This window comes from Perognathus longimembris, chromosome 5 (genome assembly GCF_023159225.1).
Source record: "Perognathus longimembris pacificus isolate PPM17 chromosome 5, ASM2315922v1, whole genome shotgun sequence".
In the NCBI taxonomy this organism is placed as follows: Eukaryota; Metazoa; Chordata; class Mammalia; order Rodentia; family Heteromyidae; genus Perognathus; species Perognathus longimembris.
The window spans coordinates 52,355,688-52,418,846 of NC_063165.1; the positions used below are offsets into that span (position 1 = coordinate 52,355,688).

Consider the following 63,159-nt stretch of genomic DNA (forward strand, 5'->3'; position numbering starts at 1 on the left):
ACAACACCTTAGTATTAACCATAGAATTATATTAAAAAGAAGAAGAAGAAGAAGCAGAGAAGGCTCAGAGGGAGACAAGGGATTAAAGGAGGCTTAGGGGCCATTCTAGCCTGAAGAGAGTGACAGCCCTATGGATAGGGGTAGAGGAAGCTGATGCTAAGAAGTTCCTTCTGTAAACATGGGTGAGCATCTAGAATCTCTGGAGAACCAAACTAGAGGAGGTCTGACATGCAGTGGGAATGGAGAGACCATCTCCACTGTGAACTGCACTACATGACACCTAGTCACAGCCAGCATCCCAACCATGATGACCACAGCCAGGGCAGTGCTTTCTCTCAGTTGCACTGCACCTATCCCCTGAGGAGGGACTGAGAGATGTGCAATCACCTGCCCACTGCGGTGGTGCTCAAAGCAAGGTGTGATTTAGTGCTGTCGGGGGGGGGGGGGGAATGCTTTCAAAGGTGTCTATTTCTTGTAATGAGCCTTTCTTACACCATCCACCCTGTGATTTTAATGATACTGTTGCTTAGGAGGAGGGTGGGTGTGTACAACGTAAGTCTGTGTAAAGTTTAGACGCCATATTCCGTATATGGTTGTTGGCTTTGCTTTTTTCTATGTGTGTATATGGGAAACCAAGTAGTGGATAGCAGTGGTGCTAATGGTCACAGGGGCCTGTTTCCTGATACTCACTACATGGCAAGCATGTAGGAAAGCACTGTTCTTATGACAATCCTTGAGGCTGGCACAATGGCTAGCTTGGTTGGCACAGGAGGCCTGTAGGAGACACAGATGAAGAGTAGAGACTATAGTACACCCAGGTGCTGCTCAAAGCACACACGGCACCTTGCTCCTGCAGGGAGGCATGAAGACCCCTGGCCAGGGTCTCAGGTGCCAGGGGTGGAGACTACTCCTGCTGGGATAGGTTGGGGCCAGCAATCCCTAGCAGGAACTGAGGCTGACATCTTAGGAGGCAACACAGGGTGAAACAGCATTCTGCCTCAATGAAAATAAGGACAAGGTGGTGACCAGAGAGAATGAGGTGACTTCAGGTAGAGCCTCCGCAGCAGTGGCCTCCTGCACTGTTCATGTGAGAGCCTCAGGTAGAATCCTGACTAACTTCATTTCAGCCTGACCTTCCAGCCTGCCTGCTAAGCTCTTCCAGATGCTTCTGGCTAGATTTGAGAGACAACTGGTTTAGCAGACAGGTTGTCTCTGAGCTGGAGGAAATGAGGCTATCTGGAAAATGCCTCAGAGAGAGAAAGAGAAGCCCTGAGTGTAGATGTCTGCTGGGAAGACTTTCAGGACCAGAATGATGGGAGAGGAAGCAGAGACTAACACCACTGAAAGCAGTGGTATGTCTTTGCATATGATGATTAAAACTCTTCCAGTACTCCCTCCAGGAGAGTGTGGTGGTTAAGATCAAGAGCTCTGGAATTCCAGGTTCACCTCTCCTTAGCCAGGTGGCTTTGCCCAAGACACTTAACCTCTCTAGGCCTCAGTTTCCCCCTCAGTAAAGTGGGTAATGAAAGTGCTTCTCGTGCCAGGTACCACTGGGCCATACCTGTAATCCTTGGTGTTGAGGAGGCTGAGATCTGGAAGATTGCAGAACACTTTCCTGGATGTCACAAAAGTTCAGGAAACTCTATCTCCAATTAATCAGCAAAAGACAAACTAGAGGCCTGATTCAAGTAGTAGAGTGCCAGTCAAGCAAACTGAGCAAGCATGAGGCCCTGAACTCAAACCGTAGTTCAAAACAAAACAAAACAGAAAAACCAAAAGCTCAGGCTGAGGGAATAAAGGGAAGATGTCAAAATCTAGTCTCAAAAACCAAGAGTGTTTCTCCCATAAGGTATTGTGAGGATTCAATGCCAGTCATAGCACAGTCTAAGACATGCATTGAGTGTTCAGTATGATAGTTATTTGCTGTCATTATCACCCAGAGGTACAGCTCACTGCCTGAGAAGACTGTCTCAATAAGTCCAGGCTGACTGACGAAAGTGAAGTAAAATTTTTATTCTGATATATTTACTGCCCCCCCCCCATAGGAATAAAAAAATTTAAGGTAAATATAGGCGAGTGTACTTGTTAGCATTTCCCTAGCCTCAGGTCCTCAGCCCCTCCCACTAGCCCCCAGATCCACCCATACCTAATGAGCCACTCCTACTCACTACCTACCTTCTTCCCCTTTACCCCCAGAGACAGAAGCTGCCACCTGGATAAGGGGCAGACGCCATGTAGCTCCCTCTCTGTGGGAACTATGGCCACACTAATAAACCTCCTTATGAACCTTCTTCTCCTGTCTGTGATTATCCCCACATGGTCCTCTGGGATGGCCAGGACCTGTCCTTTCATTTGTGCCCAACCCGGGATAGGTTCCCCGGTGGATTTGCTCCCCCATTTCTGGGGGGTCCAAGCTGTCCCCGGGACCTATTCTGCTGTCCTAAGTCCACCCAGAGGACCACCAAGGTAATTTCTCCTGACCGAGCCCTCTACTTCCATCCACCACAACAATCTACAAATTTGCCCTCACACCCAGGGTAAGTGATCATCTAACTGAGGCTCGGATCCGATTTTCCGATTTACTGTAGGGCCACAGGGCCGTGGCTTCAGGGCCACACTCCGCGCTCGGTCCGGGACACAGCAACTGGGGTGATGACCTCATTGCTGATTGTCTCCTACATTTCAGCTGACCAGAGTAATACCGAGGACGCTTGGTATTTAACTCCTCAGCTCCGCTAATCACTTACCATGGGAGGGGCACATCTAAAAGCTGCTCAAGTTTGAGCCCAATCTTACAAATTTGGAATATTTTACAGGACTTACATAACTTCTATGAGTGCTCGTACAGATGGAGCGCTCTCTCTCTCTCTCTCTCTCTCTCTCTCTCTTTCTGCCTCTCTCTAAACTCTGCCTTCCTGCCTGTGATATAGGATGGGCTGGTACTAGCTTCCAAAGGTGCCAATATTTGTTTAACATCTCCTTTGAAAGACACAAAGAAAGGTTTTCTGTTCTTGTTATTGATGTTTGTTAAGCTTGGAGATTTGGTTAAGTTATGCTTGTTGTTGGCTAAATCTTGTTTTCGCTAGCATTGTCCACATGGTGGACAATAGAATTGGTTTTAGCAAGTGCCATCTTGGTTCCATCAAGGTTCCAAAAACTCTTGGAGGTGGAGTCCCACCCATCCCCCAGGTAATAGGCATGCCAAATTCCTTGAGGCTGGGCAGGGATGTGGAGACTCTAGCTCCCGGTAACCCCGCCCCCCACCCTGAACTCTGTGACTGTGGCCTTGCAATTCAAATGTGCCTTGCAATTCAAATGCTCGAAGGTGAAGGTGTCTTGCTGTGAGCCTGCTAAGGCTTTGACCAGCTCGCTGCCATTACGCCGTGCCACGTCTGTGTTCTGTTTGTGCCCTGTCTCCCATCTCCTGGACTTTCTTTGGTCATAACATCTCACCTCAGCTCCCCATTGAAGCTAAACTGGTTTCTCAAACTGTGGCTTCTTCATTTCCTCGCCAGATAATCTGTGAAAATTTTTGTTTGCTGGAAAAGTTTTTGTTTTCTAACTGACCACGTGGTTCTAAAATATGGGCAAAATAGTATCATTTTGCCACTGGAATTCCAGAAAACTTACATGGCCAATTAAAAAAAAAATTCTAAGCGCACCCCAAAGCTTGTGCACAAATGTCTGTATGTCTGTCTGTCTGTCTGTCTGTTGGTAAAATATGTAAAAACTGGCATCATGGTTTCAAAATTACTTGCTTTTTTGACTACTATTTTAACTTATTTTAAGTCTTATGTTAAACTGATCTTTGCAGCCTGTGGGTTGAGTCACAATGAACAGCCTGGAGGCAATCCTGACTCTTATCACCGGACTCCAAGCCAAAAGAAAAAACACCCAGGTTTTAAACCCAAACTGATCCTGTTTGGGTGCAAGCAAATGTGTCTAAGACATCTGATCCTGACAATTCTTTGGTATAGACTAAGATTTTGCTTCTCCATTTTTCTCTCCTGTGCTCTCATAAACTCTTTAAGATCAAGGGACCAGAATCATTTTGGAACAAGTGTGCAAATGTGGCTCCTAACCTCAATTTTCCTGACCCAGGATTAATATTTTGCTTTATAGGATGCAGGTCGACATATGTGCTAGCTGTGTAGACTGTGGCGGTCCGTGGCTACAGGAAGCTGCCTCCACAGTCTGCTCCCAAACTGCCTGGTTTCACTACTAGTGATTCCTTATTCTCTCTCTTGCATGGAAAACTGCTCAGGGAAGGACTCACTGGTGGTGTTCCTGTGAAGATTTTGACAGGCCCAGAGTGCTCCTACCCTGGCTTTGCACCACCCACCCCCACCCACCCCCCAAGATTAGAGTTGGGCTTATAGCAGGCCTATCATGACAGAGTTGCCACCGAGACTTACTCCAAGGATAAAAGCATCAGAGTTCTGTTTGGTGGCCACAGGGTTGCATTGGGGTAGCATTGGTGTCTTCCCCCTCCATGTCTCAGAAACTGTCATGGCTGCTGCAGAGAGAGGACTTGGTTGGCCTTTGGTCTGCGGATTTTGTGACTAGGAAGATGGTTAAAGGCCCAAGCCTTCTAAAATCTTTTTAAAGTTGCCACCCTGCTTAAACCAGTAGGGCATCAGCCTACAAAAGCCAGAGTACTCAGAGTAAGCAACCAGGGAATACTGGGAGATTTCAAATGTCTTTAACCAGTCTGTGTAGAAATTTGCAGGCAACCCAGCAGGAGGTATGACAATCTATCCAGGGGACTATGAGAGATGCCACTACAGCATTGCCCAGATCCAACCCATTACTCCTGCCTGCCTCCATCACACCTGACTAACGAAGCCTGCTGATTCGGAATGGAATACACAGCCACTTTGGATCCACTGAAGCTGAGACTTTTACATTGTCCTGACCCTTTTCCCTCTTGATTGTTATTCATTTGTATTCTCTTCCACCTGCAGGTAAGGTTAAATGAGATGATTTGATTTGATGTCACATGGATCTCATTCAGTCTGCTGTTCTCTAAGTGTCACAGCAGAACTCTGGTCAATTCTCAACAAGTTACAGGTAAGCTCTACTCCTATTGTTCTCCTGTTGCTTTAATTGGAAATAAAAAGGGCTTTTATGGCTAAGACTCCTTGGATTGCAGTTCGAAGCCAGCCTGGGCAAAAAAAAAAAAAAAAATATATATATATATATATATATATATATATCCCTCTAAAACTCCATCTCCCATCTAACCAGCAAAGAGCCAGACTGGAATCTTGGCTCAAGAGAACCAGCCAAATGCTGAAAGCGACACCATGGCTCAAGTGGTACAGCACTAGCCTCAAGCAGAAATGCTTAGGGACAGTGCCCAGGCCTTGAGTTCAAGCCCCGTGAATGCCAACTGGGACAAGCTATCCAAGCAATGAGCACCTAGACCTTCAGGACGAGGTCAATCCTGACAACGAGGAACCATGGAGAGGAGTAAGAGGAGATGAAGTCTCATCTTAAATGGAATCAATTTAAACTTGCCCTTTCAAAATTAATCAGAGCCGGGAGATCAAGAGGAATAGTTGTTTACCCACCTAATGTCCATACCTGTCCATTTTCCATCTGGACAGACACTTGCATTCTTGCCTTTGTTACTTTATATATATATATATATATATACACATATATATGTATATGTGTGTATATATATACATACATACATATATACATATATATATGCCTCTAACTGGCTACTCCAAACCAGTCCACTATCCTTAAACACTTCCTTCATGCCCACAGTCCAGTTATTCCTCCTTCCTTATAATGGGCCACACTTGGGGTTCCAAATGGAACTTTTCTGGCTTGTGCCCAGGGTGTGTTCTCCCATGTCATTCATGTTAACTGGTCCTGTGAACTTGTCAGCCTTTTGCCTGACCTTTTCAAAAGTCTGTTTTAACAGGATGACATCCCTCACCCAGGACGCCACCTGGGAACTTGCAGTTCAAGGCCATCCTCTTGCTACACTGCTCTGCCCAGTGCAGATCTGGACCCTGAAGACCCCAGCCCCAGTGACTCCTTGATGCGCCCAAGCTGCAGGAGGTAGCCAGAGGAAACCATGACACCCATTGGCCCTGATAACCATTCTCATGGAAATGTGAGGACTTTTACCAACCAAACTGTCAAACTAATACTTCTTGGATGGTACCAGGCCAAATGACAAATCGGGGACTCCTGACTACTTCGCCCCTTTACAGCAGGAAGTAGCTCCAGAAGAAACAACCTCTGCCCATACTCCCAGCCTGGTACCCCTCCTCTGTTATTAATAAACAACAAATGGGGGAATGTTAGCATTTCCCTAGCCTCAGGTCCTCAGCCCCTCCCACTAGCCCCCAGATCCACCCATACCTGATGAGCCACTCCTACTCACTACCTACCTTCTTCCCCTTTACCCCCAGAGAGAGAAGCTGCCACCTGGATAAGGGGCAGACGCCATGTAGCTCCCTCTCCGTGGGAACTATGGCCACACTAATAAACCTCCTTATGAACCTTCTTCTCCTGTTGTGATTATCCCCACATGGTCCTCTGGGATGCCCGAGACCTGGCCTTTCAGTACTGATTTAGTGGGATATTTAAACCGATGTTAAGGAATCAAAGAGGCCAAGAAAGGGGATCCAAAGTTGAAATCTCCCTCCCTTTCTCCCTCCCCCTCTCTTTTTCCAGTATTTCCTCTAAAGTTTTGTCTCTAAAACTTCAGGAAAATGATACCCCTCTTTATTTTCAGGTTAGAATCTCTCCACTCCTTCCTTTTCTCCAGCATTTCCTCTAAAGTTTTGGAGAGTTTCAGGAAAATAACACCCTTTTGTATTTCCAGGCTAGAATCATGGTTTGGGGCTGGTGGAACTGGTTATACCACCCTGAACTGAAAGCGCCTGCCAGACTGCAAGTTTCTACCCAGGGGGCAGTGCAACCTCATCAGGCTCACTATGAAGTCCTGAGATCACATCTGTCAGCCACAAGCAGGGAAGGCAGGCATAACTAGGAAACCCAGAAGGCTCTGAGTCATACCAGTCCAGTTCCTCCCCCATAACACACCAATCACATGATGAATGAGGGAAATGTGCTCGGTGGTGTTACTCTAATAGGATCCCTTCCACTGGGAAACAGAAGGTGTGAAGAAGGAGTGTTCCTCTAATTCTATCTACTTGATTGTTCAAGTTATAACCTCAATCATCTTGAACGTTTGTCTCCCTTACCCTCAAATTCTGTACATCCCTGAGTGGTAACAATTTTATTCCTTAAATATGTCTTGAATCTACATTCTTAGGACTATACTAGATATTAGTGTAGACACTACAGATGATCTCTTCCTTGGACTCCTTAGTCTACATGTAGCTCCACATTCTCTTCACTTAAAAAAATCAGTTCCTGGGGCTGAGGATATGGCCTAGTGGCAAGAGTGCTTGCCTCGTATACATGAGGCTCTGGGTTCAATTCCCCAACACCACATATAGAGAAAACGGCCAGAAGTGGCGCTGTGGCTCAAGTGGCAGAGTGCTAGCCTTGAGCAAAAAGAAGCCAGGACAGTGCTCAGTCCCTGAGTCCAAGGCCCAGGACTGGCAAAAAAAAAAAAAATAAAAATAAAAAATAAAAAAATCAGTTCCTTTGTGTTCTTTGGTAAAAACTAAAATCCATGATAAAGACCTAGTAGTCTATGGGCCTAACTCATGCTTTCCCTTCCTAGCCTTGGGCACGTAACATGGCTCCCCCTTTAACTCACATTAGAAAGCTGGAGACCCGCTGCTTTGATTTCTGGGAGGAGACAGCTTCATTCTGCTTCAGAATCCTTCTCTATGCAGTTCTCTCTGCATAGAATCTCTTCTCCCCCACCTTCCTTTTTTTTTTTTCTTCCCTTTCCGTCTGTCTTTCCACCTTAATTCAAACAAAGGCAGGAGTTCACGTCAGCTCAGGTTCTCCTACTAAAGCATTTGAGGTTTCGTGAGCTTATCTTTTGTAGGGTTCAGCATTTATCACCACTGGTAATAACACAATTGTACGCTTCTGTGATGAGTGCTCTACGCTCCATGGAGGTGGAGTTTTCTATCCCTTGGCACTTGACCCGTTTCCCTTGGAATTAGTACAGGGTAGATGCCTGGTATCTATTTGTTGATCAGTTCACTGAAGAAGAAAAGTGACTTAAGAATAAGACGTGACTCTGATTGGTGGTTTGGACATCAAATGCCCTTTTTTTTCTGGGAAACAGAGATGGACTGGGGAGACATCGGATAGGCAGTGGGGAAGGGTACAAAGATAAGGACTAGCTGCTCCCCTGGCTATGTGAAGAAACCATGATGATCAAATCATGAGAAATACATGGGGTGGAAAAAAACAACAACAACCAGGGGATTTCTAGCAGAATCCTTCTTAAATGGGGCACACATAGGATTTAAAATTAAGCAAAACAAACAACCACACAAAAAACAACAACAACAACAACCAGGCACTGGCGGCTCAGCTTTTTACTCCTAGCTACTCAGGAGACTGAGATCTGAGGATTGCAGTTCGAAGCCCAGCTAGAGCAGGAAGGCCTATGAGACACCTATCTCCAATTAAACACGAAAAGCCAGAAGTGGAGCTGCAGGTCAAGTGGTAGAGCATTAGCTTGGAGCCACCAAGCTCAGGGACAGCACCCAGGCCCTGAGGACAAGCCCCAGATAGCTTAAAAAAAAAAAAAAAGGAAATTACCAGCATTTCTGTGGGATGTAGACGATTTGCATATATCAAGAGTGAACAGTTATCATTTTGTGGATGTGCAGCTTCTAAATCCTTCTTTAGTTTTGGGGTATCTCATGGCACAAGTCTTTGGGGGAACGTGTCCTGATGTGTTTCTACCTGTTTTCCAAGCCTGATTCTCTAGTTTTCCTGGTAAGACTCAATGCTACTCAATGTCTTTGGAGAAATTCTTTCTCTACTTGTCAGTCAAAACTGGTTTTGGTGGTTGGCAGTCAGGAACCATGACTGGTTTAATTTGGAGCCAGCAGAGCAAGTAGCCTTTGTGTATCCAAGCATGAGAGTGTCCTGCATGTGGATTTCAAGTATGTGTGTCAAGAATGCAAGCCCCAGTTACCACTATACAATCTTGAACTGGACTACACAGTTAGGCTATTGTTTCTAAAATAAAGTTTAAAAAAGGAAAGAAAAGGGCTGGGGATATAGCCTAGTGGCAAGAGTGCCTGCCTCGGATACACGAGGCCCTAGGTTCGATTCCCCAGCACCACATATACAGAAAACGGCCAGAAGCGGCGCTGTGGCTCAAGTGGCAGAGTGCTAGCCTTGAGCGGGAAGAAGCCAGGGACAGTGCTCAGGCCCTGAGTCCAAGGCCCAGGACTGGCCAAAAAAAAAAACAAAAAAGGAAAGAAAAAGAATGCAAGCCCCAGAAGTAAACAGGGCCACAGTAGGAAACACCTGTCAAATGGAAGCCTAAGAACATACAGTGCGTTCATGGTGTCATCCCTCCTGGTCCTTCAGAGTATCTTTCCTGAAGAATCTGCCCTCCCGTAACCTGGTAACATCTTTTCTCCTCTCTGGGTCTCTACACAAAAACAAAAAGTGTGGGAAGAAATAATCAGAGTCAGAGTTCACCTGCCACACTTCCTGATGCCTCAGATAATAGAATGTCAGGAAACATACTCAGATCCTCTGGTCCTACAGTCTCAGACCTCAGCAGGCCCCAGAAGCACCCAGGGAATGATGTGATTCTGTAGGTTCCCATGGATTTCCTAAACCTCTGGTGAAATGAGCATAGGGAGCTGAACTGCATACAAACTTCCCAGGAGGTTTTAATATGGCTTAAGAACAGTTTTCATCTAAGGAGTGATGTAAGTAGCTATACAAAGGGGTTTTAACTCAACAAGTCAGCTAATGAGTACAATGCAGCTTGGTTAATGTCACCCCTTCCCTTGTTCTCCCCCTCTTTCTCAATCCCATCCATAAAGAGTAACTTTCCGGTGAAGTTTTCAGGTTCATTTCCTGTCAGGTGTGTGAATGTTGGGACAGTCCACATCGGAAGAGGAGACCAATAGACACTAAAGGCCACAGAGTTACTGCAACATCATTCACCCTCAGCAACCAAGAAACCATGTAAGAGCAGAGCTGGGGGAGAAGCCACTCTCAGGCTTGTCTGGCTCACAGCAGCCTAACCTGGGGGGAGCCCAGCAGAGTACACTGCAGGGAGGACCAGGAGCTAGAAAGAGTGGGATGACAACACTCCCTCTCCCCCATAGCTACTGGGGCTCCCCAGGTTTCACAAGTTCTTTTTGTAACTCTGAGCCTGGTTGCCCTGGGGCTGGGAAATGGATATGCTACAGTTTGGGGACAGGTGACAGGAAGCCACACCCTGACTTTGACAGACAAAATTCTACTGCAACACCAATCTTATTCTCAGGGATTTTGCTCACCTAGAAAAGCATGCTGGGTGTTTTTGGAAGGTTAGTCACGGTTCTGGGAAGCAGCAGACAGGTGGCCATCGAGCCCTGGGCAGCCGAGGTTGGGGCAGGGTGCCACTTTCTCTGAGTTCAGGTGCATACTTCCAACACCCAGCACCTATTGCCCATGGGGAAATTTTAGAATGTTCCAACAGGCCAGGCCATAAAAAAACTGAGAATTTTGTGGCTATCACAAGGCCCTGAACCACAAGTGGGGAGGGGGGGGCAGGAAATAGTAGGGGGCCAAGGGATGAGGATTTCCAGGAGAAAGGAACCACTAGTCTGTAAGCCATATAAGACCCTCAAAAATCATTTGGGACACAAATCGACAGACTTGTATTCTCCTATGCTTCTTGTTGGCTGCCTACAGCTATCTGCCTGTTTCAATAATTTTGTATGCCCCTGAAATGACATAATAAATATCCAAATAGCCCTTGGCAGCAAAAAGGTTCCCCATTCCTTATTTTACCCACAAACACCCCACTGTGATATCACTTCACAGAGACTTTTCTGGAGGTCCTTTGACCCACACTTGTGCTTTTAAGCAGGTTTGAGGTGCTGCTTTGAGGTCCCACATCATTTTCTCCCTGTGAATTGTGAAGGTCAAGGTGAAACGTGCTGAGTCTCAGGTTCTTCATCTGTAACAACCTCTCCCTCCCAGGAGGATTAAGGGCACTAATGCTTGTAAAGTGCTTACAACGAATGCATTGTGTCTGGGTCACAGAAAGAATCTGTGTCAGGTGTTGTTTTGACTGTTATCATTACTATTTTTATTCCATGATGAGAAGAGTGGGGCCAGGTAAAACAGAGCATTGCCTGGGTGACACAGCTAGTTGGTAGTAGAGCAAGATGTAGTGTCAAAATTCCCCAACTCTCAAGAGGAGATCCATTGTTTTCTTAGACATGTTAAGGTTGATGCTGCATGGAAATCATTGAAGATTTAGAGATAAACCAAAGTCACTTGGTGGTAGGCCATGCTGTATAAGAAGCCCCAGATACAACCTGGAAGGAGTAGAGAGGGAGGAGGAAGAGAAGAAAGAGAAGGAAGACTCTTGAGCCCTGATAGCATCCCTGAGGATGTTCTGAAATGTTTCAGGATTGAGATTTGTGTGGAGCAGGGGGTATGTTTTGAGTTGCCTAGGGCCTCGACCTGCTTTGGGATCATTTTCTGCGTAGTCACAGCCTCATATCTCTCCTTTCAATCTAAGGTTATCAATGGCCTTCAGGGGTCCAGATGAGGGCAAGGCAGCTATGGACAGCTTGGCAGGCTCACTCTTCCATTTCCTGATAAATAGTGCTGGCATTAGCACTCAGAGAGTCTGGTTTTCTATCATGTCACTGACTAGGCAAGGCATTTGTTTTACCTATGTTTCACTGTTCCATGTTTTCTTGTGACAAAACACCTAACTTCAAGGAGACAGGATTTATTTTGGCTCATAGTTTCTGAGGTTTCATTCAGTCTGTGGTCTCTTTCAGGGCCTGAGATAAGTCAGTACGTTAAAGCGATAGTGTATAGTGGAGGGAGGGCGCTCACCTCATGGCAGCCAGGAAGCACAGGGAGAGTGGGAGTAACCTAGGAGAAGGCATACCCTTCAAGGACATGCCCACAGTGACCCACTTCCTCTAACTAGACCCCACTTCTTAGTCTCCACCATCTCCCAACAATGCATCAAATTATGATACCATCAATAGATTAATTACATCAAGATCCTCATGATCCAATCACTTCTCCAAAGCCCCACCTCCAAATGTTGCACTAAGGACCAAACCTTCAATACAGAACTTCTGGGGGGAACATTTCACATCTAAACCCATAACAGAATTTAAACCTAGGTTTTGGTTTGTTGCTATATAATATTGGTAATATTGGCATTATGAATTTTGACTTACAGTACTACTTGGGAGATAAAAATGGGCTAATGCTTAAACCAGAGCCTGGAAGGTAGGAAGTATTCAACAAATGCTTATTACTTTCTACCATATCTGTCTTCCTGTACCCATGTGGAGGCAATGGCTCCCCTATCATCTGTCTAGCTGGACTAGTGGCCTATAGTAGGTAGAAAAAAAATAGATGGGAAGAAGAAAGTAGGAATTCAGAAAAGAGCTTTCTTATGAAATAGAGTTGGATGGATGCTCAGGGGTGGTGATTTTCTACTATCTGGGTTCTACATACTATCTTGTTGGACTACTTTTTTTTTTTTTGGTCAGTTGTGGGGCTTGAACCCTGGGCCTAGGTGCTGTCCCTCTGCTCTTCAACTCAAGGCTAGTGTTCTTCCACTTTGAGCCACAGTGCCACGTCCTCTTGTTGGAATACTACCTGTGACTTTGTCAATAATAAATAATAATAAATGGTTGATGATAGCATCCAACTTTTCTAGACAGAAGGAACCAAAGGATACTTACAAACTATCTTTTGGACTCAAGACTTCATGTTTACTAGACAAGTACTAAATCACTTAAGCCATATTACCCCCCACCCCCACCCCCACCCCAGGCCTTTTTATTTTATTTTGTTAGACAGGTCTTATGCTTTTGTCCAGGGTGGGCCTCAGATGGCGATCCTTCTACCTCTACCTCCTGAGTAGCTGGGATCACAGATATAGACCACTACATCCAACACAAACTATCTCTTAAGGGAAATTCCTGAAAAGTTATATCCCCATTTCTCCTTATATCACATTTTGCCAGAACATAGAAGCTACAGCTAAGGGTAGTCCAAGGGAGTCTGGGAAATGTAGTCTTTATTATGGCATCTATGTGCCCAGCTAAATAAAATGGTTATATTCCTCTAGGAGACTGGATATTAGCAACATGCAGCTGCCTCTGTCCCCAAGCCTCTGGCTTGTCCAAGCCAGCTAGGCACCTCAGAGCCAGATACCTGATCACCATTGACCCCCAGTGGCTCAATGTGCAACTGAGAAGGGGAGTGGAACTTGGACACCTTGCCATGATCTGAGAAAGCTTTACCCTGTTTACTCCCCTCAGCTCTGAAGGCAGGAAGGATGCTGGGGAAGCACTGCCTCCCACTGATCTCTCACTAACTCAGGATGCAGCCCCCTTCTTTTCTCTGACCTTCCATTTCCTAGCTGTGCTATGGAATTACCCCCCAGAAGCAGAGTCCCTGGGTCCCATTCCAGTCGTGCTTGTTTTTAACCACTTTCCCAGGAGATTCATGTGCAATTGGTTTGAGAACCAAAGGGCTGGATGGGAGGCACACTTGGAGTGAATGGAGCCTTTGGTGATCTCACTCACACCTTCCACCAGCTCACCCTTCTCAGAGCCTGAGTTCTCCAAGCTGCCCTGAATGATTGCACTTTCCTCTTAAAGATTCTGTCCTTCTGACGTGTGTGTGTGTGTGTGTGTGTGTGTGTGTGTATGTGTGTGTGTGTTGGAGTGGGGTGATCCTCTGGACTCTGTGGTGGGTGGGAGCCTTCCAGGGGTCCTACATCCTTATGGAGACTGTACCTCCTTTAGGAAACACCTGTAGTCTACCCAGCCTGGATTTCCTTCTCTCTCCCTGGGCTTACTACAGGCTTTGGTTGTGTATCTGTTGTAACACAGGCTGTCCTGAGACCCGCAGTTCCATCTACCCCAGCCTCCACCCTTCAGCCCACATAAATGGGAACTCCTTGAGGCTGGAAACCAAATCTCACCACAGCCTAATTGTAAATAGTTGTCAACTCCCTCTCCCTTCACCCTGAATGCTGATCGTAAGGTAGACCTCAGTGTGCAGGCGGAGTCCAATCACAGGCAGGGCTCAGGGGGAGGGTGGGAAGAAACTGGCCATTCCTCTCCCCTGAGCTGAGAGAATGGGGTGATCTCCTGGATAGGTCTGGATTTGTGCTTTAGAATTTACAACCCCCACCCCACCCTCTTTTTGTTTTCTTCCCTAGACCAATTTGCCTGGGCTTTTAGGCTTAAGTCCTTCTGGAAGGTAATTCCTTAACCTTCTCAGCCTCCCTTCATGGGTTTCCAGCAAGAAGGACACACAGGGTTGTAGCATTTGCTCTGCATTCAGCAGCCAGACAGGGGCAAGGAAGTACAGGATGAGCACACAGGGGGATCTGGCGGCTTAGTTTAACCTTGAATGTTTCTCAATTCTTGCCTTTCCCTCTGGAACACCCTTGGACTAAGTCCTATGCATGTGTCAGGAAGCTTGGGGTGGGGTGGGAATGGGAGAGAGTTGCTTAGACCCTGCCTCCTCCTCTAGCCAGGGCTCCTCCAGTCACTCCTCTGTGCTAGGCACTGTGTGAGGCACTGTATACACTCTCCTCATCTACACCAGAGCCTTGAGTGGTATGTATAAGGTCCACCCCTGGGAGGGGTCCATGCTGAGCCCTCCCCCTCCCCCTCCCCCCTCCGGCCAGTTTCAGTTGTGACCTCAGAGAAGGGGGGTTGGTAACTACCTCCAGGTGTGCCAGTTACCTAGGTAACCTAGGTACTGGGCGGAGACTTAAACAGGAGGGGGCATCTGCATGGAGCACTCCTGGGGGTGGACCTTACAATATGGACAGTTATCCCCCTCACCAACAGAAAGAAACCTTGTCTCAGACTACAGAACAAGATCAAAGTCAGATTTAGGTGGCTGCAAAACTTGTGTTCTCGCTAACCAATCTCATCCAGAACCTAATTGCCAGCAAAGCCTTGCCTTCCCCATCCTTGACTGCAGGCTCTCTGAGGTTCCTTCTAACAGGTACCAAAAGCGGGCTCCCTTTCCTGACACTTATCCACTTAGGGGTCTTCTAGGTGTGCCTTTCTTTCTCTGTGTAGCAAACTAAGACCATCCTTGACCCTATCACATGTCCTCTGTAGTCCTGTGTCATGCATATGACCTCACCAAAATAAAATAAAATAAAATAAAAAAAACCGCAAAGCTGAAAACTTCAACTGATCACCATCCAATATGTCATACAGCTCCTGCCTGGTCACTTCAAGGGCCCAGTTTGTTTGGTCACCTCATGTTTGTTGGCACCTGGGCTTCCAGGGGGCACTGCCTTTTCATTACTCCAGGGATAGAGAGATCCTTTGCCATCACACACTTCCATCACCTTTCACTCTGAGGCTATGGGACTATGCAGGAGAGAAGACAGATGAGGTTATGGGGAGATCAAAACCAGCTGTATTTTTATTTGTATCTGATAGATATGAATAAAAGATATGAATTGTTTCCTTCAAATCAAGGAACCCATTACTTGGATTAAACTGGGCTAGACTGTGAACTCTGAGTCTGTTGTTGGAACCCCCATGCTCAGCACAGGACCTGACCGAAAGCAGAAACTCAGCAAGAGAAGGGGACCAACACTGTGCCTAATGACATTTGAATTCTCACCAGCAGCTACTCGTCTGTTCCCATCAAGGTCCCTGAAGTCCTGCTGGGCCTCCCACCAGGTTCTTCCACAGAGCAGGAATCTATCATCCTGCCACCCTCCAGGGGAGTTTTACATGCCCTTCACTATGTCCCAGAATGCCCACCGATCGATCCCAAGGGACACTTTGCCCTAAATCCCTGAAAGTGCCCTTGAGTCTCCTAAAAGACTACACCTTCTGCCAAGCCGTGCTTGCTTTGGCTTCTGAGGGTGGATTCTCTACCACTCTGTACACCTTTGGCTAGACATCAGGAACCAAAATCTTTGCTCAGAACACAAAGTAAGTCGGAGACAGAGGTCTCCATAAAGTCAACCACCGGGCAAACAGAACACACAGCTGTTGGCCCCACAGAGCGATCTCTGGCTGAGATGTGTCCAATGGGGTGCTGGTCACTACAGGACAGGGCTCAGCCTTGTTGAGTAACAGCATAGTCAAGCAGCCTGTGGAGATCCAGCAACAACAGGAAGTTCTTCCTGAAGTGGGGGCGGCTGCAGCTGAAGCTGAGAAGACCAGCCACCCGCTGCTGCCCGCTGCTATTTCTGAAGGAGCCCAGCATGGTTACTCAGAGAGCTGTAATTAAGCTCACCTCTAATTTGATAAGCGAGAGTAGCCTGACATGTGAGACAGTAATTAAGTCTCAACTGAGAGAGAAGCACAAGGTGTTTCTGGACCTCCGCATCTCTTGGGATTGCTGTGGTTCACACATTCCCCCCCACCCACCCAATCCCCCCCTCTGACATATCCCCAGGGATGTGGAGGAAGGATGGTCCTCAACCCAGCCCTGGGTATAATTCCTATCCCTGCTCACTCCACCTCCAGGGTCCAGGCCATTCAGTAATACCCTGGCACAGCCGTGAGACCATGCCCCATGAGACAGGGCCAACAGGAACTCACCCTGTACTTCTGAAGCTGTCACTCACAAATCACCTGTTTTTAGTGCCTCAACACTGGAGGCTGTGCTTCTATGACCTGGATTGGTTTAGAGGGCCCCAGCCCTCCCTCTTCTAGAGCTGAAATGATTGCTGCCATCTCAAACTCTGCTCATAGGACTCTCAGGCCCTTGGTGGGCCGTCTCCGGGTGTGGGCTCTGGGCTCATCAGGGAAATATCAGCACAAGCAAGGCAGGTCACCTGCTGCGGACTTCGTCTGGCTCACTCTCTCCCAGGGAGTTACGCTCTGAGCGCCAATGGGGGAAGGGAGGAACGAGTTCTCATGACCATGCTTTGTGGCGGTTACTGTGCATAGACTTCAAGATTCCTCTCCCTGTTACATAATCGAGGTATTTTTTCCCCCTCCTTATTTTAGATCGTGGTGCCATCTGCCCTGCTTTTCATGCATCACTAGCTTGGGCTGGAGGTTAGATCTGGATTGGCCACCCAGCTCTCTCCCTCGTGTGGTGAGAGACTTGGGGAAGCCTGTTTCCCTATCTATACAATGAGCTCATGACCCCACCTTGCCTACCTGCCCTGGGAATCAGGTGACACCAGGCTTCAAACTAGCTGGGCAGACCTGGCTGGGCAGAGAACATGTGCATACCTTGGCACTGCACACTGGAGCCTGGTGTTGTTTGTGCCCCTCTCCCCAGCCTGGGAAAGCCTCTGCTAAGAGGCAGGCACACAGATTTGCTGAGTGGAGTGTGAACAGACTTCAGAGCAGGGACTCTCTGACACAGCCACTAGCTGATTGTGATAGGCAGGGTGAGGCCTGCCTGCTACCTGCTCTGGTACCAGAGCCTCTGGGTCCTGGGGTGGACTGTAGAGCAATAGCACCCTTGAGGAAGAAGGCACTGTTCAATATCCTGTGTGAAACCCTTGTTCAGCCTCCAACCATTGAAGGATGGCTTCCTGCCGGCTGCAGCCCAGCCCAGAAGGTCTGGAAGAGTTTGAACCCTACTCCCACAGCTCCAGATGTTGTCTTTTCTTTTTATTGCTTGGTGCAAGACCACCATAGGGGTAGTGGCCGACAGGAAGCAGCAGGGGCTGCCACACCTTCTCCCTGCCTCAGCCTCTGGGAAGAGCCAACGATAGCAAATACTTGATTCCTGGCAGTATCAGTGTGTGCAGTTACAACAAAATGCACTGGATAAGGGACTTAACAGAAATTTATGTTCACAGGTTCTGGAGGTTGAAGGTTCTAGAGATTTCTTTTCCCCCAGCGGGGAGATCCCTTCCCCATCTTATTAGATCACCAGTCTTTTCTGTTGGTGATCCTATCAGCTGGAAGCCCACCATAATGATTGCATTTGTCATTTCCTAAAGCTCTACTTTCAAACAGTCACATGGGGGTTAGGGGTACACATATATAAACCTGAAAAGGCCACAGTTGCATTTGTTTCAGTGGCACAGGGCCTGCTGTGGGCTAGGTGTAGATTGAAGTACCCCCTAATTCAGGGATGGTAGGTCCTTCAAGAGGCCCAGCCTGGAGCTGCAAGGCTAAGGAGGTATCAGAAGCAGAGCCTATGAACAGTTTGCTCTCAGTATAACTGGAAGGCTTCCTGTACATCCTATCCCAGTAAGAAGGGACAGTTTTTAGCTTGACCTGTAATCCTAGCTACTCAGGAGGCTGAGATCTGAGGATCATGGTTCAAAGCCAGCCTGGGCAGGAAAGTCCATGAGATTTTTATTTCCAATTAACTATCAGAAAGCCAGAAGTGGACCTGTGGCTCAAAGTGGTAGAGTGCTAGCCTTGAACAAAAAAACCTCAAGGATAGTGTCCAGGCTCTGAGTTCAAGCCCCAGGATTCACACACACACACACACACACACACACACACACACACACACACACACGGTAGGGAGGGCATCTCTCTACAGCAGAGAAGCAGACAAACAGTGAAGGCTCAATTGCCTGGGGATCCCACCTGACCACTCCTGGAGCTACCAAACATGCTATGAGAATGGAGGACCACTTTTGTGTTATTAGTACTTTTGTTCTAAGCTGGTTCTGTCCCACTGTGACCTTGTGTGAGTCACTTTCCCTCTCTGGATCTTAATTATGTCATCTACAGAATGGAAACCTCTGTTCTGCCCACACTGCCTGAAAGTCTCCTATAAAGATCAAAGATAGATCCCAAGTCCAAGTTCACTTTCTGCAGGAAGTGTGGCTTCTCTGGTTGTTCAATTGACCCCTAGTTAGGACTCAGACTCTATGACCCACACCCTCCTCTAGTTCGATGCTGGATGCACACCTGTAAGTTCCAAGTGTTAATCTGTTCTCTCTTATCACAAAACAAATTCTCCTGAGATGTAAAAAAATGCCATTCTAAAAGGCTCCAGCTGGAGTTAAGCTCTGTAGTACAAAACATCTTCCCGATATGTACATACCACAAGCATTAAGGGCCCATCTCTGGGCTCTGGAAGCCCTTTTTCCTCCCTCCATCCCTCATCCCTGGCTCTCTTCTTCTGACCCTGTATATAGGCAAAGGGGGCAAAAAAAAAAAAAAAAAAAAAAAAAGCCCCAAAGTTCAAGCGGAATTTGCTTAGTAAGATGTTCTCTGCCTTGACATTGCTTGCACCTCATGGCCTGGCACCAGGCTTCAGGTCACCCAGCAGCTAGGAAAGCAGGAATGCTATTTCTAAAGGGCTCTGCTTCTTTGGTCCCCAAGGCATTGTGGGTCACACACCTTGGATAGACCTCAGACTTGTGTGAGGGAGAGGCAGGCTACCGCTGTGGAAGGGTGCCCTCTAGTGGCAGGCCTAACTCTTCCAGTAAGATGCATGGATGCAAGCTGGCCCTCAAGGACCCTGCCTTAGCTTTGCAACCTCCTGGGCAACACATGTGTCCAACTATCCGGTCTTTGGGCAATTACAGTCATGAAAATTTTCAAACCAAGAAGTGATGATACAGTGTCCTGGATTAATTAAAAATAAGCCACAGCAGGAAGGTGGGCCATCAGCAAAAGAAATCCTAAAGCCCTGCTGAGCAGGTTAGGTGTGTGTGTGTGTGTGTGTGTGTGTGTGTGTGTGTGTGTGTGTGTGAGAGAGAGAGAGAGAGAGAGAGAGAGAGAGAGAGAGAGAAAGAGAGAGAAAGAGAGAGAGAGAGAGCACCAGAGCATCCCCCAGGTACAGGGTGCCCAGACCCACAGTGAAGGTGAGAAGATTCCATCGCACCTGGCCTTAGTACCACTATTTCATCTTCAGCTCCAACAAACACCAGTCTACCCTTGGCAAACACTAGCAGACCCAGACCAAGATCTGTCTGTGCAGTCCAAGAACCAGACAAGTCTAGCACAGGTACTCCTCCAATCAGGTGGAGGAATCTCAAGTGGAAATCCCCAGCTGGAAATCACCAACAGCCAGCCATGAGTCAACAAAGCACCATGGCCCTGCAAAGAGGAACAGGGCGGGTACCCAAGGGATGTGGCTCAGGTGAAAACACAGAGCTGCTCAGAAAAATCGATTTTTGATCCATCGGATCCAAAGTGGCCTGGTGTAGAAGGACCATTCTGAAGCAATAAAGCAATAAAAAGGATATAACTATTCAGGAGGCCGAGATCTAGATCAGACTACTCAGGAGGCTGGCCAGCCCAGAAAAGCCCATGAGACTTTTATTCAAGTAACCACCAAAAAGCTAAAAGGTAGACCTCTAGCTCAAGTAGGAGAGCTTGAGCAAAAAGCCAAAACAACAGGGCTCGGGCCCTGAGTTCAAGCCCTAGTACTGGTACAAGAAAAGGGGCGGGATAGTTTCATGTCTTAGCTACACATTCTTTATGAAAAGAAAAATCTGTCCTTTTAATTATAAAGCTGGCTTACAGATGGAACAAGACAATTTTTTGAACTCATGTTTTGGCTTAAAGACATAAAGGAAATTGGATGCTATTCTATTAATAAATCAATTTTTAATATACAGATATTTACCCCAGAAAACTCTGTATGAAATTGACACGTGACAAGAGATGCACCATATTTGCCCTGAGGCTTAGGGGCCCCTGCCTGCCCCCCACTGTGAAGGCCTGAGCCATTCACCATATGAACAAGTCAAGTGGGGCCACTACTAAAATGGGTCTTCCTAGGACAATGCGCAATCCATGAGTAGTGGTTAATCAAGAGTGACTATACAAACTCCCCCACCCCCAATCTACCTCCCCACCACCAAGGCTCATTAGACAGAGGCTGCCAGGAAACTCTTCAGTGTATATAGATCATGTCAGAGACTGCACCAGGCATGTGGGTCATGATCTGCATTCGGAGCCACCAGTAGTAGTCCATGGGGTGGTAGCGAGTGTACGGGGTAGGGGCGGTCAGGGCATGCGTGACAGCGTCGATGACAGAGGACGTGTCTGTGGAGCCACTGTTGCAATAGGTCTCCATCTTGGCAATTTTCTCATCGAAGTATTTCCTGCCATAGTCCTTGCGCACAACCTCAGGCAGGTCATCCCACATCTTCTTGGCAATGGCTTGGATGCGCTCAGGGCTGTAGAGGCTGGTGGCAGCGATGAAGTTGCCAGGTTCCACCACACTGACCTTCACACCCAGTGGGTACATCTCATAGCGCAGGCAGTCAGAGAAGGCTTCCACTCCGAACTTGGTGATGCAGTATGGGGAACGGGCCGGATTGGCCATGCGGCCCAGCATGCTGCTAATGTTGACCACACGGCCTATAAACGGAAATAGCAAACACCTGCTCAGGTTACACTGCTGTGTGATGGAACCAGTATGGATCCACCCAGAAGCATCAGCAGCATCCCTGATCTTCCCTAGGGTCCTGGTGGTGCCAGGAAGGAGGAAGAGGAGCACCAAGTGAGAAGCAGGCCTGTATACCAGGAGGGCACAGTATAATGGACACATGTGACTACTCAAAATCAGACAGAGCATGGAGCTCTCTGTTGGAGGGCTGCTGGTGAGTCCTCTGGGTAGTGATACCATAGAAGAACATGAAGTGAGGACAGCTATGTCAGTGTAGATTTGCACATTTATTATAAGCAGGGTCTGGTGCTGGGCAGACAGTAACAAAGGGCTAAGTCTCCTCCTTCCTCTCATAGAACTTAATGTTCAGCTCACTCAGTAAGATGGTCAGAGGGAAACACGCTGGGGAGAGTGTACTAACCCATGATGGCAATAGGGATGGAGGTGGCAGTACAGAAAGTACAGAAGCAGGGGTTCAGCTGCCAAAGAGAGCTTGGGGCATGCTGGAAGGGGAAAGGACTTTTGCTGGTGGGCACTACACCTCACCACTGCACCTTCCAGACCCAGGCAGAGAAGTGGGCTAGTGAGGGGCAGAGATTCTGCAGCTGACCTCTGGGCTGGGGTTGGGGGCAGAGTCTTGGGCACCTGGAGGACTGGTGGACTTTGAAAAGTACTCTGGCCCAGGTCTAGCCTGGAGGTTCCAGGGACCCAGCATGGCTTCTCGTGCACCACATCCCTGGGTTGGAGACAGAGCCCAACCAGCCCAGGCAACACACACAGGGAGGGACACAGTATTCATCTTGGCACTGCTAGGCCTGAAGTTACTGAGGGTTTGGGTTTCCTTTGGCATACCCATGTGGTTACTGTATATGCTTTTGGTACACAGTATTGTATATACGCTTACCTGAACTAGGGAAGGGAAAGAAAAATGAGGGAGGGTGTAATAAATATGATAAGAAATGTACTCATTACTTTATTATGTAACTGTACCCCCTCTGTATATCACCTTGTCAATAAAATTTTAATTTAAAAAAATCTCAGAGCTGCACTCTGTCTGTTTTTCCTATTGTTGGCTAGGACTTTGGTCTACATCTATGGATCTATGAGCTCTTCCAGGGAGAAAAAAAAATCAGTCAGTGCCTTCTTAGGTGGTTTGGTAAGGAGATAGATTATATGCTCATAGGCTATAAAATAGGATTTGTATGTTTTGTCTGTCTTCCGATTTATTTATTTTTGTGTCTGTTTTGTCGGTCATGGGGCTTGAACTCCAGGCCTGTGCACTGTCCCCAAGCTCAAGGCTAGCTCCCTACCACTTTGAGCCACAGCGCCACTTTCTGGTTTTCTGGTGGTTAATTGGGAGACAAAGAGTCTCATGAGGACTTTTCTGCCAGGGCTGGCTTTGAACCATGATCCTCAGATCTCAGTCTCTTGGGCAGCTAGGATTACAAGCATGAGCCACCAGCACCTGGCTCCAAAATTTTAATCTTGATTATTACTGTTTTAACTTAATACCAGTTGTGATGGTATAATATAGTGGAGATACTAATGTGTCTTTAATCACATGCTATGATAACACATGTTCACAGAGCTTATTTCTCTAAGTTAAATGCCCAGCATGGATGCTGCTATGATCTTTTAAGTCTTGAGTATGTGGACAGTCAACCTCTCAGCTGTTCAATTTTCTCTCCTTTTCTTCTCTCTTTGCTTCTTCTTCTTTTTGGTGTCAGTACCTAGGTGATGCCCCTTAGCTTTTCCCCTCAAGGCTAGTGAGCCACTACCACTAGAGCCACACTTCCACTCTGGCTTTCTTTTCTTTTTGATAGTTAATTGGAGATAATCTCACAGACTTTCCTGCCTAGACTAGCTTTGAACCTCAGTCTTCCTAAGAAGCTAGGATTACAGGTGTGAGCTAACAGTGCTGGTTACCCCATTCCCCTTTTTTGAGACGAATACTGCTATGTAGCCTAAACTGACCTTGAACTTACATCTTCATGCCCTAGACTCCTAAGTGCTGGGATTATGACCGCGGACCACCACCATGCCCTGCTGACACTCTCCCTACCTAGCCGCAAATCTCTGTCAATCTGCACCACAGGGGCAACAGAGTCCCATGATCTCAGTCTTGATGCTATGGATGTTGGCTTGGACAGGGCAGGTGTCTCTATTCTGAGCAAAGAAGATGAGGGTGAACAGGTCCCAGGGGCAGGAAGATGGTATTTTCCCAACTCACCTTTTGCTCTTCGGAGAAGGGGGAGGAAGGATTTCGTTGTCCGCACTGTACCCCAGAGGTTCACTTCTGCCACCTCCTTGTAGGTCTCCATGCTGGTAAACTCCACCTCTCCGAATGTGGAGATGCCCGCATTGTTAACCAGGCCCCACATTCCTGGATAGGAGAGGACATGTGGCCTCAGTCTCAGATGTCACCCATTGGCCTACAGCCCATTCTGGCCCCCTTCCCTCATGACTTCCAGCCCCTGTTGAAGGGCTCTCAGGAAGCTTTCTAAATAAGTTACCTCAGAATGTCAGGAGAAAAAGGTTAAACCCCTGGGTTCCTATATCGTCCCTTAGGTCTGAAATGTCTATGCCTCGTGTCACCTCTGCTTAAATTACCTGAGCCCATCATGACTCAGCCCTGCCAAGGCAGGTTTGCCTGGACCTCCCCTCCCCTCACCCCCCATCCCCTTCACTCCACCCATCTCAACCCAATTATCCAAGCAGGCCTCTGAGCTTCCCTTACATCCATCCTCTTGTCAGACACCAAGAACATCTCAGAGAACCTTCCAGACCAAGCTCCTTCTGGAGGACTACAGAGGAGGTTAGCCCACCTTAGAGGATTAAGGCCACCCATTAAGTTAGGAACTTAGCTAAATCTCGCTCAGTCAGGCCCCAGCCACTCTGCTCTGGGACCCTGCTAATGATTACCCCACTCTCTCATCTTCTTCCTCTGAACCATGGTAGTCTGCTGGTTGCTACATGTGGAGGTCCCTGGATGCCTCCTCGCCTATAGGAACCCAGCCCTGTCATGCTTTCTCAGTTCATCATGGAAATGAGTTTGTGTAAATGACAAGTAATTGGCCTCTAGTTGCTTTCCTTCCGTCTAGCTCAAATTAAAGCTTCATGAACTGACCTCTAGTGCTTTCTCCTTCAATTATGGTGAATTAAGGACATTTATTAAGGAGAGGAAATTGCTGGTTAACAGTGTCTCCCACGGCTGCTTGCTGGGGCTTCACTCTCTCGGCTCTCATCTTAAGGTCAGCTTGGAGTCAGCCAAGTTTTCCTGAGCTGCCCTCCCACTTCCTCCCAGGAGGAGCAGAAGCCTCTACACTTGCTAAAGCCAACACCTTAGCCTATTGCCTGTTCCTCAGATCCAATCATAAGACATCAATCCTTATGCACCTTCAACTTTTCCCTTGTCCCCAGCTCCTTCTCTTCAATTCTGTACACATTAGTTGTTCAACACACTGACTAGGTGAACAAATGTCTACAACTACTATGTCTCCACATCCTAAAGAACCTTTTTGTGTGTGTTATACTGGCATTTAAATTCAGGATCTCAACCTTGAATTAAGTGGATGTCTTAGCCCCCCCCCCTTTTTTTGAGATAAGGTCTCACTTCCCGCTTGCTTATGTACCTGGACTTTAATCTGCCTATTTATACTTCCCACAAAGCTATGATAACAGATAAATGCTTCTGCATCCAGTTATTGGTTGAGAAGGGGGTCCTGCAATTTTTTTTCTTGGCCTGGCCAAGAAAACGGTTTAGCTCCATTCTCCCTATTGTAACCCCCGAAATAGCTAGGATTACAAGTGTGAGCCACCAGTGGCCTAGCTTAAAAGCCTTTTCTAACCATCCCACCTGCTATCTCCCTCCTCCATTGCTGGGCTTCTGGGAACACACTTGATCCTCTGTATCCCCTGATACACTATGTCGGGGTCCCAGCCCTACTCTATGCTCTCTGGATCTCCAAGGGACTGCATGCTAAGGGCTCTGTCCTCAGTCTCCACTCTCTTCTACCTCTCTAGGACTCAAGTCTACTAATGCTCCTGGATGTTCTTCCTTAACTTTAGACACCGAAACATCATCTGCATCCTCTAAAACATAAGGAAGAAACCTGTACCCCAGAGACAGGAACCCAGCATCCTGTCCCCAGACTTGCTCCTGACTGATGAGGTGCTTCCTCTACTTTTTGTCTATGCAAGATTGCAGTGGGGTTTTTTGTTTTTTTTTGGTTTGAGTCAGAACCATCTCACAAGCTCAGGCCTATGTATATGATGTGTCTGTATAGAGTCTTCTCCCATCTAAATGTAAAGCAGTGACATCTGACATTGTGCAAGGCCATGGTTCCTACAGGATGGTTCTGCTGACCTGACAAAGAGGAAGAAATGACCAGTAGCTCTCCAGTCCTCCGCCAATGTGCTGAATACCCCTACCCCTAGGAGCCTTCAGTCCCACATCACTGTACCCCAGTGTTCCCCACAGCTCTCTTCCCCTACCCCAGCCTGCCTTCCCCACTTGCTCTTGTCCACTAATTCTACCTGAATGTGCCAAAGGTCCCCAACTCCCCCAACCACAACTAACATCTCAGGTCCCCACACCCACTCTACCTCTGCTAATGACTTTCTTTTCATCTTGAACTCCTCCACTGCTTGGCTTTTCCCTAATGAGTCACCTTGGTTAAGGTGACAGAGATCAAGGCTCGTTAACATGACTGAAAAAGATGTGAATGACAGGCGCCAGGCCCTGAAATAAGCTCTTGGATGGTCTCTCCAGATCAATTCATTAATTCACCAGAATCCTCCCCAACCAAAGGTGTAGATGCTAAATCGCCCCCTATCTGGAGGAAGCAATTCAAGCTGTGACTTTAAAACAACCCCAGGGACCCTGTTAGCCTCTCACCAGTGCTATCAGAACCCACGGCCTCCACTCACTACCAGCCCTGGCGACAGGCTCGTAGCAGTCACTCCCTGCTTCTGTGGGTTCCATCCTGAAGGACTAACAACGTATCTTCCAGGCTTCTCCCCACCTCATTACTCCACCTGAAAGTCTCAGCTACTGGGCTGCTTTTGTGGCACCAGTTCTTCCTGGGCCTTCATGGTGGTCAGGCCTGGGGTGAGCACAGGGCAGCTCAAAGTGGGAGCCATCAGGCACAGGTTTCTCCTTCCAGATTCATAGCATCGTGCCTCAGGGCTGTAACTGCTCCCCAGAGACCTGTCCTGAAGCCACTAGGCTGCTGTCCAACCACGGCTTCTTCTGCCAGGTCAGGGCCAGACCCTTTCTGGGGCTCAGCAAGTACTCACGAAATGTTTACCGACGGACTGGCAAATAACAGTGCCAAGTCAGAACCACACCCATAGCCTGCCAGCTGCCCACTTTTCCTTGAGGGAGGGGAAGGCTCCAGATGCCCATCTAGCATCTCACAGTCCAACTGAGGGAAAGGGCTAGTAGCAGATGGCTGGGTTCTCTAATCACACAGTCCTTTTCATCTCACCTCCTGAAGCTGGCTCCCCAGGCCACTATCTCATGGGAACTAAGATGAAGGGCATCAAACTCGCCACAAAATGTACCCCGGTGTTATGGGGGCACATACGGCTCCTGAAAGTCTCCTGTCTAGGTGCCATGTGAATCAAAGACATTATGGCTAATGGAAACATTTTGGGCGAGCGCCATCTGGAGTTCAAAGTCAGCATTACCGAAGAATGGTGAGATTGGTACAATTTTAGTAGGGAGGAAGGAGAGGGAAGGGGACAGGAAGGGAAGAGGAGGGGAGGGGACCAGAAGGAAGAGAAGGAAGGAGAAGCACACAACTGCATATCTGACAGATGAACTTTCTCTTTTGGACTTAGATATTTTCATATTTTGCTAGGTACCAGTGCCTCACTCCTAAACTACTCAGGAAGCTGAGATCTGAGGATAATGGTTCAAAGCCAGGCAGAAAAGTCTGTGAGACTCTTATCTCCAATTAGCCATTAAAAAAAAGAAAAAGCTGGAAGTTAGAAGTGGATCTGTGGCTCTAGTGGTAGAGCCTTGAGCACAAAAGTTCAGGAACAGCACCCTGGCCCTGAGTTGAAGCCCCAGGACTGGCAGGGGCGTACACATGCACACACCACCACCATCCCCACCACCACCAACTCCAACAACAACTTTCAAATCTTGTTCTAACAGATGTAGTACTGGTTAAGGTCATGCTGCTTGGTTTACTCAACCTCTCAGAGTGCACTGCAGGGAAAAGTCTGTGTGTTTAGAGATGCACCTCACTTTGTGTAGCTGGGTGGGGGCCCTGCCTTCCTGATCAATCCAGTGCAAGAGATAGAGATGGTTCTATCCTCATGGGAGGGGACAAGGGACCACAGTCCTGAGTAGCCCCATTTTGTGCTCAGGTAATGACTCCTTAAATCGTGGGCAATTTAAGTCACCAAGTCTCAGGCTATAACTCAGTGATTCCCAGGCGCTGACTGCAGCTGTTTTCTCGCCTAGTGGTTTATGAAGGCAATATCCCAGCTGCCTAGGAAGGATGAGGGAGGAGGATTTACCACCACCAGGGCCAGGCAGGCTGGTAATCATCGCAGTGGGACCCATCCTGCCTTTTCTTAACAGGGCAGGAGTGCAGACTCTGCCTGTTAATTATTAAACAGATGTTCAGTGAGTTCTAGAACATAGCAGCCTGGAATGGCCTGGCTAGGGTGGAGTGGTGGAGGTGGCCCTGGGGAGGCAGAAATGACACAAGAGACAGATTGCCTGCCCCTGCTCTCCACCCAGCCACTATAGCTGCTGTTGGGCAGAGCTTCCCTACCCACTGTTCCTAAATGATGTGTCCCTTCCAAGGGATGCGAGGGTCAGGTGGCATGGACTCCCTCTTCCACAGGTGCAGCTGCAAGGGCCAGCTCCACGAAGCCCATCCATCCCTGCTGGATTCTAGGTTACCATGGTCCCCCGAGCTGGACAGCAGAGTCCCTCCGGTCACAGCCTTCCACATGGCTGGACAGGAAGGACATCTGCAGGATCACACCACAGGGACCTTCTGTGGTATTTGATCCTGTTGGCTACTGGACCACCGAGGGGAATCTGCTTTGCTCTCATAACTAATGTTGCTCCTATGACCCAATGACCACCCTCCCTGGGAGAATCTTCCGGGCAATCTCCTCCCAGGAATCTTATCAGAATCCCTACCCTTGATCCATTCTCAACAAGACCCCATCCAGTCTTATCTGAAGGCAGCTGACCTTCTGCACAATTGTGAAGACATTGTAAACCCGAAACAGGACCTTCTGCTACAACTACAAGGACATTACTAACCTGAAACTCTCATACTCAATTATATTTAACCCCTAAAGCCCCCACGCTCCTTGCCCCTTGTATCTACTTCTGTTCCATGCTACTTGAGGCCCTGAACCCTTCAGCGATAATTAAATCCAGCTTGAGCTGTTGAGTTCTCTGTCTTCTTTCCTTTCATCTGCTTGGTCTTTCCTAACACCCATCAAACTTGGTACTCCTTTAGCTTTGGGGTACTCAAACTACTTTCTATGACAGCTGTCTCCCACCCCACCTTAGCCCCAAACCAGTCATATTATTCCCTTTGAACATGCCCTCAGGGTGTCCTGTGAGCACTTGAGCTTCTTCCTAGCCCTCATTCTGCCCCTGCAGTGTGGGCCCAGGTGTGTGAAATGGAGATCGCTCACCGCCCCCACAACCTCATATCCACACCAAGTCCAGCCAGCTCAGCCTTAGTCAGATCTGCCCACTACTTTGCTAGGTAAGGAATCCATTCTCTCTTTTAGCCTCACCTTTCACAGTCCTCTGAGGGTGCTTCAAAGGTCAGATCAGGCTGCCCCCTCAGGAAAGCCCCTCCAGGGTCTCAGGAGATCAGCCACACCCCCTTTATAGGCCACCCACCTGGATGACCTCTTCTCAACTTCATTTTCTACTACCATCTCCACTAGACTCAGTCTAGAGCCAAACCACTCACCAGGCCTCTGTACACCACAGGATGCTTCCCACCACAGTTCAGGTTCTGTTCTCTTCTCAGCCTGGCCTTCCCCATTTTCTGCTATACTGAGCCATTTCCACCACTCAACTCACCTGAGACCCAACTCACCCTTCTTTCCTGGGCTTCTCTGCTCCCTAGGGTTCCAATCAGTTCCCCACTGAACATTAAAGTCCTGAGGGATAACTATGCCTTGATCATCTTTGAGTCCCTAGTACTTGCCCATCTTGTGGCTCAGACTGGGCGTTCAATGAGCACTGGATGAGCTGGCCTGAACCAGCACATATGCATCCATCACTAAAGATTCTGAAGTGGCTTTGGACTGTATTTTACACTGATGCATTGTACCAGAAGGTTGAATTCAATCCACTTCCTTCTACTATGAAGGAGTCAAAGCAACAAAGAAATGAGTCTTTTGACGGGACCCTTCCCCAATGCTATACACACACACACACACACACACACACACACACACACACACACTCTCACAAGGTGCTCTACCTTTCTCTGGGTCATCTAGGATTGAGTGGACCGTGGCCACGGCTTTCTCCACCTCCTCACTGTTGCATACATTGAGCTGGATGGTTCTTAGCCGGTCACTCTTCAAGCTGTCCAGCTCCTGAACTCCAGCATCTCCTTTGTCCTAGGAGAAGAAAGGATGCATGCATTCATGTCCTTCCTTCATACTCTGGTCCAGACGGGAGCCTGAGGCTGACTGACAATAGTACTGGTGTTCTCTAAAGGCACCACCAGGCCTGCCCACCAACACACAGTTCTACTAACCCCAGAGGTACTGATGATATCCCAGAGCTAAGGCAAGTACCTCTAGTGCCTCTGTGTGCAGGATGGAGACTCCATCCCCCCAGCCTCACTAAAGGCTCCTTCCTCCTTGTAGAATCACAAGCTTAGGTGAGTACGGAAAGTGGAGGGGACCCTGGGAGGAGAGTTTATGCCAGTGGTTGCCCTTGTGGCTATAAAAGCTTGGAGTACTGATTTTTTAAGCTAGTAATTGGCATTTGGTCTAATTTTTTAAGCATTGGCAACTATTCACATTAAACAAAACAAAAACGGTGCAGGCCAAAGCATGTCCCTAGGTCACATGACCAGATGGGGCTGCCAGTTTGCCACCACTGTGCTGAGCCAAGGGCCTATCAGGCTCCGGTTGGTAAGGGACCAGAGCCAGGCTTTGATTCCAGTTCAGTCCCTGGCTGCTCAGGTGTGACCTCAACAGGAACTTGGTTTTTCTGGCTATAAAATAAGAATGCCATTACCTGTCCTGCATAGATCAGTATAAGAAAATCAATTTTTCAAAAACTTGCAACAGGGGCTGGAAATATGGCCTTGTGGTAAAGTGCTTGCCTCATATACATGAAGCCCTGGGTTCGATTTCTCAGCACCACATATAGAGAAAAAGCCAGAAGTGGCGCTGTGGCTCAAGTGGTAAAGCTAGCCTTGAGCAAAAAGAAGCCAGGGACAGTGCTCAGGCCCTGAGTTCAAGCCGCAGGACTGACAAAAAAAACACACACACACACAAAACCCCAAAACAAACAAAAACCCAAAAACTTGCAACACTATAAAGCACTATACAAATTCAGAAATAATAAAATATGAAACCAAGTGCTGGTGGCTCACTCCTATAATCCTAGCTACTCAGAGGGCTGAGATCTAGGATCATACCTCAAAGCCAGCCAAGGCAGCAAAATCTGTGAGACTTATGCAATTAACCTGTTAAAAGCCAGAAGTTAAGGTGTATGGCTCAAGTGGTAGAAGCTTGAGCGCACACACACACACACGCAAATCAAACATGACAAAAATGGACTTCACTTGGGAAACCTTTCTTGGGCCACCCTGATGTGTTGTGCTAGGAACTGGAGACACAAAGAGGAAGAATTCAGTCTTTGTGCTCAGAAGTCAAGTTCAGGGAGATGAGCACAGTGTGGGGGCTGGCTGTAGAAACCTGTGGTTGGTGGTACACTCATAGGAGGGGCAGCAGGAGAGACTTTCAGTGGAGAGGACAGCTGAGGATGGTGCTGGAGGGAGCACTTCAGAAAGAGGCAAGGTGCTGCCGCCACAGGGCACAGGTTACAGGCAGAAAAAAAGTGGTGGGTGTGAGGCTGGAACAGTGGGCTTGGGAGTCTGCTTGGGAGTACTGCCTCAGCTACAAGAGGGTCTTAATAAAAGCAGACATCATTGCCTGAGTGTTTGCTGTGCTGAGCAGGGTGCTAAGCACATGCCACTACTTCTGTCATTAGCCTTCCATCAAGAGGATGGCTGTATGCTCACATGCCATCCTGTGCTAGCACCCATGTTTTTCTCACTCAATGTGAAAACACTGACAGTCATAACTTAATTGGCAGTGAGATTTCTGAGTGATGAATGGAACAGCAGGTTGGAGAAGTTGCAGAAGCCAGGGCTAGCCCAGGATTCATATTCATATAGCTTATAGTGAAGAATAAGCAAACACAAAACAAGCAAGGCAGTAGCAGGATGTCAGAGTGCATTGGGGCTGACCAGTGGTCTGCACCAGGTGGGCCTCACCCCAAGTGTGGGGAACCACACCATTTCAGAAGCAGCTGTGTCAGGTGGTGCAGAATGTTGGAGACTATCACCCCGGGAAACATGGCTGTTCTTTGTGTTTCCCAAGAACAGAGTTGGGGCCAAGAAATCAAGTTTGACTCCAAATGAGGAGTGTGTTCCTCATGGCATGGTCTGCCTAGGAGCGATCAGGCAATGTGCTGGAGGAGGGGGTGATTATCCTATTTGGGGTGCAGGATGAGGGATGGGGTGCAGACAACACAGATATCAGAGGTGGATCTTCCTCCACACCCCTCCTACCCTTCAAGGGTCATCACAATTCAGTTCCTGTCTCTAGAGAACCTCCTACAGCTGTTGATAGAACTCCTGAGTCTCTGCCCAGGCCTGGCACCAGGAAGGCCAGTTATGCCAGGTTCTCCCTGCACACAGCAGCCATGGTACAGGCTCACTGTGTCTAAGGCTTGGCTCTAAAATGGCCTGGCTGTGCCAGCCTTCCTTGGTATGGCCAGGTACCAGCTCTCACCACTAGAGCTCTGGGACTGCTGTAACCCTGAGGACTCCCAGAATATAATTCCCTGGGTGCCATCTTCCAATCCTGGCCGGAAGGGGCAGTGCCTGGACATCTCTTTGCCACAGACGGCATGTGGCACCAGGGAAACACATATGTGGCTTTAACATGTCTTTCCAATGCCCCCTTGGGGAGGAATCTAATAGTTTGCACCTCAAAGAGGTTGTTGGCACGCATTACAGACCAGCTCAGAGATTTGAGCCTGTCCTTCCTCTTCTCTGGGCTTAACTAACCCCATCGCCATCACTCAGATCACCGTGGACTTTACCTTAGAGCTCTCCTTGGGCCTCATGCTAGCATGGTGAAATTGCTGCTGCAGTCCCCAGGAGAAGCCCTAATGTCCTCCTGACAGACAAACCCGGGAACCAGCCACCCCCAAGCAGCCTCCACACCCTGCTCTTGACAGCCCGAACAATAAGGAAGGAGAGGTCAGCTTGCCTCAGCACTTTCTACTTGCTGGTGTGGACTCTGCTGGTCTGTCCCCTTCTGGATCCACTGCATGCAGACCAAGGCCTCACGGCCTGGGCCACACCCCAGCCTGGCTCCCCTTCCCAGTCTCCAGAGTATGTCCATTTGTCCTGCCCATCAGGGCCAGGCTTTGGCTCTGCAGAGTTGGTGTCTGGTGGACCTGGTCAACTACTCCTTTCTCTCATTAGCCCTTTAGACCTCACTTGTGGTTTTCCACCCCTGATGGAATTTCAGGAAAGTCCTGGAGTTTTTCCAGCCATCTGATTCTTTAGGGATCTAGCCCAACTCAACCTACTGACAAAAAACTCCAACCGAGCCCAGTATGGACACTCAAACTCCCAAACCTGTCTTCCAATGGAAGCCCAGGGGAATGTGGAAAGCCGAGAAGTGGTAGTGGAAGTTCCTTCTCCCCATTTTCATTCTCCTTTCTCCTCTCCTACATCTTCATCTCACGCCGGTGCTCCCTGCGGTCCACATTGGGCTAGGGAGCTGTGCCCTGCTGGCCCTGCTGCCCCTGCTGCCAGGGGTGGAGATGAGCCCTGTCCCTGTGCAGCTCTGCTCACTCACCACCATTCCAGTCTCATTCCTGGACCTTTGGATTTATTTTGGTAATCACCAATGCTACATTCTGTGGGCACCACGTCTCCAAGCTGTTCCCCAGGCCCATGCTTTCCATGGAGGGGAACAGCATAACACACTCTTCCCAGCCTCTGAACCTTTCATATTGTTGAGGCAGGGGCTGGCTCATCCTCACAGAAGAGTCTTGTCTACTCTCCCACTGTGTAGTATCAGTGATCTTGAACTCTAGCAGGGTGAGGATATATGTCATGCGTGAGGGCTTTTTCTTTCTTCTTTCTTTTTTGGGGATTTAAATTCAGGATCTCATTTACTAGGCAGGCACTCCCTTCTACCTCTAACCAGGTCCCCAGCCTCTTTGCTTTAGGTTATTTTTCAGATAGGGCCTTGTGTCTCTGCCCATAGCTGGCCTCAGAAAAACTACAATCCTATATATGCCTCCCACATAGCTGGGATTAAAGGGGCATTCTACCATGTCCAGCTTGTTCTCTTAAGATAAAGTCTTACTAACTTTATTTTCTTCTTTTACCTAGGCTGGCCTCAAGCTGTGATCTTCCTATCACTACCTCCCAAGTAGTTGGTATTACAGGTATGAGCCACTGTGTCCAGCTGTATGTGAGCATCTTGCCAGACATACTGGAAATAGCAGAGAGAGGAGACAACAGGCACTATATAATTTCCACGATGAACAGAAGGAGCCAGCAAAGGAGCTGAGGAGAACCAGAGGGCATGAAATCAAGAAGCAACATGTCATAAGCAACAGTGACTGATCTGCTCCAAAGTTGGGGGGAGGAGATGAAAATGAGGTGGCCTGAGTCAGTGCATTTGGTGAAATGGGGCTGTTGGCCAACTCTTGTGCTAGAGGCCTGCAGGGCCTTCCTGGCCTGGTCCTGCTTTCCTTTCCCTGTGTTTCCTCTATCTTGAACCACTGGTGGTGGCTGGATATGCAACTTCCACCCATTACAGGAACTCCTGTTGGTTCTTCCAGATGGTGATGAGACATCACCTCCCATAGAGCCTTCAATGAGGGTGAGGGTACAGATCTGCAACCCACAACTACTTCCCTCTGGCACTCTTTTCCAGCCACAATGGCATCCTGCTGTTTCTCCAACACATGGGGCCTCAGTATATCTGCACCACCTGCTCTTTCACTTCTTTTGGGTGAGGAAGCACAAGTTGTCCTCCTTGGTGAAGTCCTGCTTCCCTCTAGAAAGCTGAAAACCCTCAAATGTGTCCATACACACTCCACCTTCTTTTCTTGCTCTGCTTTTCTCTGTGGCTTTGATTATATCCCACAGGGCAGCAATTTACTTATTTGTCTTATTCTTTGTCTCTGTTCCTGCCTCGGATCTAAGTTCCCCCAAAGCAAAGACTTCTTACCTGCATTGTTACAGACTACACTTAGCTCACTGTATGTGTTCAAGTAAATATTTGTTGAATGAACAAGCAGATAGCGTGGTAGAGGCAAAGTCTGGTCCAGGTGATTGAAAGAAAATAGGACAGATGGGTGGATGATGGATGGATGGTGAGTGGATGAATAGATAAATGGGTAGATGATGAATAAATGATTGATGGATGAGTAGGTGATGGATGGATGATAAATGGATGAGTGAATGATGAATGAATGATAGATGGATGGGCGGAAAAGCTATGAAGAACAAGTGAGACTGAACAGTAAAAAAGGTATGAGCTATTTTAAGCAAGAGATGAGCTGGAAAGTAATTTTTCCAAAAAACTACAGAATAGCAAATAATGTGGAGGCCAATAGTGAAGACAACCCTTCTCTTACCTTCAACAAGCAGCCAGCAAACACAAGGAAGCCTTTTGAATGAAGATGCTTGGCCAAGGAGAACCCAAATCCACTGTCACAGCCTGTGACCAGGACAGCTTTGCTGCCAGCCTGTCAGGAAGTGAGAGCCCACATTAGGAATGCAGGGTCCTGTGGCAGTGTCTAGACCTCCCAGATCCTCTAGGCAACAGTATTAGTGTCTGATGACTGGCCCAGGCCTCAACCCCTCACCTGGCTCTTGTGTGGAGAAGCACCAAGTACCAATGTGCACCTAAAGGAGCTCAGACTCAGGATCCAAGCTCAGACCAGGTTCCAAGACAGACTCTGTCACCAACTCACTGTGCTGCCTGAAGAAATGATGTCTGCTTTTCAGACTTCAGTTCTCATTTACAGTTGCCATCACCATGAGCTCTCATCATCACAGCTATACTTACAAGTTCAGGATTTACTGTGCATGTGTGATTGGCACCCAGTCCCTACCAACTTACAAAAGATGTAGGGGACCTGAGACCTACAACCCTTAGAGTGAGTAGGATTATTATACCACGTTACCACAGAGGACATGGAAGTTTCTTTGATGTCCTATGGAGTTAGTGACAGTTCTGCAGCTGAAACCTGGGGCTAAGAGATCCCAGAGTCAAACAGCTGGCTACACCCCAGCAAGCCTCCACTGATACCTCCTGGCTGGAGTACAGTTTCCTTACTGATGGAAGTCTTTGGGAGCAAGTGGCTCGGAGTGTCCTGAGGGTGGCTCAGGGACTAGATGCCCAGAGGGCAAAGTCCTGGCCATCCTGATGGTTCCCATGTTACTGGGCTCCCACTCACCGGGTTCACCTCACTAGCATAGGTCCGACGGCTGATCGGGGTAAAGGATGCTGAGCAAAGCAACAGTGCATGCCTGTAAGAGAACATGAAGCCATGAGCATGGGGATCTGATCCTTCCTTAAACCCTGTTTCCAGGACAAAAGCAGCCCAGAACACCCTGGGCCACCATCACCTGGTCCGATGTAGCAACAGTCACCACAGCCAGGCTGGTATATCCAGGAGAGAGGCCCTTTCCACCAGGTGCTAGGCGGTGAACAAGGTGCCAGCGTTTATAGTGGTGTCTTAGCCACTGTAACAGAAAAGGCTTCCTGAGAAAAGGCTTCCAATTCTGGAAACTATTTCTGCTGGGAGGCTCTGCCAAAACTCGACTGACCTGTCATCACTTTAGTAAAGTTCCATGTTCTTGTTCCAAGGTGACACAGAGGGTAATGCTTCAGACTGATCCAAGTGCAGATTATCCTTTTCAATGACACAGCTTTTGTTAAAACCTTTGGCAAATTCAGCACCCTAACTTTTGATTCACTTAATACATGAATCACCACACCAGCTTATTTGTTGAGATGGGGTCTTGCTAACTTTTTGCTTGGGCTGGTTTCAAACCTTGTTCCTCATATCTCTACCTCACGAGTAGCTGGAATTACAGGTTTGTACTACCATGTCTGGCCTAATTAAGCTTTAAAATTTTTGAAATAGTTATAGATTCGTGTGCAGTTAAGAAATAATACAGGGAAAAAGCCAGACAAGGTGGCTCAACTATGTAATTTTACCTACTTGTGAGGCAGAGAGCAGAAGATTATGGCTCAAAGCCACAAAAAAATTCACAAAACCATCTCAACCAATTGCTGTGTAAGTGGCATGTGCCTATTATCCCAGCTACAGGGAAGCACAATGGCTGGGCACAGTCGTGTGCACCTGTCATTCCCAGTAACTCAGGAAGCACATAGAAGGACTGCAGTCCAGGATGGCCTGGACAAAAAAGTAAGACCCTATCTTGAAAATACCCAGCCCAAGACAGGCTTGATGGAATGGCTAAAGTGGTAAAGTGCCTGCTTGTTAGCAAGTACAGGGGCCCAAGTTCAATCCCTAGTGTGATTTAAAAACAAAGGATAATACAGGCATATAGCCAACTTTTACTCAACTTCCTGTAATAGCAATATCTTTTGAAACTTAACAACTAGCACCCTTCCCTTTTATAGCTACCCTTACCCTCCTTAAGCACTAATCTGTTCTCCTACAATGTTGCAATTTCAAGAACATTATAATGGACTCCTACAAAATGTAACCTTTAGGGTTTGGCTTTTTTCACTCATACTTTCCTGGAGGTTCACCTAGATTGTGCTAAGTTTCTCCTTTCTGTTGTTAAGTGTGTGCCCTAATGTGGGAATTGAATTATTTGCCTAAAGGACATCTGGGATGTTTGCAGCTAGTATGAGTAAACCTGCTATAAATAGTGCTAGCTAGGGTTTTGTGTAAACTTAAGTCCTGACTTCCCTTGCTTGAATACCCATGAGTATTCAATGGTCACATGGTAGTCAGATGCTATTTCTTAAGCAACTGTCAAACTGTTTGTTGTAGCTCAGGTGGCTGCGGCACAGTGTCCCCGGCAGCCATGCGGGAGTGACTGCTTCCCCATCTCCTGGCTAGCATCTGATCATGCCTCTAGTCTTTGTTTTGAAACCGTGTAATAATATTACCTCACTGTGGTTTTACTTCGCCCCTTTCTAACAGCTAATGATGTTGAACATCTTTTCATGTGTATTTGCCATCTGGCTTAGTTTGGACTACTAAAATGATAACACAGTACAAGTGGCTTATGAATAACAGACTGGTTTATAAACAGCAGAAATTTATTTCTTGCGGTCTGGAGACTGGGAAGACCAACACCAAGCCAGCAGACTGCGTCTGATAAGGACCAGTCTCCAGAGAGGCCATGGGAGACAGTTGTAGCAGACCACTATTTGATAAAGGCACTAGTCACATTGGTGGGGACTCCTCTCCACAACCCACTGACCTTCCAAAGGCCTCATCTCCTAATAGTAGCAGCCTGGTAGGTTAGAGCCCCAACATGTGGATATGGGTTGGGTGGGACCCATTTCAATGTCTCTTCATGTGTTCTGTCCACATTCAAATTCAAACGCAGGGGGCAGGAATCTATAGTGGTCCTAGATACCAATCTTTTGTTACATATGTGATATAAAACTCTTGTCTCCTAACCCGTAACTTGCCCTTTCATTCTCAAAACAGGGTCGACTTTGGGAAAAGTTTCATTTTTGTTATTTGATCCATGTTTCTTTTCATGGGCCATACATAACTCCTTGCCTGAATTTAGAACCTCAAGATTTCCTTCTCTATGTATTTTTTTCTAAAACTTTTACAGTTTCTATGTTCTACTATTTAATCCCATGATCCATTTGTAGGAGATGTAAGACTTAGACCAAAGGTGATATTTGCCTAAGAATTTCCCCATTGCCCCAGCAGCATTTGGGGCATTACCTTCCCTCCATTCAATCACTTTATACTTTTGTAAAAAAAACAGTTGGGTGTGTTTGTGTGGGGCTAGATTTGCTCTTCTGTTTCACTGAATATGGGCATCTACCTCATTTTTCTTTTTGAAAAAAAAATCTTTTTAAACTATTCTATTTCCTTGGTCTTTCTATATAAATTTTAGGATAATCTTTACAAAAAATTACAGAAAATCAAAACTGTCAAATGAACCTAAAATGAACATGAGGGAAACCTCACATTATCCAGCCTTCTAATTCCTGAACCAGCATACACCTCCATGTTGACTTTTTCTACAGTGTTTTATGGTTTTTAGCAAACACTTCTGTACACGTTTGCTTTTCTTTATACCTAAACATTTCTATTTTCTCTCCCTTCTCCTCCCTTTCTCTACATGGTACTGTTTTTCATTTTCACATCTGCATGGTTTTTTATAGTATATAGAAATGCAGTTGATTCTTGTGCTCACTTGTATCCTCCGGCCTTACTAGACTTACTCACTAGTTATAGGACTGTTTCATGGATTCTTGGGGCCCTTCTATGTATGCAATCATATAATTTGCAAGTAAAAACAGTTTTATTCCTTTATTTGCTTTGGGGCTCTGGCAGTAACTACCTCACTCTATTGGGTAAGTGAGGAGAGCAAGCACGCTTGCCCTGCTCACTCCATGTTTGGTGGGAAACCTTTTGTCTCCTGCCACTAGGAGGGTAGCTGTGTATCTCTTGCAGGTGCTGCCTTTGGAGTTCATGACATTTTCCCTAACCTATTTTTTAATAAAAAAAAAATGGCTGTTACATTTGCTTTAGCAATATAATTTGTAGGATCTATCATAAGATTTTCTTTACTTCATTAGTTTTGGGGGTGATAATGTTTGTCAAAATGGTAAATGAGGGGCTAAGGATGTAGCTCAGTAGTATAGTGTATGCTTAGAACACACAAAACCCTCATTCAATCCTAAGTACCATATCAAAAAACAAATAAAAAGAACCAGAGATATAACTCAATGATAAGACTACTGTCTAGAATATTCAAGGCCCTGTTTTCCACACTACAACCACAGTAAGGGGAGTGAAGGGACTAATAAGATGGGAATCTGTGGTTTGTACCTATAATCCCAGCTACTCAGACCTGTAGGATCAAAGTTCAAAGCCAGCTAGGGAAGAAACGTCCTGAGTCTCCATTTCCATTTAACCAGCAAAATGCTGAACTGGAGTCATGGCTCAAGAGTTAAAACACTGCCTACAAGCAAGCAGGTTGAGACTATGAAGCCCTGAATGAAGCTCCAGTACCATCTAAAAAAACTGAAAAGCGAATAAAAGCAAATAAATGAAATGGGCACCTAATGTAGCCCTGGAGAAAACATTGGTTCATGATTTAAATGTTACTGAATTCTATCTGCTAATAGCTTAAGAATTTTTAAATACCTATATTCCTGAAGAACATGAGCCTGTAGTTTTCTTTCATTTTTGTACTATCATCATCTTGTTTTGTATTTGATACTACTGTCTTTTTTTTTTTTTTGGCCAGTCCTGGGCCTTGGACTCAGGGCCTGAGCACTGTCCCTGGCTTCTTCCGGCTCAAGGCTAGCACTCTGCCACCTGAGCCACAGCGCCCCTTCTGGCCGTTTTCCATATATGTGGTGCTGGGGAATCGAACCGAGAGCTTCATGTGTAGGAGGCAAGCACTCTTGCCACTAGGCCATATTCCCAGCCCCGATACTACTGTCTTTAAAATGAAGCATTAGTGCTGGGTGGACCTGGAGGCCCACTCCTCACCAGGCCTCCACCAATACCTAACTGGGAGCAGTGTGTCTCATTAGTGAGGAGATGGAACCTCCACGAAGCTTCTTCTGATGCTGTCCTCCCCAGAAGGCAGATTGGGGGACCTGAGATTACTTCCGGATGAAATGCCAGTCCTGGCTTTCTCTGAGACTCCCTTGGCACAGCCTGGTGAGATGACATCGAGGTACCTCTTGACCTTTGCTGGTGTTGGTAGAGTGAGGCTACAAGTTTTTCTGTGATGCATGGCCAGAGTGGAATAATCACTGTCTCTCCATTTCCTGTCTTGCTAGGCTGGCTGGTCCCCTGCCTAGTGGAAGCAGACTTCTGTTGAAGCTCTTTGGGTCAAAGCTCTGGGGTTTCCAGTTCCTTCAGCTCCAAGTCAGGATACATGAAGCCAAAAGGAAACCTAGAAAAGTCCTAATGGTGTTGTTTCTTGGGTCCTGGGGGCTTCAAGTCCTATTCCCTTCTCTCTACCCTCAAGAGGATTTTCATTCTTGTTTAATATAATGTCCAGGGGCACTAGCTTACTCAGCCAGAGCAATGGAGAAACTTCCATAAGTGGAAGTTCTGTTAATTTTTAAGTATTAAACCAGTAATTATATGTGAGGAAGTGAGGGTAAGTGAGGAACTAGTCACAGAGGAAAGAAAATTGAAGATAGGCTTACATTTTCCAGATACTATTTTTTGCCATTTAAATATGGTACCATATGAATACATTACCTATTCAAACTAGCAAGTAAAAAATATTAAAATGTATTATTCCAGGGTTCAGGTGTAGCTCAGTAGTAGAACATTTACTGAGCACCTATGAAGCCTAGGTTTGAGCTCCACCTCAAAAAATCTGTTATCCAACATTCCTAAGGAAATTTTATTTCAGTGGACAGGAGCAAAGAACTACTAGGAAGAAAAAGACAAGGTAACACTTTGTCTTTTTGGGTTGCCAAAGTCTGTTTGGAGTTAAAGTTATTGTGTATGGATGGCACCAATTAAGCAGAAGAGTGTGGACTAACCCAAGTAATGTTAGTTGAAATGGCTTTACCCAAGGAGAACCACTTTGTGTTCTGGTGACCTCTGGCATTAACTACCCAAAAGGTAACTGGGTGTGATGGTACACACCTGTAATCCTAGCTACTGGAGACAAAGGTACAAAGGTAACCAAGTTTAAAGCCAGCCAGGCAAAGTAAGACTCTGTCTCAAAAACAAAATAAAAAAGGGCTAGGGGCCTATAATAAGCAATAAAGTTCCTGCATAGCACACCTTTAATCCTTGGATTGAATCTTGGATTTAATCCCCAGTATCACAAAAAAAAAAAAACACAAACAAACCCCATAGAACTATGTCCCTGGCGGAACTAGATTATTTGTGCTTGTCTTCTTATGGGTTAAGTCCCTTAGCACTATGACAAAATCACAACAAAACACTTATTTCAGACTGACTTGCTACAAGATTGTCTCTCACCCACCTCCTCCTCATGTGGAATATACCTAGACTGGAATGTGATTGCTTCTGAGTTGCAGACTTATACTCTTATTCGGTGGCACATTTCTATGTCTCCAGAGACCACACAGCTCACTTTCTCTCCTCCCCACCCTGAGAGGTAGAACCCTCACAATGTGGGTGAGTTGGGACTCTGGCAGCACTGGACAGCTCCAGTGGACATGAGGGTGTCCTTCTGGGCATGGCCTGGCTTCTCAGCCTTCCCTCAGTCACTGCTAGCAGTGCTTCATCCACTCTAGTCTCACACTCCTGTTGGAACCCCTGCAGTCTTGAGGCTTGGGGCTGCTCCTCAATTTGAGAGACTTTTGGCCTGAGAAGGTCTTGTTGCCTTTGTTCTCTCATCTTTAGTTAACAGGTACCTAAGATGTTAGTTAAATACAAACTCCTTTAACTTTAAATACTAAAATAGTAAAGTAAAAATAAAATCAAGTGGCATACATCTATAATCCCAGCACTTCAGAGACAGCGGCAAGAGGACTGTGAGTTCCAGGCTAGCCTTGACCTAGCTCAGCCTTTAAGGGGGAGCTGGGTTGGGGGTGGGGAGCAAACTCCCAGGTCCCTCCCACTAATATTCTGATTCAGTAGGAAGGGATGGCCTAGGGAATCTGCATATTTAATTCAACTCAGATGACTCAGTACCAGAAGTACCAGGGAGATTTGGGGGAAAGGAGGGTCTCAGGTTATTTAGGAGAATCATTTGGGAATGTATGGTTGCATGGTTATATCATTAAAAACAGTTCTCAAGACACTAAAGTGCTTTCAAATGAAATACCATGTTCCAAAATAGTCCAGTAGGGGTGAGGGAAGAAAAATCAGAGACATAGATATAACAAGACTGTCCACAAGCTGATTGTTATGGAAGCCTAGGTGGTTGATGTGCCAGGGATCACATGTATGTTTGAGAATCTCTATAAGATACCTTTAAAAAATTACGGACAAGTTTTAAAAATGATTCCCATGCTTGGTTTCATCCCTGACCAATTAATTCAGAATCCCCAGGGCAAGGCACAGAGGTTTTCTTTTTCCCACACTGCTGTAATTCTAGCCTGCAACAGGAGGCGAAAACTACTGTCTTAAGGGGAGAATAAAAGCTTTTTCCCTAGAGGTTCCTCTTTGGGTGTCTCTGATCTCTCTGAGGATAAATCAGCTCCAGACTACAGCCCAAGTCAGCTGTGGTGACACTGTTGTTTGCTTGCCAATAGTCACGCTTCTGTCTTGCCTCACTGACATATCTTTATTTTTGTCACCACGTGCCCACTTGTCCAGACTGTTGCCTACCTAGTGGTCATGTGACCTCTCCTGGCCAATGAGGTGCAAGCAGAAGTGGCTGCTGGGAGTTTCCCATCACAGGGTCAAGACTATGAGATCCTTGGCAACTGAGATTCGAAGAGGATGATCATGCCAAAGTTTTTTTCCCAGTGCTGAACCCTGCTGTCTGAACATCAGCACAGTGATCCTCTGTGCCAGTCTCCTTTCATACCAGGTTGTCTCTCTCAGATTCTGCTGATGCCTTCATTCTGAGGACACTGAATGCATTCTAACTGGTTATGCCCAACCCCATCACTAGCTCCATTCAGGCTACTCTGCAGTCCACCAGAATGATCTTCAACATTCCCGGGACAGATTTTTCTCTCACCTAAAATGAGCCAAGAGCCTAATTAGTGCCTTATTTCACTTTTAGGTCAAAACCTTTTTACTTTTTTCCTTTTGACAGTCCTGGGGCTTGAACTCTGGACCTAGTATGTTCTCTGAGCTTTTGTGCTCAAAGCTAGTGATCTACCACTTGAATCACAGCTCCACTTCTGCCTGTTTTGGTGGTTAATTAAAAATAAGAGGGCTGGGAATATAGCCTAGTGGCAAGCGTGCTTGACTTGTATACATGAAACCCTGGGTTCGATTCCTCAGCACCACATATATAGAAAATGGCCAGAAGTAGCGCTGTGGCTCAAGTGGCAGAGTGCTAGCCTTGAGCAAAAAGAAGCCAGGGACAGTGCTCAGGCCCTGAGTTCAAGGCCCAGGACTGGCAAAAATAAATAAATAAATAGATAGCTAGATAAAATAAAAGTCTCACTGGGTGTTGGTGGCTCAAGCTTGTAAAACTAGCTACTCAGGAGCCTGAGATCTGAGAATCATAGTTCAAAGCCAGTCCAGGCAGGAAAGGCCATGAGACTCTTATCTCCAATAAACTACTCAGAAAAAGCCAGAAATGACAGTGTGGCTCAAGTAGCAGATTGCTAGCCTTGAACAAAAGAAGCTCAGGGACAGTGTCCAGGCCCAGAGTTCAAGACCCAGGACTGGCCAAAAAAGAAAAAAGTCTCATCAACTTTCTTGCCTGGACTGGCTTCAAACAGAGATCCTCAGATTCCAGCCTTCTTAGTAGCTAGGACTATAGGCATGAGCCACTGATGTTAGGCCAAAACTTTTGGAAAAGTATTTTAACTACCTTTGGGATTATTTTTCCTCCATAAAAATAATTTCCAAAAATCCCTAAAAGCCACTTTTGAGTCATGTTTTCCCATGTTTATGAGCCAGTTGTTAAAAACCAAAAGAAAATCAAGTAGCAAAGAACTGAGATAGGCAGATCATATGCTTCAATGAAGTACCAGTCAGAAACCTTGGCCAAGAAGCCATGTCTAAGAATCCTGGGAGAAGGATGAGCTAAAGAGGCAGGAGCAGATGGCTGCTGGCAGTGCCCCAGCCTGCTGGGGACTGAACTTCTAGAGGCAAGGCTATCTGGAAGGCTGGTACACAAGTCCCTTTAATCTGACTGAATAGAGCCAAAGGGAACCCACAGCTCTTCCTAAAAGTGAAGGCGTTTATGTCTAGGACGAAATGGAACTCTCCTTGGGCAAAAGATGTGCTAATGTATACAAAGCAAGAAACCACATGGCAACTCCTGGCAGTAAACAGAGCAAAACCAGAGCCAGCATATCCATGCAAACCGTGGCATGGTTCTTGACAAATTCCAAAGCAACCTTCCTGCTTAGGCTTATAGACAAAGAATCCTGTGATGAAGCCCTTGAGGGCTTAAACAAAAACAAACAAACAAAAAATGGAGATCAAAGTGGACTCAATAGGACACACACACACACACACACACACACACACACACACACACACACACACACCAAAAAAGCCTTCTTTCAGGGTATTCAGATACGGGTATTAGAACTGGGGAAGGGATCCTGTGGTTGTCCCCATACTATCACTGTATCTCACCTGAGTACCCTGGATACTGTATATACTGGTATTAGAACTGGGGAGGGGAATCAAAATCAAGAGACAAAGCATAAAAAGACAAACGACTCCAAAAGCAATACTTACAAAAACATTTGGTGTAAACTAACTGAACAACTCATGGGGGGAGAGGGGAGGAGGGAGGGGGGAGGAGGAGGAGGAGGGAAAACGAAGGAGGAGGTAACAAGTTGTACAAGAAATGTACCCACTGCCTTATGTATGAAACTGTAACCCCTCTGTACAGCACTTTGACAATAAATAATCCTTCAGAAAAAAAAAAAAACGAACTGGGGAAGGGAAAGGGAATATCAAAATTAAGAGACAAAGGACAGGGCTGGGGATATGGCCTACTGGCAAGAGTGCCTGCCTTATATACATGAGGCCCTGGGTTCGATTCCCCAGCACCACATATACAGAAAATGGCCAGAAGTGGCGCTGTGGCTCAAGTGGTAGAGTGCTAGCCTTGAGCAAAAAGAAGCCAGGGACAGTGCTCAGGCCCCGAGTCCAAGCCCCAGGACTGGCAAAAAAAAAAAAGAGACAAAGGACAAAAAGACAAACCATTCCGAAAGCAATACTTACAAAACCATTTGGTGTAAACCAACTGCACAACTCTTGGGGGGAGAGGGACAAGGGGAGGGTGAGGAAATGAGAGAGGAGGTAACGAGTTGAACAAAAAATGTACTCACTGCCTTACCCATGAATCTGTAACCCTCTGTACCACACTTTGACAATAAATAAAAAAGATTTTTAAAAGCCTTCTTTCCCAAGCCTTTCAACAGCCAGGTCTGTGCCCCTTTCCACACAGAGGGTCTGTTCCAATTCCTGTCACATGGAGATCTTGGGGAACTGAAATTCTGTCCCCAAACTGAGCCTGCTCTGGGTCCTTTGTAAAGCTGTTTGAGCAAGTGCTGTGAAAAGTTTAAATGTACAGTCTTCTTAAAGCACTGGCTGGCATAGAAAATATCACCTTCCTAGCTGCTGGGACTCTGAATTTATAGACATTCAGTTTCACTCTCCTCAAATGGAACAGAAAGGGAAAAGTCTATATTTGTTTTGCCTTGTTCAAGCTCCAAAGGGGAAAAATGCTTGGGAAGCTAAGGCTTCTGCTTCTTTCTAGATCACTTGAGCCAGTAGTTCCAGACTGACAACACTACAAAAAGGAAGAAACGGAGTAGGGAAGACATAAAAGGAGGGAGGGAGGAATACAGGGGAAAAAAAGGAGAAAAAGCGGGAGGAGGAGGGAGAAAAAGGAAAATAACCCTAGCTTTTTAATGCTTCTTCTAAATTCCAAGTGCAGTGAAGTCTCAGGGCATTTTGATTACATAGCTACATGTGTAAAATGTAAAAAGACCAAAAAAAATGGACCACATCAATCATGAGCCTCTGGGTGTGATGGGATGGGATGGGAAAGGCACACCTTACTTCTGAGGACTCCTTACCAAACATGCACACTTGGATATTTTGGGAAGCTTGGGTGTAGCACAGGAATTTAACTCAGGGCCTTGCACTTGCTAGGCAGGAGCTCTACCATTGGAGCCATGACTCTAGTTCTACACTTGGATCTAAACACAAGAAAATACCACATAAACTCTGAGACACATTCCTTTCAATAAATGGCTGGCAGTCTGGGAGACTAAACAAAAAAGATCAAAGAGACATTCCTGCTGGAAAGAGACTGAAGAAATAATCCAATCCAATGCACTTTATGATTGTGAATGGCAGACCATTCAGTGAAATGACTAGGTCTGTATTTGCATTGGTTAACAGTACTGCACTGATGGTAATTTCCTAATGGGATCAGTGCACTATGATTGTGTAAGCTGTGGACATTTGGGAAAGTTAGGTGGAGGGGATCCAATACTTTGTGATTCTATTGTAGCAATTTCAGTATAACTCTAAAGCTATCTCACTTTTTAAAGGGTTTTTAAAGGCATGAAAGCTATTCTTCTTTGTGCCATGAGCCCTGGGAAGGTGTGTCTTCTGATGACTCCTCTGGAAGCTGGTAGGAGATGAAGCATTTTTGACAGGACCAGGTGGGTAACCACGCCCACCCAATTGCTTACCTTATTCCATTTTCTCTACCACAGATGCTTGTGGTTTTTCCTGAGAGCTGTGACAGGGGTCTGGAGAGGCAGGCAGCCAACATCTTGGTCTACTTCCTGCTGGTGATTCTAAAACACAAATATCCACTGGTATTATGACCTATGGCATTGAGGGGTTTTACTCAGGAGTAGTCATTTTGCTTCCAGCTTTTTTAAAGTCAAATGGCTGAATCTACCAAACCCAGAATTGATCCTGGTACCAGTTAGGCCATTCCACTCCTGAACCTCTGCATCAGCTACAACCTTCTATAATAGGAAGTCAGAAGCCAGGGGATTTGGAAACCTGGGTTCTGGCTGTGGCTATGCCACCAATTCATTGTGCAACCCTGGATCAGACCAGTAATCTTCAAATCAGGCTAGCAGCAACTACGGGGACAGCCAAGGACCTAACCCCTAAAGGGATTATGACTCGGTACATCTGTTCCCTTGTCTGACTCCTCACACCTAGCAAAACATTATCACAGTGACCAGGGCATGAGCTCTCATTCTTGATGTGCCCACCCTCTGCACACAGCATTTGTGGCCCTACATACCATTTGGCTCTGACCCTGTCCTGCTGTGCTTAACAGCAATACCTGCTGGCCAAAGACTGAGGAAGCTGTTGTTCTTTTCCTGGACAAGGTACTTTAGCCTCTTCTTTGCACACTGTAAAGGCTGTAGTTTGTTATATCGACCCTGACAGTAGAAAGACCATGCCCGGGAGGCACTCTTCCCCAGTCCAAGTCTGATAACCAGACATCTGGTCAATAGGTCTGTGTGTTAGTCTATTTCCTATGTGTTTTGTTTTGTTGTGTTGTGTTGTGCATGTGTGCTGGTTCTAGGGCTTGAACTCAGGGCCTTGTGATTGCTCTACCCACTTGTTCAAGGGCAGTACTTTGTTGAGTGATGCCAACAGTCTGACACTGTGAGTTAATTGCAGATGAAATCTCACATACTTTCCTGTTCAGATTGGCAGGTCTCAGCCTCCTGAGTAGCTAGTATTACAGGCAGGAACCACAGGGTCTGTCTTTTGTTTCACTGAAAGATTTATGACTGGGTCACTTACAAAAAGAAAAAAAAGGTTTATTTTGGTTCACAGTTCAGGTCCCAGTGAAAGCCTGCAGCTGACCATGACATTCTGCTGGCAGAGTCTCAAGGTAGTCAGTACTTCACAAGGTAACAGGTGGGGATTGGGGAGTAGAGTCTTTTCTTTCTCCTCTTATAAAACCACCAAGATTCAACCACAGGTGCTCTCTACCTTGATGAACTAATCCTGATCACCTCCCAAAGGCTCCACATCTAAACATGAGCATGGTGAAGTTCCAACCACATTACATGAACCCTCTGAGCGGATACATAAATCACACACAAAGCCCAATAGTCAGGACTGAGTTAACTAACCAGCCACAGCAATGTCCACTGCCGAAGCAGGGGCTGCAGAGGCAATGGCGGTATCCACCGGTTAATTCTTAGGATAAGAAAGCCAACAGAGGTGTCTGGCTTATGTTATCTTCTTGAACCTATAGTGGACTCTTGCTTGTGCTCTTGGACCTACTCTTACCACATACCATTCTGAGCACTTGCAGAGAGATCTTTCAACACTTGGGAGGTTCCACAGCCCCCTTGCTGAAAGCCATGATCCCATGTCTGCTGGTGCTGGCCTCTACCTCCTTTTCTAACCATGCCAGTTGCCCTTCTATTTGCTCATAGTACTATGGTCAGTGCTTACTTCCCAAGTTTTTCATGCATGCCAGCTTTCTCCTGTCTCAGAGCCTTAGCTTCTGCTCTTCCCTGGCTCTGCATGGCGAGGTCCTCTGATCCTTCAGTCCTTAGAGCAGCTGACTCAGACCTTCTGCTATGGTTGGAATATGTGTATGTGTGTTTGTGTTGGTAGTGATAGATCCAGGGGCCTCAGCCATATTTCACAATTGCTAAACAACTGGACTACACTCCCAGCTACACCTCCATGTTGAAATCTTATTCTTACTGTAGTGGTGAGACAGGAGGCCTTTAAGAGGTGATTAGGAGTCTGCTGTGGCAGCACATTCTTGTAATTTCAGCACACAGGAGTCACAGGCAGGAGAAATCTCCAGTTCAAGGCCAATCTGGGGCTACATAGCCAGATGTAAGAGGAATGCATGCCTTTCTCTAGTGAGATCTCACTCTCCCAGGATTAGTTACCACAACTTGCTGTGTTTTGCCTCCACACTTGCTTGCTTTTAAGTTTTTTCTACATGCTATGAAGTAACATAAGGCTCTCACCAAAATACAAGCAAATGCCAGGTGCTATGGTCTTTACAGCCTCCAGAACTGTGAGCCAAAATAAACCTCTTTTCTTCTGAAGTTACCAGTCTCAGGTATTCTGTTCTAGAAATAGAAAGTAGACTAAGTTATTCCTCTTATGAAAAGGCTCCTCATGCAACTCACAGCCTGGCTCTCAGAATCATCTCCTTCCTATAGTACCTATCTTACCCACCAAAGTTATTTTATTTTCCTAACTAGACATAAGTTTATGAGGCCAGAGGTCTTACTCATCTTACTTACTACTGAGTTCTCAGCACTCAGAACAATCTTGCTAAAAATGGGGTACCCAAAGAGCCTCTGGAATAGAAATGAGCTGGGAGAGCTTCTCCAGGAGACCGTGGGGATGGCAAATCAACCTGTGGCTCAAACAGAAGCACCTACTAACAGCAGCAGAGTGATCCCAGATGGGCCCTTTACTGAAGGCTCAGGCCTAGACCAGTGCTGATTCTTTTTACCTGGTGCTATGTACTGATTAGGTGGCTCAGAACATACATTTCTACTTCCTCCCTCCAGGACTGAAATCCAGGTCAGCACACTGAGATATTCAAATGCAGCTGTCCATACCAAAAAAGTCCTTTCAATCCCTGATCAAGTCTCTCAGATTCAACCCTGAGCCTTTTGCATGTTAAATGGGTGTTCCAATTAAGCAATGTCACCCGCTACAACACATAAGCCTCCCCGACTCTGTTGCTCATCTGTCCTTCTCCAAAGAAAACATTAGTAGAGCTGTCAAAATTGCCAGAATTAGGGCTGGGGATATAGCCTAGTGGCAAGAGTGCCTGCCTCGGATACACGAGGCCCTAGGTTCGATTCCCCAGCACCACATATAGAGAAAACGGCCAGAAGTGGCGCTGTGGCTCAAGAGGCAGAGTGCTAGCCTTGAGCGGGAAGAAGCCAGGGACAGTGCTCAGGCCCTGAGTCCAAGGCCCAGGACTGGCCAAAAAAAAAAAAAAAAAAAAAAAAAAAAAATTGCCAGAATTAGAATCCTCAGATCAAGCAGACATTTCACTCCTAGAAGAATGTTGCTTGCCTACCAAAGTCAGGACCAACCACTAAAACCTCCAGCCTATGTTTCTGGTCTGTTCTGGCTACCAGAGTGACTCTCATAAGTTTAAATGATCATCTCCAGCCCAGCCATCTCCCTAAACCCTAGACGTAGGTATACAATTGTCCCTTTGAAAGTTTAATAGGTAGCTTGAATTTAACTTCTCCAACATGAGACTTGGCTAGTTCCAAGTCTAAACCTTCCTTCTTCCATTCTCCGTAGCCCAAGTACTATCAAACTCTACTGACCCCACTATATACCCAGGATCCTCTGCTACCACTATATTCTAAGCTACGGCTTTCAACTAGGATATCCCTGCTCCTACCAATATTTCCATGCAGGCTGCTCATCACAACCTGTGATCCTACACCAAACAAATGTCAGAATGAACACCAAAGTCTGCAAAGATTGCCCAGGACGTCCTTGGTGATCTAGGCCCACCAAGCCTGACCTCATACCCCTCCCTCTCACTGCACCTCTGTCACAGTGGCCTTCTTGCTGCCCTTGGAAGATTCCAGGCCAGCTCCTGCTTCAGAGTATTTGTCCCTCTGTCCCCTCTCCCTGGAACACTCTTCACCCAATATCTTCAGGGTTCATGCTTTCACCTCAGTCCTTGACTCAGAGGTTTGCTTTGACATTTCCTCATTACCCAATCAGTTCCCCCTACCTTTGAGATTTTTCTTTCCATTTCACCTCCTTGTTTCTACTTTTTGTCTTCCTCCTCCTTGGCACTTACCATTATAACATTGTATACATTATACTTATTTATCTTATTTGCTATCTTTCAGTCCCATTAGAATTCAAGCTCTTTAAGAAAGGGTATTTTTGTCAATTTTGTTCACTGATATATCCCAACCTCTAGAACAATATTTGAATTAAGAGTTTTAAGCATCATAGTACCATGATCAGACTTACACTTTAATAAATCTCATGGGGGGGCTGGGGATATAGCCTAGTGGCAAGAGTGCCTGCCTCGGATACACGAGGCCCTAGGTTCGATTCCCCAGCACCACATATACAGAAAATGGCCAGAAGCGGCGCTGTGGCTCAAGTGGCAGAGTGCTAGCCTTGAGCGGGAAGAAGCCAGGGACAGTGCTCAGGCCCTGAGTCCAAGGCCCACGACTGGCCAAAAAAAATAAATAAATAAATCTCATGGGGGGCTGGGGATATAGCCTAGTGGCAAGAGTGCCTGCCTCGGTTACACGAGGCCCTAGGTTCGATTCCCCAGCACCACATATACAGAAAACGGCCAGAAGCGGCGCTGTGGCTCAAGTGGCGGAGTGCTAGCCTTGAGCGGGAAGAAGCCAGGGACAGTGCTCAGGCCCGGAGTCCAAGGCCCAGGACTGGCCAAAAATAAAAATAAAAAATAAAAAATAAAATAAAATAAATCTCATGGGAAATAGTAAACTGAGGGTGTACAGGAGTGGAATCAGGGAGACAGATTAGAAGCTGAGGAGGGACACAGTATACAGCCACCCAGGGTGGGCACCATACAACTTCAATGAAATATGAAAAGTTACTCTGTGAAGATGGACAGAGGAGCTGCTTGCTGACTGTGGAGATAATTAAAATTGGTTAGAGTCTGATTTACTTTAAAGATAAAGCTTATCACCTACAGACAGATCGAATGGGACATATGAAAGAAGAGAGTCTAAGGTGTCTCTTAACAGTTTGGAACTACATGTAAAACATGACATTAGTATAACAGGTGGATTTCAGAGCCTTTCATTCATATATGCCTAATACATTTCAAAAGCTGCCCTTCTATTCCTCACCTGGTCCTATCAAACCTTATCTCATACTAAACTCTCTCTCTCTCTCTCCTCCTTCTCTCTCCTTTCACACATTCTACTTTTTCTCCCTATACAACCCAGGATGGTCTCCAAGCCACTGCCTCCACCTTCCGAGTTCCTGAATTCCAGGTGTGTTCCCTATTCCACAAGTAGTATGTCTCCTGATTCCCATGCCTTATGCATCCTCTTCCAAATCTCATTTCTGCTTCTAAGATCTAACTGGTACAAATAACTCCTCGTTCAAGCTTTTTCTAATTTCATATTTTAAATAAAAGTCAACTTTCACCCCGGAGTACTTGATGACATTGGGGGTATTTCTGGTGGCTATTCACCCAAGCTCTACCAATCTCCCCAACACTGGAGCACCGCGCGGACAGACCGTCGTTGTGAAGCTCCGCCTTCTCTCTAGGGACGTGCGCTGAGCGAACTCGAGGGCTGCACTAACTTGCAGGCCCGGCTCCCTGGCCTGCCAGGCGTGCGTGTCTGTGCACGCCGGGTCTCGGTGGGCAGGACGCAGGGCCGCGCCATACTGAGCCTGACATGAGAGGGCCTGCCGGGAATCCGCGCCTCGGAGCAGGAACCCCGGGGTCAGACGGTGATTCTGCACCGGCTGATGATGAGCAGGCTTTGGCTGACTGGATGGAAAAACTCGCGCGCGTCCGACGACGCCCCCCGCGGCGGCGTCCGCGCGCGGCCTAGTGGCGACCCGCGCGCTGCAAAGCGCGAGGACAGCGCGGGGCTCCATCCGGGTGCTGGGGCCCACGCGCTCTCGGCGCGCCCCGGCACGCAAGCATAGCTGGGAGGGAGGGGACTGGGGGAAGCAGACGTCCAAGAGGCGCAGGCGCCACTCCGTTCCTCACCGCAGGAGGGCGGGCGCCGCGGGGGCTCGGCCAAGGCTGCGCTCCCATTGGCTGAGGCGGCACCACCAGACAAAACCCCACTGTCCTCGCCGCCGCGCCGCCGTGGCGACCGGCCGGGCCCAGCTCGGGCCCACCACCAGGCCCGCCATCCCCTCGCGTACTCCCGTGTCCTCCACACCCGACCAGGTCCTCCCACTCCGCCGCCGCTAGCTGGGCTCGTATTCCAGCTGCTGGACCCGCGGCCTGACCGCTGTCCAGCATCCTTTCCCGACCGCAGCCGGCGGGGAGGAGGCATTTCCCCGCATCCCAACCCCCTCCGCCTCCCGCAACAGAGCACTGCGGAGAACGCGCGGGGAGGAGGAGCAGGCTGCGGGGCAAGGTCTAGGAAGATGGGTAACGAAGGGAGCAGGGCCTGGGGAGGGACACTGGAAAGCAGCACTACTGGTTTCCAGCCCGGGTCATCCGGGGACGATGAGGTGACCTTGGGCCGATCCCCTCCTTTCTTGGGACAAATCGAGTCACCCCGGAACGGTGAGTCCCGGGGATGACACCTGGGAGTCGCCCGGTAGGGAGCTCAACCTGGGGCCTCTTGCGGAGCACTTGATTCCGGAGGATCTACCACCCCCACTCCGACCTTGCTCCCACAGGTGCGAACGGAGGAGCCCGGAGGGGAGAAAACCACCGGGGGCTGAGACATATCGGCTCCAAAATACCTCCATCTTTCCGTTCTGGCTCCGCCGCGGCCCCAGGGCTGGCCTGCGGGGCAAGATGCCCCTTCCCCACCTATGTCCCTGAAACCTGGCTCCGTGGCCGCCCGGAGCCACACCAAACTACGCCAAGGGCGTTGGCGCATCCCACTCGAGCTCAGAGAAGCGGACCACCCTCCTCTTACCCCAACTAGATGGGCAGGGGCTCGGCTGCGGGGGAGGGCGGGGGGCTCTGCTGGCGCGACAGCCTTCACCCGGCACTGCTCCGGTGCTTGCGCTCCAGGCCGGGCGTGGGGGCGATGCTTTGCAGTTTCCTCCTCGAATCCCCCACCGCGGCCCCTCAGCCCGCGCGTCCTCCCGCGTCTAACACCCGGATGCGCCCACACGCTTCGGTGTGCGCGCCGGGGCTGCGCCGGGCGGGGCCCGACGGCCGGCGGCGTGGAGGCGGGGAGAGCTCCCGGGCCGCCCCCTGCTCCCTGAGGCGCCCGGCCTGGCGCTGTTCCCGCGGAGGGCTCCCCCCAAAACCGCTCGGCACCTCCCCGGAGGCTGACTCACGCCAGACCACCAGTCCGAGTCCAAGTGGGACGCCGTTTTCCCGCTGCCACCTCCCTCCGAGACTGGGGTGGGGCCGAGGCAGGGTTCCGGCGCCCGGCAGCCCCGAGCAGGTGCAGCTCCAGGAAATGAGGCTCGCGGGCCCTTTGCGTTTGCTGCCTCGAGTTCCTCAAGGTCGGCTGCTTGGAGGGAGGATTTTTAAATATATTTTAATCAGGTGAATTTCATTTATTAAAAATTTCCTCCTATGAGTCTTTTTGTTTGTTTGTTTGTCTAAGTCATAATCAGCCTGGAGCCTGATATTGGCTCACGCCTGTAATCCTCGCTACTGAGATCTGAGGACGGAGGTTCAAAGTCAGCCCAGACAGCAAAGTTCAAGAGGCTCTTATCTCCAGTTAATCGCCAGAAAGACAGAAGTGGAGCTGTGGCTCAAGCGGTAGAGCACTAGCCATGGGCAAAAAAAGCTCAGGGACAGCTCACAGATCCTGAGTTCAAGCCCCCGGTTCAAGTACCCGCCACCCCCCCCCCGCAAAAAAAAAAAAAAAGCCAGAATAGTGGCGCTCTCCCGACTACTTCGAATAGAAGTCTGTGGACAATCGGCCTTTCATCCCACCTCACCACTCCAAGCCACCCATTTCCTGGTTGAGAAACCTGCTGAGCAGAATAAAGTTATCAGAGCCAATTCGTGGCAAAGGTATATTTAGATAATTGCAAAAGGAAGGAATGGAAAGGAACTAAGTAGATTAAGAATGCAAAGAAGTGGGCAGGGGGTATTAAACCTGTTGCTTCTTGAGGGTTAAGGCTGTTTTCCTCTTTATGCCCAACTCCTAGCAGCTAGGGCTTTGAAAACTAGGATTATGAAAGGAGTTTGCTCTTGGTTCTGTACCTATTTCACAGTCTCAACCCGGAGTAGACGGGTCAGAACACTCTGCCTCTATATTGTTACATATTAATAGGGATACATAACTATTGAACCTCCAGGTTGCATTTTGAGAATTATGCATGGCAAGAATAGCAATTCGAGGAAGAATTAATCTTTCCACATAGAAAACCAAAAACAGGTAGCTCCTCTTTGAACTGGGAATTTAGTGGAGGTATAGTTCTATTTATTGAAGACAAAGGACAATTGACTTCATTGAGGTTCTAGCAGACACCCTCAGTGGCCAACTTCACATCCCAGCTTTGCTATGGAACCAGCTAAATTCAAGAGTAACTAAAGCACCTTATTTCAGCTGAACCTGCACCCCCCAGCTGAGAGTTTCTCTGCCACTGCCCTCCCCTCCATCACTGCAGCAACGGACTGAGTAAATCGGGAGTAAACCCTAGAAGCTCAAGGGAGCCAACACCTCTAGAAATGACCTCTGATCAATAGCAGTCCCAAGTGGTAGACAAAGCAACCAATCTTCCATTCTTTTTTTTTTTTTTTTTGCCAGTCCTGGGCCTTGGACTCAGGGCCTGAGTACTGCCCCTGGCTTCTTTTTTTTCTATATATGTGGTGCTGGGGAATCGAACCCAGGTCTTCATGTATACAAGTCAAGCACTCTTGCCACTAGGCCATATTCCCAGCCCAGTCTTCCATTCTTCTGACCAGCAATTTTGAGATGGTTTTCTGTACACTTGCTTTAAGCAATGGTACCAGGGGGCCCATGGTAGGGTCCAATACTCTTGGATTGCCTCTCTTGTTCCCTCCTTCTCCATTTGACTCCAGCCCTCCACTCTTATTCGCTGGGATTTATTATGCAGCTTTGAAATTTTTGGCTGTGAGTGATGTTTTTGCTGTGCCCAGAACATGAGTGGAATCCCCCTTCACAAAAGAATATTCTGTCCAACTTTATCACACCGTATATGTGAGTTGTTGACCTCATCTATGGAATTCCAAATCACATAAGCCCCCAAGATTCTGGCACACCCTTTGAGAGATAAGGGCTACTCTGGTAGGACTGACCCACCATAACCCTTACTTCCCTCTAGCAGCAGGGCCTATGCAGGTCTTCAGGGATCTGTGAAGTGTGGACCAAGCCATCTTTTCTGAGAGCCTCCTACAGACAAGCATACCTCTTGCTGATTAAACTTTATACCCACAGCCTACTTCAATACTGAGCAACTGGACTTTGGTAATTGGGTTCTAAATAAAACTGGAACTCACTATGTGGTTAATGTACATTGTCTACCAAGTGTATTCCCAGTGAGATTAGTTCTCATTTTTTGCTCCGCCTTTAGATCTGATAGAAAAGAAGAAAAGGAAACCTCTCATTTGACAATAAACCCAGTGATTCATGGAAACATTTTCATCATCATCTTATTTTAAGCCTATGAAACACATTAATTCCCAGAATAACTGACCTGTATACAAGCCCTGGCTCCCATACCCAACAGAAAGGGCATCCTGAAGGGTGGGGACCAGTGAGAGTCAGACAAAACTGTTCTCAGCTCCACCTCCGATTGCTTTTTTCCCCCTAGGTTCTTTCTGTAGACTTTGGAACTGGGGAAACTACTGTAAAGTTAAACACAGGAACCAGAGCCTGGGAAGCAGGTCACTGCCATCAAGGTATGTGCCAAGATTCTGTCTGCTTTCCCCTGCTGCTACTCCACCAGTTATGTCTCAGGTCAGGCACTTTTCACCTCCACATGCAGAGGACACTGTTGCAAGTAGGCAAGGGAAGTGTGCATAATATAAATCAGTGACCAGAAAAAAGTTCCCTAAGTGTAGTCAGAGTTCTGACAGGGACTCAAGAGAGGATTCATAGAAGATGATACATCCTAAGAGGTCTCAGTCAGAGCTTCTCCAGCTCAAGTAAATCATTTCCTCACTTTCTAGGGCCCACCTCCACACCTACTAGATCTGGTCCAGCCCCACCCCATAGAGCTATTCCTGCCCACCAAGAATGCCTCTGGTCTTTGCTGGTAGTGTGGAGTATGGAATCTGATCTTGTAGATTAAACCTTGCCACCTCCTAATCCTCGAAGGGCCAAGTGTGGGAAGCTCACGTCTGGGGACAGAGAACAACAATGCCATCCTCTATACCCAAATCACAGGTTTTCTATGCTTTAGTGCAAAGTATCAAGGACCTTTTTCCATAATTGACAATGAAGGGAAAGAAGCCTAGTGATTATTTCTGTACTGCCTCTAAAAACTCTGAGCAGCTGTCTGTCTTAACGTGACCATAATACTGAATTCTGCAGCTGAATGAGAACTGGAGAGGCTACCTCCCTGCAGGGAACAAGCTAGTGAAACAAATGCCTGCCGAAGGGAAAAGGAGCAGGAGCAGGCCAGGCACAATGCTCTTCCACCTTTTCTGTCTCTAAACCCAGATTCTAACATATTTCATTAAAATCTTGTGGCTCAAGTGGTATAGTGCCAGCCTTGAAGAAAAAAGCTCAGCAACAGAGCCCTGCCTCAGTTTAAGACCCAGGACTGGCACAAGAGAAAGAGGAAAGAAAGAAAGGAAGGAAGAAGAAGGAGGAAGAAGAAGGAAGTAGAGGAAGAAAGAAGAAAAGGAAGGAAGGGCGGGAGGAAGGGAGAGAGAAAGAGACTGAGAAAGAAAAAGAAGAAAGAGGAAGAAAGGGAGGAAGGAGGGAAGGAAGGGAAGGGAGGGAGGGAGGGAGGGAGGGAGGGAGGGAGGGAAGGGAAGGGAAGGCAGGAAGAAAGGAAGGAAGGAAAGAAGGAAGGGAGAAAAGATTATAGGTGTGTATCATCACACCCAGCTTTACTGGGGTCTTTGAAGAGAAACAAGTGCGAAAAGATAAGAAAATAAAAACAATTGTCTTCTTCCTCTGACTGGTCCACCATAACCAAGGCAATATATAAACTTCTTTCTTTGTCATTCAGTTTGCGTTGACCAAAACCTTACTATATCCTAAGCATTATGCTATGTTTTTGGGGATACAATAATAAATCATCAAGGAGTACCTGCTTTCTTTCTTTCTCTATTTCCTTCCTTCTTTCTCTCTCTTACTTTTCCTTCCTTTCTTTTTTTCTTCCTTCTTTCCTTCTTTCCTTCCTTCCTTCCTTCTTTCTTTCTTTCCTTCCTTTCTTCCTTCCTTTCCTTTCTGGGGTATAAACTCAGAACCTGGAGATTGCTCAGGTGACATTCTACCACTCGAGCTACACCTCCATCCCTGTTTTTGTTGGTTATTTTGGAGATGGAGTCTCACATACTTTCTGCCTGAGTTGTCTTTGGGTCCTCTGTATCTCAGTCTCTGGAGTAGCTAAGATTACATGCATGAGCCACTGGCACCCAGATTCCTGTTTTATTTAATATTTTAGCAATTGATAATTGATCACTAATAACTAATCAGTATGCCAGAGGTGTTCTATGCCTTATTTCACTTAATCTTGAGAGCATAAACAAATATCTCCCAAGATATTTTTCATTTCAGAGCTGAGGACATCATAGGCTAGAGAGATCAAATAACTGAAGCACAGAAGCACAGCCAGGAAGCAGCAAAGACACATTTGACCAAGTCTGTTTTACTCCAATGACTGTTTTAAACACATCACCAAATGTCCTAGGTTCTTCCTTTGAACACACACACACACACACACACACACACACACACACACACGTTTAAGTGTTTTACTCTTTGTTTAGTGCTAGGTTCTATGCAACCATTTAAACACACACATTCTCTCTCTCTTTCTCTCTTTTTTATTTTTTTGTGCCAGTCTGAGGGCTTGAACTCGGGGCCTGGGCACTGTCCCTGAGTTTTTCTGCTCAAGGCTAGCACTCTACCACTTGAGTCTTGCTATGTAGCCTAGGATGGCCTCCAACTCCATATCTGCCTCAACTTCCCAAGTACTGAGATTCTAAGTACTGCCATATCATATAAACTTGGAATGATAAAAATTATAGAACATGATTCTCTGTGCTTAAGTCTGATTTAATTTTCTGAACCTCAAATTCTATTTCTCAAGGAATCTTTAATATATTACAATAAAAATTCTTTTTTAAATTAAGGGATGAAAGCATATGCTTATTCCACACCCTCCTTAAAATACATATTTTTCTTTTTGATTATTATTAACAGGGATATAACCTAACTTTTTTTTTCAAAAATACAATAAATCAAGTCGAAAAACCACTATCTCTCTGTTTTGGGATTGCCTGGAGTGCGTTCCAAAGGCCTATTCACTCCCCCCACCCCCAGCCCCATCCTGTCCCCTAGACTTTACCCAAGGCCTGAGGCATTTCCTTCTCTGCCAGCTCTCAGGCCAGCCTCTCACCTTGAGGGTGCAGCACACTCCCACGGCACTGTTATCACCCAGGATCCTCTTCAAGAAAGTGACTGGCCAGATGTGCTGGTGGAATCCTCTTACTCCTCAGTTAACAGGTGCAAGGTAAGTCTGAGACACCACTCCAGACTCCTGCGGATCCTTCCACAACCGGAAGGGAAGTTCCCACACACATGCAGTAAGTAAAGCCACCTAATAATAAAACACAGTATTAGGAGCTCTGGACATATGTTTATATGTTTGTCATAGAACAGGCAAAGTTCAGCTTTGTTACTGTTTGTTTTAAGCTTAAACTGTCTGTGAGTTTTACCCTTGGTTTGTCAGAGGGTCAAGGGTAGATGGTGACTGCTTAGAGACACATATCAAAGTAAATAAAATGATGCCAAAGGACAGCTCCAGCTCACTCCATCCTCACTTGCCCTGCCAGCCATGTGACAGACATCAATCAGCACAGGAACTGGCCTGAAAAGAGTGAGAAACATCTAGAGTGCTCTGAGCTTGACCCAGAACCAGGAGCCAAGAAAGACTTCAAAAATTGCTTTGTACTGAGTCTCTTGAAAAGGGGTGGGGACTGGGGAAAATTTGTACCTTAAGTGTTATAGAAGAGGAGAGAACGAATATGTCTGAAACTCAGACCATCCCCTAGGCCATCTGTCAGTGTTACCACACTCTTGACTAAGTCAGAGGAATATTACAACAGCCCACGTCAGGCAGGATTATTAATGAAGCTTTGAATTACCTCACCAGATGAAGAATGGTTACAGCTGAAATGCTTGCTGAGGACAAAAAGTACAGAGCAGGTAGTAGAAGGAGGTGATTATAAATGCCAGCCATGATCATGTGACCATCCACAAAAACAAATACCATGTTGATGTCATGGTATTTCTTCCTTGTTTCATTATGAGTGTGTGTGTGTGTGTGTGTGTGTGTGCGCGCGTGCGTGTGTGTAGTAACTACCTCTGGTTTTTTGCACATTTTATTCTATTACTATGTAATAAAACACATGGGCTGACTTTGTCTCATGATATAGAAATATCGTTGACTTTATATCATGGTACAATATGGAAGTTTCAGAATTTCAGAAAGTAGAGTAAGCCAGGTGCTTGTGGCTCACCCTTGTAATCCTAGCTACTCAGGAGGCTTAGATCTGAGGATTCAATTCAAAGCCATCCTGGGCAGGCAAAGCTAAGAGACTCTTGTCTCCAATTAACTAGCAACAAACTAGAAGTGGAGATGTGGATCAAGTGGTAGTGTACTAGCCTTGAGCAAAAAAGCTAAGCAAGAGCATGAGGTCCTGAGTTTATATAGATGCAAATATAAATATAGATATATGTACTCATACAGGCACACATATATGTACATATGTATATTCATATACATGTATCTGTATATATACACAAATGTACATAGATGTGTCATGTATGTATTATGTCAGGAGAACCCTAACACACCCACCCAAAGCGGTCTGTTTTTCTAATTGGACATGGATACAACCTTGAAAGAGATTGCTTGCTCTGCCATTGCCCCTCTCTCTACCTGGGAGGGCAGGACCCAAAATCAGTGAGGAAGACCCTTGCCCCAGGGCCTGGAGCCCATCCAGGTCAGAGGAGGGAGGTTGATTTCAGACTAAGCAGGGACATGGCAAAGCTTGCTTTCCACCTTCCCTGTCCCCAGAGGTCTGTGGGGTCATTGCCCTCCAGGGTGCTTGCAGCCCTGGAAGGAGGCAGGCAAAGCTTAGCTCACTCCACTCCAGGGCATTTGGGCCCATGAGACACAAGTTAGGAGTGACAGGGGCTTTGGGAGAATGGAGGAGGAAGCCATCCCTGGAGGTTGGGACCAAGGAATAGGTTCCAAGGAGGAAGTAACGGCCTTGAAGCTCAGATGCTGAGACAGGAAGAATAGTTTTCCTTTGACTTTTTTACTTTTGAAAAAGTTCAGGTGTGGGCCTGGTGTTCTGGCCCATATCTATGATCCCAGCTATGAGGAAGATGTTAGCCCAGGCAAAAGTGAGGTCTTACCTGAAAAAAACTTCTAAAAGTAATAGGGCTGGGGCCTTCCTAGCAAGCACAAACTCTGAGTTCAAACTCCAATATTGAAAAAGAATCGATTTAAATGTACAAAACAATAAGGAACTATTGTGATATTAGGAGCACTTAAAATATAAGGAGCACTCAAAACATAAGGAACATTAAAACCTCTGTGATCAAGTTGCACTTACTTTTCCTTTCTCTGTAGAAACATATGCATACATATATTGTAACTTAGCTAACAGTTGCTAACATAATACATCATTTCCAAACATTTCAGCATGTATCTTAAAATAATTAAGCAATTCTCCTACATACTGTGACCCTATTGTCCTATTCAAGAACTTTAACATTGATGATATATTTTCAAATTTACCTATTACTCAAAGTCCCTCAATTATTCCTTAAGTTGTTTTTTTCCAACCAAGATTCTAAACAGGGCTGGGCACTGGTAGCTCACCCCTGTAAGTTTAGTTACCCAGGACTGTGTTATGAGGATCATGGTTCTCAGCCAATCCAGACAGGCAAATTCACAAGATTCTTATCCTCAATTAACCAGAAAAAAAAAGTCAGAAGCAAAGGATAGTTCCAACAGTAGAGAGAGAGTTATGAGGGAAAAAGTAAGGCTCTGGGCTGGGAATATGGCCTAGTGGGTAGAGTGCTTGCCTCGGATACATGAAGCCCTGGGTTCGATTCTTCAGTACCACATATATAGGAAAAGCCAGAAGTGGCACTGTGGCTCAAATGGTAGAGTGCTAGCCTTGAGCAAAAAGAAGCCAGGGACAGTGCTCAGACCCTGAGTTCAAGCCGGAGGACTGGCAAAAAAAAAAAAAAACACAAAAAAAACAACAGGTAGAGCTGTGACTCAAAGTGGTAGAGCACTAGTCTTGAGCAAAAAGAGCTCAAGGACAGTGCCCAGCCCTTAGTTCAAGCCCCCGTACCACACACAAAAAAAAAAGGTATGGTTCTGAGTTGAAGATCCCATAGAAGGTACACGTGCACGAACACACACACACGCACATGCGCGTGCACACACACACAAAATATTCCAACCAGGACTGGGAGCATAGTTCAAGTGGTAGATTCCAATTCCTAGTATGGAGAGAGAGAGAGAGAGAGAGCGAGAGAGAGAACGAGCACGCAAGTGCTCTTTTATAAGGTCTTTCCTAACATTGAGAGTTTGATGTGTTTTGTAAAATGTCTCCACATGTGGATTTGTCTGATAATTTCCTTCTGATTGGATTCAGCTGAAATATTTCTGAAAGGAATACCACTTAATAATGATGCTGAGGTAAAATTTAGCCTGAGGTGGGGTAGGTTACATCAGACATCAGGAACAGTGATGTT

The 63,159-nt window shown here is 46.9% G+C and overlaps 1 protein-coding gene across 2 annotated transcripts; it reads right to left on the reverse strand.

The window, feature by feature from the left end:
• Positions 1-20,641: 20,641 nt before the first annotated feature.
• Positions 20,642-59,965, reverse strand: Bdh1 (3-hydroxybutyrate dehydrogenase 1). Of its 2 annotated transcripts, XM_048346902.1 has the most exons (8): positions 59,780-59,965; positions 49,877-49,882; positions 47,275-47,387; positions 36,191-36,266; positions 35,369-35,476; positions 29,934-30,075; positions 23,681-23,833; positions 20,642-21,422 (listed from the first exon to the last, which is right to left on the reverse strand). In XM_048346902.1, exons 3-8 carry the CDS (start codon positions 47,355-47,357, stop codon positions 20,953-20,955), a joined length of 1,032 nt encoding a protein of 343 aa, XP_048202859.1. In that variant the 5' UTR covers positions 47,358-47,387; positions 49,877-49,882; positions 59,780-59,965; the 3' UTR covers positions 20,642-20,952. The 2 variants fall into 2 exon arrangements, with proteins under 2 accessions (XP_048202859.1, XP_048202858.1); XM_048346901.1 differs by lacking the exons at positions 49,877-49,882; positions 59,780-59,965 and adding an exon at positions 54,187-54,247 and having other exon boundaries at positions 47,275-47,382.
• Between the last annotated feature and the right edge of the window lie 3,194 nt (positions 59,966-63,159).

What these genes read in the sequence shown, in the direction of transcription:
- Bdh1 (XM_048346902.1), bottom strand. Translation starts at nt 47,357, where the DNA reads ATGTTGGCTGCCTGCCTCTCCAGACCCCTGTCACAGCTCTCAGGAAAA. An exon ending in CTAGTGAGGTGAACCCGGTG is followed by an intron (nt 35,477 to 36,190) that starts AGTGGGAGCCCA and finishes TCCTGACAGGCT; the next exon opens with GGCAGCAAAGCTGTCCTGGT. An exon ending in CCTAGATGACCCAGAGAAAG is followed by an intron (nt 23,834 to 29,933) that starts GTAGAGCACCTT and finishes TCTCCTATCCAG; the next exon opens with GAATGTGGGGCCTGGTTAAC.